General features: G+C 32.6%; 2 protein-coding genes and 1 long non-coding RNA gene across 5 annotated transcripts; 2 read left to right on the top strand and 1 right to left on the bottom strand.

Annotated features, from left to right (window-relative positions):
* Nucleotides 1-2848: 2848 nt before the first annotated feature.
* LOC132759282 (TLC domain-containing protein 2-like) lies at nt 2849-30577 on the bottom strand. 2 transcript variants are annotated; one of them, XM_060751028.1, is made up of 6 exons: nt 30431-30577; nt 28850-29105; nt 14426-14508; nt 13100-13182; nt 11820-12271; nt 2849-11627 (listed from the first exon to the last, which is right to left on the bottom strand). In XM_060751028.1, the coding sequence occupies exons 2-5, from the start codon at nt 29086-29088 to the stop codon at nt 11840-11842; spliced, it is 837 nt and encodes a 278-aa protein (XP_060607011.1). In that variant the 5' UTR covers nt 29089-29105; nt 30431-30577; the 3' UTR covers nt 2849-11627; nt 11820-11839. The 2 variants fall into 2 exon arrangements, with proteins under 2 accessions (XP_060607011.1, XP_060607010.1); XM_060751027.1 differs by having other exon boundaries at nt 2849-12271; nt 30431-30576.
* LOC132759281 (lipoyltransferase 1, mitochondrial-like) lies at nt 30549-53997 on the top strand. 2 transcript variants are annotated; one of them, XM_060751025.1, is made up of 6 exons: nt 30549-30641; nt 43735-44209; nt 44607-44779; nt 46248-46355; nt 48417-48545; nt 50022-53997. In XM_060751025.1, the coding sequence occupies exons 2-6, from the start codon at nt 43897-43899 to the stop codon at nt 50463-50465; spliced, it is 1167 nt and encodes a 388-aa protein (XP_060607008.1). In that variant the 5' UTR covers nt 30549-30641; nt 43735-43896; the 3' UTR covers nt 50466-53997. The 2 variants fall into 2 exon arrangements, with proteins under 2 accessions (XP_060607008.1, XP_060607009.1); XM_060751026.1 differs by lacking the exon at nt 30549-30641 and adding an exon at nt 41505-41769.
* An 11-nt stretch (nt 53998-54008) lies between these two features.
* On the top strand, nt 54009-55689 carry LOC132759283 (uncharacterized). The gene is made up of 2 exons (XR_009629687.1): nt 54009-54327; nt 54383-55689. It is a non-coding gene; the product is annotated as an uncharacterized LOC132759283 (long non-coding RNA).
* The last annotated feature ends 7701 nt before the right edge of the window (nt 55690-63390 follow it).

Here is a 63390-nt window from a genome sequence, read left to right as displayed (position 1 = left end):
TTTTTCAAATTTCCAACTTTAACAGACTTTTTATTTTTTGCAAAAGAGAAAAAATCTTAACATGTCTGTATAACAAGATGGCTATAGGTTATTTATTGCTAGAAAAGGTTATAATATTTCATTGAAGCGGTATGTAATTCCTGTAAAACACATCCAATTTGACCTTCATGCATGATTTATAAATTTTGTAGTTCACTAGGAAATGCTTCTAGCATGTGTCAATAGACTCTTGGTTTTCAATGATCAAGAGAAAAAACAAGAGCTGTCACAGGAGATAGCAAAGCTCAACTAATAAAATTCTGGACGCAGTAATGAGGACAAAACTATGAATAAAAAAATCAAATATGATATAAATATTTTTTTTTTAAGACAAGAAGTTATAGTTGTTCTCATCAATTCCAAGTTCAAAGGGGAATAATTCTAGAAATAGTCATACTAGAGTTATGGACCTTCTCACACAACATGTGTTTAATAATAAGAAATATATATTTGAAATTTGAACAAAATACCTTAAAAAATAAAGTTATAATATTTCTTACAAAAAAAATCTAAGTTTAAAGGGAGATAAATCTGAAAATATAAATGCTAGAGTTATGAACCTTGTCGAATAAGATGTGGCTGTTGTTGAGGAACATATATTTGAAGTTGATACCTTAAGAAATGTAAAAGTTATAGTAAACAAGAGGGCCATGATGGCCCTTAGATCGCTCACCTGTATATAGCCCCCCCCCCCCCGGGCCAATTTTTACCCAAGGGCTTTTATTTGTTTATTTGAACAGACTTGGTAGACACCCATAAGAAGATGTTTCATGCTAAACATCTAAGTTCTAGCTCATTGGGTTTTTTAAAAGAAGATTTTTTAAGTTTTTACTATACACATATAGTTAAAAACAATGACACCCCTGGGGCAGGGCCAGTTTTGACCCCCGGGCTTTAATTTGTAGATATTTACTTATAGATGTTTTATGCTTAATATCTAAACTAAAGCTATTTGGGTTTTTTCAAAGAAGATTTTTAAGTTTTTGCTATACACATATAAGGAAAATCAATGACCCCCGGGGCGGGGGCCAGTTTTGACCCCAGGGCTTTAATTTGAACATACTTGGTAGACACCCATAAGAAGATGTTTCATGCTAAATCTCTTAGCTCTAGCTCTTTGGGTTCTTTAAAAGAAGATTTTTTTAAGTTTTTACTATATGCATATAGGGAAAATCAATGACCCCCTGGGGCGGGGCCAATTTTGACCCCAGGGCTTTTATTTGAACAAACTTGGTAGACATTCATAAGAAGATGTTTCATGCCAAATATCTAAGCTCTAGCTCTTACGGTTCTTTAAAAGAAGATTTTTTTAAGTTTTTACTACATGCATATAGGGAAAATCAATGCCCCCCCAGGGCGGGGCCAATTTTGCCCCAGGGCTGTTATTTGAACAAACTTGGTAGACACTCACTAGAAGATGTTTCATGCCAAATATCTTAGCTCTAGCTCTTTGGGTTCTTGAAAAGAAGATTTTTAAAGTTTTTACTATATGCATATTGGGAAAATCAATGACCCCCTGGGGCGGGGCCAATTTTGACCCCAGGGCTTTTATTTGAACAAACTTGGTAGACATTCACTAGAAGATGTTTCATGCCAAATATCTAAGCTCTAGCTCTTACAGTTCTTTAAAAGAAGATTTTTTAAGTTTTTACTATATGCATATAGGGAAAATCAATGACCCCCCTGGGCGGGGCCAATTTTGACCCCAGGGCTTTTATTTGAACAAACTTGGTAGACACTCTTTAGAAGATGTTTCATGCCAAATATCTAAGCTCTAGCTCTTACAGTTCTTTAAAAGAAGATATTTAAAGATTTTTCTTTCGGTTGCCATGGCAACCAGTTCTGCATGGAATTAAATTCTTTGAACAATTTTTAAAGGTGACCACCAAAGGAACATTCCTGTGAAGTTTGGATGAAATTGGCTCAGTGGTTTATGAGGAGATGTCATTAAAAGCAAAAGTTTACGGACGGACGGACGAACGATGGACGGACGCCGGACGAAAAGCGATCACAAAAGCTAACCCTGTCACTTTGTGACAGGTGAGCTAAAAATAGTACTTTTTAAGGAAAATTCTGATTTCAAAGGGGAAATAAATCTGAAAATATTGGTGCCAGAGTAATGAACATTATCGAATAAGATGTGGCTGTTGTTGAGGAACATATATTTGAAGTTGATACCTTAAGAAATAACATCATAAGTTATAGTAAATAATAGTATTTTTTAAGGAAAATTCTGACTTCAAGGGAAAATAAATCTGAAAATATTGGTGCTAGAGTTATGAACCTTGTCACATAAGATATGACTGATGATAAGGAACATATATTTGAAGTATGAAGTTGATACCTTAAGAAATGAAAAAAGTTATAATAAAAAATAGTATTTTTTAAGGAAAATTCTAATTTCAAGGGGAAATAAATCTGAAAATATTGGTGCTAGTTGTGAACCTTGTCACATAAGATGTGACTGATGATAAGGTACATATATTTGAAGTATGAAGTTGATACCTTAAGTAATGAAAAAGTTATAGTAAAATCTAGTTTTTTTAAGGAAAATTCTAAGTTCAAGGGGAAATAAATCTGTAAATATTGGTACTTGAGTTATGAACCTTGTCACATAAGGTGTGGTTGATGATTAGGAACATATATTTGAAGTTTGAAGTTGATACCTTAAGAAATGAAATAGTTATAGTGAAAAGTATTTTACTGAAACAAAACTTTAATCTGAAATCTGGACGCGGAATTGCAAGGGCGAGTAGGACAGCTCTTCATACTCTTCGTATAGTCGAGCTAAAAACAACAACACAAAATGTAATGTGGTTATATAATATTTAATCTTTTGTATATAGTAATAATAATTGATAATAAAAATAAATTATAATCTCTTAACATGTACAAATTGAAATGGATAATATCTATTTTTAATAAAAATTAGGGTACAACTTAAAATACATTTTACAAGTAGGCTTTATTTTTCTTTTTAAAAATTGAAAATAGGCTTAATTTTGACAACAATATTAAATAAGGAAGCACTGTAATAAATATTACTACATTGACAATAACAAGACTTGTAGGGTGTATTTAGTAATTTAAAAGACAAAACGAAAAGAACATCTAATATAAAAGCAGTGAAAAATACAAACAAGACCTGTCTAAAGACAACATGCTCTGATTTTCTCAGAACTGGACAGTGTAATTGAAGCAACATAGAAAATATAGGCACAATTCTGATAAAAAAAATGCTTGGCAGACTTACATGCCCTTGATTTTGTGCAAATATTTCAAGTCAGATAAAAATATTTAAAAAAAAAAAAATATTCCGTGTCAAAAAGAGAAAAATAAGCAAAAATGCTTTTGAGCATTCAAATTATAAAAAAGTATTTTCACTTTGAAATGAAAATCTTTTTACAGATTTTTGGAGATGTACCTTTAAGAAAATGTTTATAAAGAAATTCTAATTTGATACCATAGGCATCATAGATTGAATGTATTTCCTATCAATGTGTAAATGATAAAATCTACATTACTGAAAAAAAAATTACTAAACTAAATCTAACAAATAAATAAAACAAAAACACTCCAGACTAACAAATAAGTAAGATCTCACAAATAGCAAGATCTGCCACGTAGAAATTCATTTCAATTTACATAGTGAACAAATACTCCCAAATTTAAAATGAATATTTTTGATACTTTTTTCAGAAATGTATCTTTAACCAAGAAATTCAAAGGTAAAAAAGGGGTCATAACTGAGAAAAGAGTTTGAAGTGATAAACTTTCCACTGTTATTCATATTGAGAAATTGGCCTAGGAAGAAAAAAATAAGTAAAAAGGGGGCATAACTTTGCAAAAATGAATTTTAGGACTATCTGCCCTTTTGAAATGTTATTATATTTTGATAGTAAACATGACTGTCACACAGACGCTTGGGGTTTGGAGCTCAAAACGCCTTTAAAATCCAAATAAAATGCATATTTGTCAATCCCAGGACATGTACTGATCATATATATAAAAAAATCTTAATATATCCGTTTTGAAAAAAAATCATATTTCAACATCTATAATAATACACAAGATAAAAATGTTAGCCGGAAAAAATCCGCACCCCTACCGTCATAATCACCATGTATTTTAATCCATTTCCAATATTTTCACATAATCCTTTGGTCCATCGACACAGAAGATATAATTCTTCACGATGATGGTCAATTTTAAACTTCAACGGTAATATAAACAACGCAACAGCCGAAATAAACATCAATATTCTCGCCGTTTTTTTCAACGACAAAAACTTTCGATAAATTCAATGGGCTATGAACGAAGCTATCCGATTATGTGGTTCCCAAACTTATAAGCGCTGCGCATTTTGCACACGGCAAAGCTGGGGCCACATAATCGGATAGTGACACATGCACACCTCAATCACTGGGCTTAAAATATCAAAATTTATAAAACATACTGAAAGTAGTACATTTACATACTGTAGAACTCGTTTTATTAGTGTTTTTTTTTCTTGTTTTTTTTTTGTTATTATTCACATATCAAATTCTATTCACAGTTATTGTATATAAATATGTAAGCTCAAAACTGTGAATATCTTATTTTACCCAGCAACCAGTTTTGAACATAATTATGACACAAATTCATAAATATGTAAAAAAATACAACTTTTGGACAAAAAATGCAAAATTTTGACACCGCAAATTTAAAGCATAACACAGTATAATTTATGGTAAGAATATACGATTTGGTGACAAATTTTTCAGTAATGCTATAATTATGATAACTTAAATAATAATATGCATACTATCAGTTCTAATTTTTTTCTTAATAATGATAAAAATAATTAATATATTCATCACATGCCACTTTTGCAACTCCATAAAAACAGTAATGCATGGCCTTGCATAAAATTTTATGACACCATTCATGTAATACATACATTGTGTAAAGACATGCTAAATGTTAGTGTTACACAAGACATGTCTAAGAAAAGCGGTTCCTTTTTACAATAAATAGTTCTTATTTTGGATTTGTGATTTTTGTTATTTGTAGCAGTGTTATTGTGTGGATTTGTGGTTTTTGTTTTTTGTAGCAGTGTTATAGTGTGGATTTGTGATTTTTGTTTTTTGTAGCAGTGTTATTGTGTGGATTTGTGATTTTTGTTTTTTGTAGCAGTGTTATTGTGTGGATTTGTGATTTTTGTTTTTTGTAGCAGTGTTATTGTGTGGATTTGTGATTTTTGTTTTTTGTAGCAGTGTTATTGTGTGGATTTGTGATTTTTGTTTTTTGTAGCAGTGTTATTGTGTGGATTTGTGATTTTTGTTTTTTGTAGCAGTGTTATTGTGTGGATTTGTGTTTTTTGTAGCAGTGTTATTGTGTGGATTTGTGATTTTTGTTTTTTGTAGCAGTGTTATTGTGAGTTTTTTTATAAATATTATCCTGCTTTCAGTCATGTGTATAAGATAAATACCATAACAGCTGCCACACTGATGTTTATTATTTCACTTGATTTTTGTATCAGAAAATTTTCAAAGACAAATTACTTTTTTTTTCTTAAAAAATCTTGCTTTAACAAAAATTTAAACAGTGTATTGAAAAAGTAAGTTTAATGGAATGTTGAAAACACACACAATAATATAAAACACATACACAAGAGGTAATAAATCTATAACAAGAGCTATCAAAAAATGCATATAACAGGGGAGGTAACTACTGACTACAAAGATATTTGGAAAAAGAGGAGGTAACTCTTGATTTACAAAGATACCAAATAGATCTAACAATGAATGAAATTCACATCAAACTGTTACAAATCTAGCGATTGAAAGCTTGGCACAGAGGGGTATATCAAAAATCATCTTTAAAAATTACATATACTTTGCATTAATTGAAATATATACACACAAATTAATTCACTCAAGGAAGCCTGAATTATCATTAACAAAATGAGCATGTTTACATATCTGTTAGCTGATAGTGAAAAAATTTGAACACAGTCACCAATGATAAATAGCTTATACCTAGATTATATTGAAAATTAAAAAAAAAAGTCATTATGGAAACTAGAATTATTTTTTTTATTCAGGTCTGCCTTAGCAACCTTTGACATAAGGTCACAGAAGCAACAAAAACATAATTCTTAAAGACAGGCTTGTATGTTTGAAGATACAATGGTTCAAAATTGTGACTAGCTTGATATCACTTCACTGATAAAATGATAGAGCAAACATTGCAAAAACTGAACACATTTAAACAAACTACAAAACACAAAGTCTGAATTTATGTCTGAATTAAAACTTTCATACTCGCACATGATGTACTCCTTTACTACCACATAACTGGGTAATAAAATAATAGTCACATCAACCATTTAATTCTTTAAACAGGAAACAATTGTAGCACAACACCAAAATTATAAGGAGAAGAAATAAATTATCAAAATAAAAACTGCAAACAACATCAAAATGATTAAGGCAAGAAATAATTGCTGACAGCACCATATTAGTAAACAAATGAGCCGTGTCATGACAAAACCAACACAATGGATTTGCGACCAGCATGGATCCAGACCAGCCTGCACATCCGCGCAGTCTGATCAGGATCCATGCTGTTCGCTTACAAACCCTATAACAAGTAGAGAGACTGATAGCGAACAGTATGGATCCTGATCAGACTGTGCGGATGCGCAGGCTGGTCTGGATCCATGATGGTCGCAAACCCATTATGTTGGTTTTGTCATGACACAGCTCAAATGATAACTGTGTACAATACCAAATTGCTTAAGAAAGAAATAATAGCAGTATAAACCAGCAAATTGTTTTGGAATTTTTCATTCAGAATTTGATTTGGACCTCTACATTTTGGAAAGAAATAGCCTACTAGCTGTGTACAACACCTAATTGTTTTGAAAAGATAATAGCTGCGTAATAGTTTTTGTAACAAGAAGTGATTTCCAGAACACTACATTATTCAGACAAAAAAAGAACAACTAAAAAAAAAACAAGAGGGCCATAATGGCCCTTTTATCGCTCACCTGACTTTAGTAATCATTATAAATTTTTACAATATAAATATACATTTAAGAAAAATTCCATGAATACATAAATAAAGAAATAAAATAAATGAATAAGCAAAAATATTATGTCTTCAGGGGTAAGTTAACCTACGATGTTAAACAGAAGGCCGAGACATGATAAGATATTTGTACCAGCATTTGTCTATCGTTATCAGTTTGGTTTATGTTTACACCTGCAAGATGAGCGATTATTTGTTATTTTGAATGAAAGTGTGACATTTGGCAAAATCTGTTCGGATCCGAGAGGTAAATTTTAGAGTAAAATAAGAACAAAAATTGAAAAAATCGTCCGGAATTCGGAGTAGACAGGTTCCGGATCCGAAAGGTTTTTTAGTATTGAAAATAGAATGAATAAAATCGGGACCGGACACTTTGTTCGGAAAAGAAAGGATTCCGGATTTGAAGGGTTCGGATTAGCAAGGCTCCACATATAAAATGATAAATGGATATCTTACTTGCAATGTTTATATTTTTATATAATGTTTTTTCTAAAGATTTTCATTTTATATGTTTCTTAACTACATTGTATTTGTAAATTTGTTTTGTTTGTAAATATTTACATTATGTACATTTGTATATTTGATAGAGGCTCATAGGGAAGACTGAGCATGCCTAACTATGTTTAAGTCTTTATTATTATTAACTTTATGCCAGGAACATCCCAGGGAAATACCATAAAATTTGACCTAATGATTTAAGAGCAGAAGTTGTTTGAAAAAAGTTGACAACAGACGCACTGATGAACGATTGACTCCGGATAAATTGTGATCACAAAAGCTCACCTTGAAGATTTTGTGCTTAGGTGAGCTAAAAAAGCAGTTATACACAGTACTGATTATTCAGAACAGAAATATTATTTGAACAAAATTAAGATTATTGGCAAAAAATTATAGCTAAACTGCATTGAAAATATAGCTATACACCAAAGATTGAATATTACGCAAGAAATAATAGCTGTATCAACTTTATAAGATTTCAAACAAAAATTGGCGGACAGGAAAAATGATTTTGATTATTTATACATAAAATGAGAATGAACACATTCATGAAGTTCACTTAAGAGTACATAGTATGTGTAACTAGTTACCATGATATCAACTTATGATTAAAAAAATTGGTTTAACTAATAACTAAATTGATTGGTTTAACTAATCATTAAATTAATTGGTTTAACTAATCACTGAATTAATTGATTTCCAAAGAACAAATAAATAAACTTTGGCAAAATTTACAGGATATAAAAATTATCTCAAATTTCTGATAATATCACACAATCATGTATGGTAAAAACTCTACATATTTGTTAGCCATAGAAGTGAACTTAATATGACCCTTAACCCTTATCCCACTAAATATCTTAAATGGACTGGCCCATATTTCAATCTGGACTGAACCATTCATCATTTGCGGGGGAAATTTCAAAATATGTACTGACTGAATAGTGGACAGTGAAGACCATGATTGGAAAGTATGGTCTGCACTTGTATTATAGGTAAAATTGATAACTGCAAAATGGTGGCAATAAATTTTACTTGTTCTATGTTATCATGACTTGCACTATTCACTTCTAAGTCTGTACATAATTTTCATATTTTCTTCAAAATGATAAAATAATTTTGTATATGCTTTAATCCATTTAGCACGGATAGGGTCAAATGTATTTGTTTGTTTTTATTTCTTTTAAATATTTAAAAACAAAACATAGGAAATAATTAAAATAATTCTACAGAAGTACAATAATACATACTTAAATTAAAATATATCATTTGTAACAGTAGAGATAAAAATAAGATTAGATAATGTTAGAAAAGCAGGCCATTATAGTAATAATAAATATCAAATAGATTACACAACAAAAGTACATTTTAGGTATTATAAAAATAGATATCTTATACAATTTTAAAAATCATTACAACATTCAATTTCACCAAAAAAAATTCAATAAGTATATGGCATCTTAAATTACTTCTGTGACGTCATTCCTTTGTTCTGAACGTACTGTATTTTTAATACAGTACAGGTAGGTGTCCAATATTAACGTGTAAGTCCAATTATATTGTGTAACACATTATAATGAAAGAAGCTTCAATGACCACAGGATTTTGTGGAAAATCATCAAAATTAAAGAAAGAATAAAATATTAAATAAAATGTAAGTTAACACGAGTAATGCAACGTTTTTCCTTTGCCCATTACGTATTTTACAGAATTTTACTAAAAGAACAATAATTTGTTATCTGTCCATGATTTCATTGCTCATTTCACGAATTCTATTTTCAAGCCTACTGGTTTTCGATCTCCAAGCTCTTAAAATTATTTTATACTGTTTACGCTTCCGTAGTGAAAGTCAGTTAAGATATGATTTTAATGGGATTGTTAATTCTTGCCTATTGTCCGTTTTTTCTTTTTACATGTATTTTAATTGACAATTATACTTGATTTGATTCATTGTATGTACGTACTGTTTCAGTAAGGTCAACTTTTCAAATAAGTGTAATGATCAGCTTTTCAGATAGATGAAATTATAGAGAAAATAAATTCATCTTTTCAAAACAAAATCTGTTATTTTTGATTGCATATATGTTTGACTTATATAAACGATTCAAGACCCCTGTGGTATGACAAATATCAATTCAAAAAATAAGAAAATCTCATTTCGTTGCGTAAATATCCAAAATTAACCCTAATGGTCATTTTAACACAACATTTTACATCTGTGATAGCTGTTGTCATATGAAAAATAAAAATATCATTTTTAACACTTAATGGTCAGTAAAAATCCTTCCTAAAAGTAATAAAATAGAGAAAATAAGAATCCATAAAGTCATCTCAGTCAAGCATTCAAAATATCCAAGATTTAACACAAATTTGAAAACTTTTATTTTTACTATTTCTTGTAAAAATCTCGAATGTACAAATTTATGTAACTGTATGTGTGTAATCCAACATTTGTACATAATTGGTCTTATTTCAAAACACGAAATTTTCATGCTTCGGACATTTTGTTATTTTGGAGGCTCTCTATAGGGTTTTGCAGGTAAGATTAAATAATTACTAAAGCATAAAATTGTACATTTTTAGCACAAGAAACATAATGTCTAATTTTTCGATGGATAACATGATATTTGATAGTAAAAGTAGTAATTTAAGTAAGATATAAGCCTCAAACTGACCAATAAGTAAAATATTGAATTCCCCTCGGCGCTACGCGCCTCATGAAATTCAATATTTGACATATTGGACAGTTTTCGGCTTATATCTACTACATAATTAAATGATTAGGCCAAAAATTACATATTTGAATGGCTGAAAAAAAAATCAGTTTGTTTTGAAATAAATTTGAATATCAATTTTATAAATTATAACTGTAATCCTAACTCTTCTTTACTGAGTTATTTTTTTGACATGACTGGACTGGAAATATATTTTTTAAGATAAATGTTCCATCTGATGTAGGTCTAGACCAATAACTTGTGTGCAAAATTTCAGATCATTTGCTTTCTTCGTTTTTCCAGAATAATTATTCTAATTGTGGAAAGTGAACCAAAATTGAGAAGCGTTACAATGCTTTTCACTCAAATCTAGCTCAAATCAAATCATGCTGGTCGCAATGTACTATGTTGGTTTTGTCATGACACGGCTCAAATATAACATGTCAGTTTTCATTGGTTTCAAGTCACACAAACACTGCTTGTGATTTTCTAACTTTTCTGGAGGGGAAGAATTTGGGTATATCTCCATGCTTTATTTTGAGTTAGGACACCCTAGTAAAACTAAAACAACCACTATGCAGTAAAAACATAATAGTTATTTAAGTGAACTGCTCTATAATGGAAGGTTTGTAATACAATAAATACTAGTAATTACTTTGATACAATTTAGTATCTGACATAACAACAAACCACAAAATAATTTTATATAGATTTCGTTTGCAAGTTCAAGATTTATGATCCGAAATTACATATCTTTACATAGCAGACAATAAAGTATTTCTTGACCAGAATATTATTATTCATTTCATGAATACTCATACTCAATCACTTGCAAATCTATGAACATTTATTCCCTGCAATACTTTACAAGACTATCAGAATGACACATTTCTTTTGTTTTTTTTATCAATATTTGAAACACTAATGGAAAAAATGTGCCTTTTGTAGACCAATCCACTTTAAGACATAAAAAAATAATTCTATGGACATGTATGAAAGGTTGTTCAAATCATATAACCCTCACGTAGCTGTTTGGGCTTTATAAGCTTACAACCATGCTAGGCCATATAATGTGTCTAAATCTATATGAATATTAACATACCAATGGTTTTATATCACTTAAGTATCTTAACAGAAATCACATGTTTACATATAAAAATCCCATTTCGTTATAAAACAGAGAATGGTGACATTCACTATTAACTAGGTCTGGTAATATACATTTATATACCACTTACATATACCACTAAATATCTAGTGAAATTTACCATTAACTACATGCCATTCATCATTAAACTTGACCTGGTGACATTTACCATTTACTACATGCCATTCATCATTAAACTTGACCTGGTGACATTTACCATTTACTACATGCCATTCATCATTAAACTTGACCTGGTGACATTTACCATTTACTACATGCCATTCATCATTAAACTTGACCTGGTGACATTTACCATTAACTACATGCCATTCATCATTAAACTTGACCTGGTGACATTTACTATTCACTATGTCTGGTGACATTCTCCATTTACAATTTTACCATGATTTCCATTCATTGACAACTTTTCATTTTTATCTTTTGAGCGAAATTGTCGTAAAATGTCATTTTTCAAAAGTCTCCAAAACAAAATCGGGTTTATAAGATACATGACAAACATTGTACTAACAATAAATATATGGTACACAAGTGTCAGTCTATCCCATTCAGTATAGATACCCCAACCAATCAGAATGACGCCCCATATCCGGAATCTTATAAACGTGATGAAGTTCAGCCATACTACCATCTTATACAACCAGTGGTCAAACGGCCATTTGTCAAACTGCATAAGTTTACGGGCATGCAGGAATATACTGTTGATTTCTGTCATTAGGGCTATGATCGTGTAAGGAACATTCACCTTGTATTGTATGTTGTAACCGAATGACCATACAACCTGTAATGTAATGACTCAGAACATTATATTTAACCAACATATTATTCACTTATCTTATATTTAACCTAATCTATCTTATATTTAACCAGCAAATTTTTTCACTTATCTATCTTAATTATATAACCAACAAATTATTCACTAATCTATCTTATATTTAACCAACAAATTATTAACAATCTACAGATGCTGGTGTCAAACTCTAACTATGATGAATACCTTAAATGGACTTGTCTCTTTTTCAATCTGGACAAAAGCAATCTATGATTTTAGGGAAAATATAAAATAACTGTTGACTGATTAGCAAATAGTGGAGACCATGATCTTGGTCTGCACTGGAAACCTGGATACATCCGGTTCCTCAATCAGTTAAACACCTGTGCAAGTCACACAGTAGAAATATGGTGATAAATGAGTCATTAAATTGCACATAATATTATAATGTAAATTATTACTTGAATCTTTAATTTTTTTGTACATTTTTCTCTAGTTTCTTTTTTCTTTTCTTTTTTTTTTATAGATATTCTGGCTTAGCTGGAACATGCAGCTTTAATAAATGTTATTGCATGAAATAGCAAAAAAGTTCAATATGTAAGCTTATTTACTTAAATATATTCAAGATTAAAGGTGAAATTCAAACAAATTTGCCAATCAAGTAACTGGTTCCTTTAAACACACTGTTGTGACAAAAACTTTGTAATCGATAACCCATTACTACATTTCAAACTTAGAATAGCTAAACTGTTCACTGTTTTACATTTAATTTAATGATATCTATATTGAAAGATCATTTGGCATTTATGACAGAATATAAGAAAAGAAATAACTTGCCCCAATATGATGTAGAATCACCTCATAGTTACTAACCAGTTTGTTATTGACAGCATGATCAAATACATCATACACAAAATATCCTGAAACAAATAAACAAAGAAAAATTCATGGTTTAAAAGTCACAACAATGCCTATCATTATTAATTTCTTATTTACAAGTAAAACTATCTATAGCACACTGACTCCTTTATTATAGGTGAAAGGTTTTACCTAATCATGAAAGTGGATAAGCTTAATAAAAACTGTAATAACAGAACAGAACAGAACAGTTCTGTGATAACAAGCTGAGGTCTTCCATGTTATTGAAAGAAGTTCTGAACCAGTTATCAGCTTTTTTTCATATGTTTGTTTGTTTGTTGTTTGTTTAATTTTTACCTTTTGACATATCTCATTGGTCAATCCAACTAAAAATACCAGCTTTCGTGGATAACTAACCAGTAATTACCAAATTATCTCAAAGTGACCGAGTACTTATCTAAGTGTATGATTTCTGAATCAGCAGTGAGAAACAAATGTCCCAGTTCAATTGTCAAGCACCCATGTATCTAACCAGCTATCTGATACTGATTCCAATGTTGAAGTTAGTATATGTATGTCTTTTAAAAATCTACCAGGTGAATAGGATTTTCTTATACAAGTAAAATATTTATAAATTCTAATATAACATTTGAATAAACATGTTAGCAATAACTGGCAATACATGTATATGGGAGGGCACCTGGCTAGAGATGTTCTTTTTATTCACAAATCCTGATAAAGTACTTAAAACTTGCACATCACTGAGAAGGCACAGGGTATCAGCAGAAAATTTAAGAACTCTGGACAGCAAAAATAAACAAAGACAAGAACTTGTACCTGTGGACCAGCTGCCGATGTCCTGAATTAAACTGTGAGGAGTAACCCTACACAGGTGACTGATCCTACAGAGTAGACAGAGACAACAAGGAAATGTGCTAGGGTGTGTGAGCTTCTAGCACAGAAAGTGACAGCTTGAAAGGTAGGCCCTTTGCTTGGCATAACCAGCCCTTTTAAGAGCAACCTCCTGCTTTCCTTATTGTCTCAGGTTACTGTACATTTTGGTACTCATTGACCACCTTCCAGTGACCTACTTTTGGTTTATAATTTACGTTTTTGGCAAATACAGCATGGATACTGCATGGAGGTAAATGAACACCACTTTGTGTTTCAAAATTAACTCTTTAAGGGCATAATTTGGTGACATGTCCTGAATCAGTACTCGACAGTGAAAGCTGCTTTTTGTGCCACCACAGGAGGATGGATCCACTTTAAACCAAGAATACACCACAAGGTAATTACACTTACCCATAGAGAAGGATAATAAGGTGTATATATAAGTGTCACAGTATAGTATCAAATCTGTTGAAATTTCTGGTTTAAACAACAAACTGAAAGCAAACAAAAATATACATTACATTCAAACTAACCAATACATGTATATCTTTTCTTTCTTTTTTTAGAAAAAAAATTAAAACATAAAATCAAAGGATATGACATTTTCATTCATCATTTAAAGATTTTGTAAGATAATAAACTTTATATATAATGATCAGATGAATTATTGTCTCATAACCATTATACAAAATAATTTTTTATGTATGGTTTGTTTTGGAAAGTTTTTTTTTTCCTTTGAAAAATAACTTTTTTCTCCTTTGAAAAAATAACTTTTTTTAAAGATGATTATGACTTGGTTATTATGAAATGCATTATTAATTCAAATAACTTAAACTTAATGTCTCAAATTTAAGAGCACACAAGTATGATATTAGTAACTGAGTTTCTCACGTGATATTATACCTTAAAGTTTTACCTCTTTTTTAGCTATAAACTACAATACATTTGTAATACTATAGTATATAAAATCAATTATACAAATATTATCTACCATTTATGTCATATAGAATGTTGATGGTCATTAATTACTATTCTTTATCTACTCATTCATACAACATGTTTCATTACTGGGTGGTATACATCTTTATTATATACAACAAAATCACATTAAATCAGCAAAATTTTAAGACCAGTCTGAGTGAGTTTGCTGTTTTAGTTCAGTCTACTGATGAAGGTTTTTTTCTACCCAAATATATGACCTATTTTAGCAAGAAGTTAAAACCAGTCAACAAAGCTTCTATTACACTTAAACAGTAGTTTGCAACTTTAACAACAGAGCAATTAATCAAATTTTAAAAAATATATATGTTTTGAAACCCAGTGCCAATAATCAGATAACCTACAGCTACCAATGACTTATAGTAAATATCTTAATCAAAATTTAACTACAGTAAACTTCACTTATAACAATAATAATGTTGCCGGAGTGCTGACTATTTATTTTCATAATGGTTGTCTAGCTCTCGCACATATACAATATAAATTTGGCAGCATTCTGAATATCATTATACATGTAAGCGGAGTAATTACTGAACATAATATACAAGTACATCTGTACACATATAAAAGTACATGTACAGTTTATCCAGTGATTTCTATAGAATATTTTCTGTGAAAAAATGTGTTTGACTTAACTAAGTGTGTAAGTTATACAGTCTATGTTCAATCAGGGACAGGGTCAGAATCTCATGTTTTAGCAGGGAATGCCAGTTATATTCATATAAAGACAATAGCGTTGAATTACAGGAATATCTGGATCTGGAACTTGTAAATATAATAGCAGAACATGTACACAGATAAACAGTAAGTGTTTAGACATAACTGGAATGTGTTTGGTTTAAGGTATAGGTTACAAAAAAAGTCTAACAAATAGGGTTCAGCTTTCCTGAAGGTTAAAATGTTATCTTAAGATAAATTGCTTCATATAATTGTCAAATCAATAAAATTAAGATGGAAAAAGAATTTTGCTGACTATAAAATACATAAACAACAAGCAATTATCATAGTATTGCAAGCAATCCATAAGTCCCCTACCGGCAGGTACGTATACTGAAGGGCCATTGGCCATTCACTTATGTTTCTATTTTAAGTGAGCACAGTGAACAGTTTTTATGTACAGACAGACAGACAGACTGAAGGACACTCTAAAGTTATTTTTTAAACATCCCTGTTATCAAAATAACATTTTTAAAGCAAAATTTAAAAAAAAAGGAGATAAGGATGTCATACATGATGTGAGTGTAACAAAGAACAATTAGTATAAATGAAGGTATGAATATTGAATGTTTATTTTGAATTTGAAGTAAATGAAAGTTAAAAGAACGAATAGGAAAAATAAAAAGTTTAAGGAGAAGATAATGGAAATATGGATGCTAGATTTATAAACCTTGTCATATTATTGTCATATTATTATGATGTGGGAGTTTGAAGAAAATCCTATCATAATTGAAGAAAATTACCAATTTCTCAAAAAAAAGTCAAGTTCAAAAGGGGCATAATTCTGGAAATAGTCTTGCTAGAGTATTGAACACTCACAAATGTTGAGTGATTTAATATAAGAAACATTTATATGAAGTTTGATGTAGATACGTTCAGAAAAAAAGAAGTGATAAAAAAAAACAATGTTTTTTTTAATGAAAATTTTAAGTTCCAGGGAGGTAATTCTGATAAATTTTGTGCTAGAGTTGTAAACTTTGTCACATATGATGTGGTTGATGACTATCAACTTATATTTAAAGTTTGAAGAAAATACCTTAAGAAATAAAGAACTTATAGTGAAAAAACTGAAAAACTAGAATTAGAAATCTTGAAATTCAGTCTATTTGTTGCCATAGCAACCAGAATTTTCAATACAGGAAGATAAGAAAAGAATGTGCATAATCTCCATACTGCCATCTATCCATATGTCAAGTTTCATAAAAATATTTTTAGTAATTTTTGCGTTATCACTGGATCCAGGTTATGTGTAAAATTTGCCATATTTTCAGTCTATTTGTTGCCATAGCAACCAGGATTTTCAGCATAGACCCCTTTCAAAATTACTAAAAATAGAACGCTGCATATCATTACTGACCACAGGTTATCTCTGGAGGCAGAAAGCTGTCTGCTAATAGCTTAAACTCATGGAAAAGAGTCTACACATGCTCAAAAATGACCATGTCTTTGGGTTTTACTCTTAATATTTCATGTCTGTAAATTTAGTTTTTTACTTTGATAAACTATCCTTTTCTGCAGAAAAAACACTTCTGATCCATTATTATTGGACAATAAAAATCTTGGCTGGTAAGCTACAGATACTGGCATTCAATGGGCCCACTGATAAGTTATTTTCCGAATTAAACTGTATTTAAAAAATTCTTTGAGAGTAAGTTATAAAAAGGCCATTTAAGTATTTAACTGACCCTAAACACTCTTCTCCCTGAATATATGAAAAATCTTTTTAATACATGTACCAGATAAACAATATGTATCTTTACATAAATCATTTGATTGAAACTGTATACTATATGTACATTTTGAAACTCAAAAGGAATCCTGAATGTGTCAAATCATGTTGCCTCTTTAAATAAAGTCATCATCATCATCATCATCATCATCATCATTATTATAATTATGTACTAGTGTTTGGACATGTGCAGCCAGTTCTGTAATGAGAAACTTACAAGTGTTGGCAAGCAAGAGACAGTGTACAAAGAACATACCTTACAATGCTTACCTGATAAAGAAAAAATATGATCAAATCAATGCAACCTAAATTGTCATTGATTTATTTTAAATCATCTTTAATTTATTTTTAACCTCGGGCATAAACTCAGTTTCAAAACTATAATTAAAAACTACCAATATTAAATTAAAAATATCAGAATACAGAAAAAATGAAAACAACAGACTGGCTTAAATACATATATTTGTGTAACATCTATCTAAATTATACAGGAAATGCATAACCTAGTCATTTAAAATAGTTCGATTTCTGCAGAAAAGCCTGTTAAAAAATAAAGGCTAAACTTCAATTTTTGCTAACAATTAATTTACTGTGTGAAATGAAGAAATTATAAGGCCCATCAGTTACTTAATAATCATTTATGTTATGAAGCATTAAAAAAATCATGAAGCAAAACAATTGGTCACATTATAAAACGTAAAATGAATACAAAGAATTATTTGTGTCGTTGCCACGGCTTTAATTTTCTTGTTCCAATCTTTTTATAGCTTTTGTCCATGCATCCCTTCTCCACAATAAGTATTTAGGAATCTAAGTTATGACATTGTGTTTTCTGTGTTTTGCCTATTTGAGCATCCATAAATTTGAATAAGAATGCCTTTATGAAATAAATATGTTTTGTTTTGTTAAAAACGTATTTAAAGTAGTAGCATAATATTTTGTTCCGCAACATTGTATTCTGTTTATGCACAGTTTTCATGTGTTTTCAATAAAAGAATTATTCTATGTTAAGAGCCGACCGTGAGATGTAAATATCATAATGTTACCATTTTCGAATTTTATGAAAATTATTTCATTAGAATATTTCATTTTTGATATTTCATTAGTTTTTTAACCTTTAACTATTTTATTCACCATTAAGTAATATCCTTATTTTTACATTAAACAAACCTTAAATATACGAACAAACAAAAACATCAAATAATTCACAAATGTCTGAAACATGTTAGATATATTTTGCTAATAAAAATTGCTTATTTTAACAATTAAAGTATGATTATTGTTAAATAACTTCTCTTTAAACTTGGTCTGGAGGCTTACCAGTAAACAGCTTTCTGCCTCCACTAAATAAAACATGAGTGACCTGAAATTGACCTTACATTCTGCAAGGCGTCTATAGGAAAAAAAGAAAATGACGTGCATAATCTCCATACTGCCATCTATCCATATATCAAGTTTCATAAAAATATTTTCAGTACTTTTTGGGGTATCGCGGGATCCAGGTTATGTGTAAAATTTGCCATATTTTCAGTCTATTTGTTGCCATAGCAACCAGAATTTTCAACATAGGAAGAAAAGAAAAAGACGTGCATAATCTCCAAACTGCCATCTATCCATATATCAAGTTTCATTAAAATATTTTCAGTACTTTTTGCGTTATCGCGGGATCCAGTTTTGTGGACGGACGGACTGACGGACGTACTTAGCAGACGTGTTTGTGGGGTTATTCCTTTGATCTCTTAACCCCACAAGAGCAATTTTTTTAACCCCATAAGAGCATTTTTAACCACATAATACATGTCTCTACGGAATGAACCCCATACAGAGTGCCTGTACATAAACCTAAACCTCATAATGTAGCTCTCGTCTGCTCGGATAGACGGACGGACGGTAAACCGGTAGGGGACTAATAAGGATATCCCTTGTTACTTTTTATCTACTATATATTTAAATTTGTAAAGCGGACAATTAGTTCCTGAAGATAGACCCCTACTCTTATCTATTTTAAGCAAAAAACATTACTGACATGTTATATAAAGCTCTCTTGATACTGTTTTGAGAAAGCTTAACTGATATGATGCACTTTCCAAAAATAAAATTACTGAAATGCTTAGTTTGAAACAACACATAATTGTTTTTTAAACAAAAAAGAAAAGCTTTACAATTCTGGCATCACTAGATTCTACCAATGCAACAAGTACCGACCAAGATCAGTCAGCACATTCTATCATCTAATCATCATGGTCTGTACTGTTGGCTATTTAGTCAGCAAATATTTTGAATTTTTCTCTACAAATAATGAATGGTTTTGTCCTGGAGACAAGGCCATTTAAGATATTTAGGGTGGATGATTGTGTCTCTGACAATCAAAACGGTCTGTTGTAAAACCATGAAGAACTCTACTTACTAAGGTTAAGAAATGTACTTCTAAGGCTAAGATGTAGAAAACATTAGTTGTGGTAGTCTGTGGGACTATCGACAATTTCTCAGTTTCAGTTTACAATTTACAGTTATTGTTGGAAAAGATGAATTAATCAGCTGTTGAAAAAAGCTTGAGATATGATCTACATCTGTTCTATAATGAAGTAATTTTTACACTGAAGTAATTATCTGTTTGAAAAGATGAACAAAATTTACTGTTGAAACATCTGTAGTGAGCTAAATTCTGCAATTTAATTTACCAATACGTAAATTATATATCTGACATTGAATATGTCACTTGCGATACAAATTATGAAATCATTTCAGTATTGAAATACCAATTTGCTATCTCATTTAGTCGTTACTAAAAATGAAATATCAAAAATAAAATATTTCAGCTTGATTTGGTAATAAGAAAATTGCAAGATTATGAAATGATGAATGAGAATAAGCTACTGATTGTAATAATGGGCGGGGTTGTAATAATGGGCGGGGTTTACTTTTGATATAAGGTTACTAATACCTGATATCAAAAATAATTAACTGGCAAAAGTTATCAGGCAGTTGCCATAGCAGTTGCATGATTTCGGCTGAATTATAAATCATTAAAAAAATGATAGAAAATCTTCTGGTCATATAAGCATACAATTTACTGTTGATTCAATATATAGAAATCTATAGTAAATTTAAATACTGTGAACTGGAAAATGTTCTATTGAAAACAAAGGTGAAGTAATCTACTGATTTAAGATAAAGTAAGCTGAGAGTGCGAGGTAAGCTAAGGAGTTCTTTTGGCAAAGTTGAGTGTTAAATCAAAATCATTGAAAAAAATTTAAGTGTCCATCTTTACAAAAACATCTGTAGCAGTGACCCAGGTAAGTTCCAGTCCCATTCTAAAGATTTCAATATTTGTCAGAAAGTGATATCATTTAATATTCAGTGTGAAAATCAATTAAGAAAACAATTTAAAAACAAGAGTCTATTTGGTAAAAGCATTAATGCCCCCAGGTCAGATTCTTGTCAGTGACAAAAAAGGTTTAACCCATTTACTCAGCTAAGGACACAAGAATTGTCAAAAAAATGTAAACACAGTAAAATAACTTAAGAGTCATGACCTTTTGTTATTGTGAAAAACATAAGTTGGCATGCCATTGCTATTGATGAAGATGAAAAATATTCAACTTCCCAAAATAAATTTATCAAATATAAGCATGTATATATAGAAATACATCTGTGTATAAAAAAGCTATTATTAGCACTAGTGATCTTGACCTTGTGATTCCAAACACTGGACAATCCAAGGTTACATATAATGTTACTTCCAAATATCAAAAAAAAAATCACTTGACCTTGACCCACTGACCCCAAACTCAGTCCAAAGGAAAAAGACAATGCAAGTTACCTTCCTATCAAATATGAAAGACATCTGTCAATAAATAATGGCTATAAGGGCAAAAAGTATAAACATCTATTTTTAGCACTGGTGATCTTGACCCAACTAACCCCAAACTCCATACATAGGGGACAACTTCTAAAAATGTATTCCTACCTAATATAAAAGACATCTGTCAATACCATAGTCTGACACCTGTAAAAGTGTAAAAATCTATTTTTGGCATTGGTGATCTTGACCTTTACCCTAATGACCCTTTACTAAACCCAATGGCAGAGAACCATATTAAGATGATCGGATTAAACATGAAAGATGTCAATTTAAAAATAAAGGCTTTATGAGCATAAATGTTAAAATTGTTAATAAGGAGAAATTTAAGATAAATCCAACTTGCCTAGAATAGGTCGACTATTATAAAAATTCCGCGAGTCAGATGTGTCGCCTTGTGAACAATGTAGTTTAGGGGAAATGGCCAGGACAAAAATGAAATATGAAAAATAACAAAGGGCAATAACTAAAAAAATAACAAGTGCAGAGCAGCAGTTTCTGTACACTGCACTTCTTATCAATAAGATCTATCATTCTATGATGTTTCAAGTCCATAGCTTTCATACTTGAGGAGAAATGACCAGGACAAAAATAAAGTAAGTAAATCAACAAAGAGCAATAACTCAAAAATTAGGAAGTGAAGAGTACTGGTTCTTGTGCACTGCACTTCTTAATAATGAGATCTATCATCTTATGAAGTTTCAAGTCCATAGCTTTTATACTTTCGGAGAAATGGCCCGGACAAAATTAAAGTATGAAAATAAACAAAGGGCAATAACTCAAAAACAAGGAACATCGCAATGCGATGCAACCAGGTTTTCAGCAAAATATTTCACAGAAGCTTTGTCATGAAGGGGCATTTGTTTTTAATTGAACTTTTAGGAGGAATTATGGCTTTTTTTAATATTCCTCAAACAAAAATGATTGAGAAATTTTATGTTGTCTATTCGCCTTTTTTTCCCAAATGTTTTAGAAAGGTAAACAGTACTTTATTTTTGCTTAATTTTTGCATTTTTGCGTCTCTTGTCATTTTCTTTTGTCAACAATATTGGCGTGTGGTGTTTTGTGCGATATCAAGAAAAGTATGTTCACAATTTTAAAAAAATACTTGAATGATGTCTTGGAAGAAACATGGGAATTTAGTGAGCGCCAGGGCACTTGATGACAAAGCTTCTGTGAAAGTTTGGTCAAAATCCATTGAGAAATGTAGGAGAAGTTGCGCACTGTAGAAATTGTTCACTATATATTCTGTATAAGGAAAAAATATACAAAGGGCCATAATTCGGTCAAATATTATCCAATCACAAAACCCCGACAATATGTGCCAGGCACTTGAAACAAAGCTTCTAAGAAAGTTTGGTCAAAATCCGTTGAGAAATGTAGGAGGAGTTGAGCACAGAAGAAATTGTTCTCTATATATTCTGTATAAGGAAAAAATATACAAAGGGCCATAATTCGGTCAAATATTATCCAATCACAAAACCCCGACAATATGTGCCAGGCACTTGATAACAAAGCTTCTAAGAAAGTTTGGTCAAAATCCGTTGAGAAATGTAGGAGGAGTTGCGCACAGAAGAAATTGTTCACTATATATTCTATATAAGGAAAAAAAACAAAGGGCCATAATTAGGTCAAATATATACCATTCGCAAAACCCTGGCAATATGTGTCAGGGCACTTGATGACAAAGCTTCTGAGAAAGTTTGGTCAAAATCCGTTGAGAAATGTAGGAGGAGTTGCGCACAGAAGAAATTGTTCACTATATATTTTATATAAGGAAAAAAAACAAAGGGCCATAATTAGGTCAAATATTATCTAATCGCAAAACCCCGACAATATGCGCCAGGGCACTTGATGACAAAGCTTCTGTGAAAGTTTGGTTAAAATCCGTTGAGAAATGTAGGAGGAGTTGCGCACAGAAGAAATTGTTCACTATATATTCTATATAAGGAAAAAAAACAAAGGGCCATAATTACGTCAAATATATACCAATCGCAAAACCCTGGCAATATGTGTCAGGGCACTTGATGACAAAGCTTCTGAGAAAGTTTGGTCAAAATCCGTTGAGAAATGTAGGAGGAGTTGCGCACAGAAGAAATTGTTCACTATATATTTTATATAAGGAAAAAAAACAAAGGGCCATAATTAGGTCAAATATTATCTAATCGCAAAACCCCGACAATATGCGCCAGGGCACTTGATGACAAAGCTTCTGTGAAAGTTTGGTCAAAATCCGTTGAGAAATGTAGGAGGAGTTGCGCACAGAAGAAATTGTTTACGCCCGCCCGTCCGCCCACCCACCCGCCCGCCCGCCGACATACCTCAATCTAATAACCAGTTTTTTCCTTCGGAAAACCTGGTTAATTAAGAAATGCAGAGTACCAGTTCTTGTGCACTGCACTTCTTCTTAATGAGACCTATCATCCTATGAAGTTTCAAGTCCATGGCTTTTATACATTAGGAGAAATGGCCCGGACAAAATAAAGTTATGAAAATTAACAAAGGGCAATAACTCAAAAATTAGGAAGTGCAGAGTACTGGTTCTTGTGCACTGCACTTCTTAATAATGAGACCTATCATCCTATGAAGTTTCATTTTTTAGTCCATGGCTTTTATACATTAGGAGAAATGGCCAGGACAAAAATAAAGTATGAAAATTAACAAAGGGCAATAACTCAAAAATTAGGAAGTGCAGAGTACTGGTTCTTGTGCACTGCACTTCTTAATAATGAGATCTATCATCCTATGAAGATTCAAGTCCATAGCTTTTTTAGTTGAAGAGAAATGGCCAGGACAAAATTAAAGTATGAAAATAAACAAAGGGCAATAACTCAAAAAATAAGAACTGCAGAGTACCGGTCCTTGTGCACTCCACTTCGGGTTATTGAAAGAAGCATGCATACCAAGTTTGATGTCAATCAGACTTATAGTGACTGACTTATGCTCCGGACAAGCTTTAGGGGACGCCGACAACGACGGCGACAACGACGCCGACAAAAGTAACCCCTATATGTCACCTTTTCAAGGCCACACAAAAAGGCCACAAAAAATTTTTAAAGTAATGAAAAGGGGAATAACTTGGGAAATGGATGGCACATAAAATTATACATAACTTGGCATGTATTTTGTACTCATAAGTAAGTGTGGAAATTATGAAGCCATTAATACAGATAAAATATAAAATATATCAAACATGTTGGTTTAGGTTATTAATAATATCCCCTTTAAAATACTGAAAAGGACAATACCTAGAATTTAATGGAAGCCACTGAAAAATAATTTGCAAATATCATGTACTTAGAACTGATAAGTAAGTGTGTAAATAAATTATGAAGCCATTTGTACAAAAATTGGCAACTTGCTGGTTTAGGTTAACCTAGTATGGACAGATGGACAAACAATCTCCGAGTTGACTTTCTGTGTTTTTTTCTCTGCTCTTCTTTGACTTAAAAACCCAAAAAGCGATGTTTTTTCACCCCATAAGCAACCTTTTTCCTCACAAGTACAGGATGAACATGGATAATTATCCCAAAATGTCTCTTGTGTTTGTACTGACAGACAGATGGACAGACGGCTCAATTACTATATGCAAAGCCAAGTGGCATAAAAAAAACCACTGCAATCAGACTTCTATAGATATTCACTCTAACACTGCCAGCAGTAATGGACTGTGTAATGCCAAACCTTTACTGTTGGCAGCCAAATGTTATCATTCTGATATTGAAATAACATTAATTGTTACATTAAAGAGACTCCACTGAGGTTTTTTGACATGATGGGACTCGCATATATTTTTTTTCAGACTTGTGTACCATTTGATGTTGGTCTGGACTTATAAGTTGATGTGCAAAATTTCAGATTATTCCCTCACTCTGTTTTTTTTCTAAAACAATTATTTTTATTGTAAAAAATGACCAATAAATGAAAAGCATTGCAAAGCTTTTCATTCAAACCATGCTAAAAATCATGCAAAAAAAAAAGATTTTCAATTAAACTCTTTGCAGTATATCTTATTATCCTTTGCTGATGTTTCCATTTAAAGTGCATAATACTTGATATAGGCAAGACTTTCAAATTTTATGATTTGAGGCTTTTTGACCTCAGTGGAGCTCCTTTAAAATTGACAATTACTTTCAAACTTTGAATCAGTCCATTACACACAATCAGGAGAATATATCAAGGGTTGACTGCAAAACTGCAGTAACTTATGTGAAATAAAGAAGAACTTTCAACGGTTCTGCGTTCAACCCTCAAAATGTTATCTCAAAGCCATTAGGAATGTCAATGCCACTACAAAAAAACCACACCTGCAATTTTCCTACAGCAGAGTGTCAGGCCAGACCAATATGTTACATCTTTTTTTTTTTGCATTAAGTCCTCATGCTACATTATGATCAACATAGCTTTTAAAATACATGTAAACAATACTATATGAAGGTCAAAGCCTAAACTTTTTTGGTTGTTGTGAAGAAAATCCTATTACCGTAATTTTAACTATGTAACTATCTAAGATCACTGACAATTAAATTACACACTATAGAATATTGTTAAATATATGTACCATCTAAACGATTGATAAAATTTTAAGATGACAAGAGTGTTAAGCTTACATAATGAAACCTACTTACAATTAAAATATGTTGACATAAAACAATTTAATACAATGACATAATAATATACATGTGATTTCTGCAGATCATTTTCTGTCATCAAATCTGTCGTAATAAACAAATGTGTAAATTATACATGTTATTTGTACTTCTTTTATTTTGCCTTTTCTTTATATCATTAAAGTTTTACCTGACCTTCAACTTAATTAGTTTTAAATTGCCTTGATCTTTTTACCTAAATCTAATAAAAAATTTATTGACATTCTAGGTAGCAAATAACCAATATTTGACAAGTTCTGTTATCTGAAACTTTGAGAAAATACAAATGTATAGATGAAATCCGAACCACATTGACATCAGTGCCATGTTTAGTTATGACAACACACTTCAGACTGTTCTAAAGATAAGTAACTGAAGACAGATTTTCTATAGAGAAAAAAAGAGATTGTGAGAGGGTATATCATTTATTTGGTAAATATTGATAATATACTTGCCCTTCATCCATCTAGCCCTGAAATTAAATTCCTCTAAATTGCTTACATACAAAACATTTTTGACAAAAGTTGAAATCAATCTAATGTATGCATGATCACATAATTATAATTATCAGATTAAAAAAAAAATCAAAGATAATCCCCAATATAACTCTTCTCATATGGCAAACTTCTGTCAATATCCTACAATAAAAAATACATGTAGCTGTTATAATTTACTCCCTAGACTAGTAACATTTATACAGTAATTACTAAAGGAATTGACGGCTGTTACTTTTTACTCCCTGGTTTTGTGTTTTGCATACATTATAATTATACCCACTTAGAAATGCTCCCCCTACTTAATCAGTACATCTTTCCTTTTTCTAAAAAAAGAAAACAAAAAGAAACTAAAGTACTAGAATGTGCTATCTATTTATGAAAAATTATTTCAAAATCCATTCACGAATAACCAAACTATTGCCAACAGTAAATAAAACAATTACTAAATAGTATGTCAACCTTTTAACAAATCAGTTTTTGTCTTCAAATAAACATGATCCCCGATCTTACCTGGCAAAATTCAATGCCTTAGGGCATTTATATGTGGGTATAAAAAATATGTACCTATTTTTTCTTGCATATCAGACAGGATTATCTACTGTTTTTACCGGTGTTACACCCCCCATGTAAGACAAGTCGCGCGCCTTAAATGACGTCATTGACGCGGGCATTTTATGAATGAATCGTGTTCTTAGGATGACGTCATTTTTCCTTATGAACGAAGTTGTATGTTCATACGCTACTATAAGAAAAAAGTGCATAATGAGAATATCAGTTTTCATAATTATTGTTTCTAAAATAATTGACATGCAATATGCAATAAAAAATATCAAACACTGGCTGTCGGTGCAGACGGGATATCTAGCTCTCGGGTAACTGTTTAGCGGAAACTCGGCAGAGCCTCGTTACAGCTGTAAACAGTTACCCTCGAGCTAGATATTCTGGTCTGTACCGGCAGCCGGTGTAAGATTCTTATATTATATGACTGTGGGAATATGTGATAATAATTTGACAGAGAAATATACAGATAACTGCTTCAGGCATACACTCCTGAATCATTTTTTATCATAAGAACTTAGTCCATATTATTTTGATAACAGATGAAATACTTTATATTTGTTAATATTTGTTCTTTCCCAAATACATGTACATGTAGTCCAGGGTCTGTAACACAAATCAGCAATCATTACAATTTATAATTTTCCACATCAAATAAGTTGGTCCACTACCATTTACATATTTAAACTTACAATAAACTGGCTATAAAAATCTGTTGTTTTTGCTTCAAATGCTAAAATACCATAAAATAACTTATCTTGAACAAATAATTACAGTAACATTTTTCTCAAGAATTATACAGCATGCAGAGTTGCAAACTAAAGTTTCATGCATACTGTGAAATCATTTTTGATAGTGTAGGATAATTTCCAGAAAAGTTGAATGAATGAAAGACAGGGTAAACTTACTCTTTAATATGCTCTTTGTGCAAAATATATGCCAGTGAATTAAAATTTAAATGATTTCACAGTAAATAACAAAGACAACACATTTAGTATGACAGTACATGTAACATTTCAGCATATCAAAACCTAGCTGACCTGCCTTTCTGAAATTCTTACATTAAACTAATTTCTCTTTTCTTTTTTTTTATAAATGATTTTTGTGAAAATCTGGAATACAGTGAATATGTTACTAACAAATAGACTCACCATTCTTTGACTCTAGAATTTATATGTCATGATATATTATACAGATTTTACATATATGCAGATTATTTATCAATATGTAGATTTTACAAAGGATCCTCTGTGACAAAGACATGAAGGGCTTTGGGACATTTGCCATTTTTAACTGTGGGTTCGAAATCATGCTGAGGACATCCAAGAGGCCATTATTTTTGAACTTACTGAATGTTGAAAGTGTTGATCGGGTTTCTTCTTCGATCATATGTAATGAATAGAGCATATGGCATTGGATATAAAAGTTCTTCCAGAAAAATTGCAGAGCCTTCTTGAAAAGAACAAAATGGAAGGGAAGAAGAATGTAACCATAATAAAAAGAACAAGATTTCTTGTTGTTATATAAAGCTATTCCGAATGCATGTAATGAATTTGTTATCGTCATGATCTCAGTAACCATTCTTTGCTTTGGTGAGTAATAGATATAATATAATTTTACTAAATTGCAAGTGAACTGGTTATTTTATGAATTCCTTTTGAATTTGAACTTTTGAAAAGTTTTTGAATTTTTTTTTGAAAATATACAATATGAAAACAGTCACCAAGAACTTATAGTTTATGTATTTTAGTTTTCTATATATTAAGTTTTGATATACAATAGAAAGCACAGCACCACAGCAACCGCACTATCATACTTTCTTACCAGTAAAGTACTCCAACGCCCACAATGTCTGCGTGTAGCCAAGATACGAAAGTATTCCTCCATCGCCACACATCTCCTGTAAAGTTCTTTGGTGGGCCAATTTTGACGGCTGCCAGGTTGATTGCAAGGAAAACAAAGAAGCTGATAACAACGGTAGTATAGCCATCTGATAACTCAACATTTGGCGATCCTTTGTATGTGTATGGGTCAAACTCAAAGGTACCACCTTTAGATTCCATTTTTATTCTGTTTCCACCTGTAAATTTTATGAAATGAGCAGCGTCACAACAAAACCAACATAGTGCGTTTGCGACCATCCAGATCAACCTGCGCATCTGCGCAGTCTGCTCAAAATCCATGCTGTTCGCTATTATTTTCTCTACTTGTAAAAGGGTTGGTAAGGGAACAACATGGATCCTGATCAGACTGCACAGATGCACAGGCTGGTCTGGATCCATGCTGGTACCAAACGCATTACGTTGGTTTTGTCGTGACACGGCTCAAATGATTTTAAGATAATCAATTTATGCATCTACAGAGCTAATACTACTCTCTCCCTTACCAGTTCCTCCCCTGATGTTTCTAGTATTTCTACCCTGACTGTTCTTCCCCTATTTTGCATATGTGCAAACTGTTCCTAACATTTTATAAAAAATTATGTTTCATTTATCTTCACATAATCTTTATTGAATTTTTTTGTATATTTTTGATATATATATAATTAAAACAAAAGTTAATATTTATGTTCCAGAACATACCTTTTACCAGTTAACTTTTAAACTAAATGTATTCAAACAAATGAAACTATGAAATTCAATGGATTTGATTAATGTGTAACTTGGACTAAACCTTAATGATATGACATTTCACCTCCAGGACGCTTCGGTCCTGGACGTTTCACCCTCAAAACCATGGTCTTTATAGCATCTTTTTTAAATTTGATAAAGATGTAAAATAAAAACAATTATGAGTTATAACAGGATATATAATGTAACTCATACTTGCATACACATTATTTATGTTATAAAGAAGATTTTTTCCAGAAGCTTCCCCTGGTTTGTTAGCATGCCAAGTGGTTAAGCACTCATACATGGAAACTCGATTTAAAGTCTCATCCAAAAGACTAATTAGTAATTTTAGTTGGCCAGCCTGGGAATCGAACCCACAATGTTGAGATTACAAGTCTCGCGCTATAACCGATTGAGCTGTGCGGGCTGATTTTGTTTGTTTGTTTCATTTTTTCAACAGTATTTCAGTCATATGGGCGGGTAGTTTCCTTACCATCGTTCCTGGAGAGTTACACCAATCATTCAATGATTCATTGAAATAATATTTTCATTAGGAAATATCTGTGAGTGTCATTCACTTAAACTCTTTCTAATACAGAACATAAACAGTAAACACTTCGTATCTAATTAAACGATCATTAAGTTACTCGTCAAATGCTAGGAACTAAAAGTATTGCTTTAAATTTACAGTGTAAATAGTACAAGATCAAGTGTCCGAAATTATTGCATCCGAATAGTGTAATAATGATTAAAAAATGAAGTCCACAAACCGCAAACCTACTGGCATACTTACAGAAATGAAATTTCAAAGAAATAGAAGTTTATTCTTCCACAACAAATCTCAACATTACTGTGTTGTGAGTTTTTTTTAAAGTTACATAATATAAAAAACAAATTAGAATTTTTGTTGTGAAGGTGTTAGCGTAATATTTACAAACTGTTAATATTACTTTAACTAACTGTACTGAAGACAGGTTAAATATCTTATAGCGAATGCTGTGGTGGTAAGTAAAGCTTGATTTTATTAGTTTAAAATACAAGTGCATCAATTCCTAAGAAATGCAATAAGGCAAAATTACGAAAAACGTTTCTACACTTTTAGCACGATAGCAAGAGAAATTAATTTAGGTTACACACCCCTATATTTTTTTATCTTATAATTGGCCTTATTGGGGGACTGGGACCGTATTCATAAAGAAGATCCTCAGTCATCAGTGTTAAGTATTATTTTTAGCTCATATGTCACAAAGTGACAGGGTGAGCTTTTGTGATCGCTTTTCGTCCGGCGTCCGTCCGTAAACTTTTACTTTAAATGACATCTCCTCATAAACCACCGAGCCAATTTCATCCAAACTTCACAGGAATGTTCCTTTGGTGGTCACCTTTAAAAACTGTTCAAAGAATTTAATTCCATGCAGAACTCTGGTTGCCATGGCAACCAAAAGAAAAACTTTAAATATCTTCTTTTAAAAAAAAATCCCAAAGAGCTAGAGCTTAGATATTTGGCATATGACATCTTCTAGTGAGTGTCTACCAAGTTTGTTCAAATAAAAGCCCTGGGGTCAAAATTGGCCCCGCCCCAGGGGGTCATTGATTTTCCCTATATGCATATAGTAAAAACTTTAAAAATCTTCTTTTAAAGAACCCAAAGAGCTAGAGCTAAGATATTTAGCATGAAACATCTTCTCATGAGTGTCTACTAAGTTTGTTCAAATAAAAGCCCTGGGGTCAAAATTGGCCCCGCCCCAGGGGGTCATTGATTTTCCCTATATGCATATAGTAAAAACTTAAAAAATCTTCTTTTAAAGAACCCAAAGAGCTAGAGCTAAGATATTTAGCATGAAACATCTTCTTATGAGTGTCTGCCAAGTTTGTTCAAATAAAAGCCCTGGGGTCAAAATTGGCCCCGCCCCAGGGGGTCATTGATTTTCCCTATATGCATATAGTAAAAACTTAAAAAAATCTTCTTTTAAAGAACTCAAAGAGCTAGAGCTAAGATATTTAGCATGAAACATGTTCTAATGGGTGTCTACCAAGTTTGTTCAAATAAAAGCCCTGGGGTCAATATTGGCCCCGCCCCGGGGGTCATTGATTTTCTATATATGTGTATAAAAACCAAAATAGCTAGAGTTTAGATATTAAGCATGAAACATCTTCTAGTGAGTGTCTACAAAGATTGTTCAAATAAAAGCCCTAGGGTCAAAATTGGCCCCGCCCCAGGGGTCATTGATTTTCCTTATATGTGTATAGCAAAAATTTTATAGCTTCTTTGAAAAAATCCAAATAGCTACTGTTTAGATATAAAGCATGAAACATCTTCTACTAAGTGTCTACAAAGTTTGTTCAAATAAAAGCCCTGGGGTCAAAACTGGCCCCGCCCCAGGGGTGTCATTGATATGTGTATAGTTAAAACTTAAAATATCTTCTTTTAAAAACCCAATGAGCTGGAGCTTAGATGTTAAGCATGAAACATCTTCTTATAGGTGTCTACCAAGTTTGTTCAAATAAAAGCCCTTGGGTTAAAATTAGCCCTGCCAGGGGGGGAGGTCATTGTTTTTCATTATATATGTATAGTAAAAACTTAACATCATGACACATCTTCTAATGGGTTTCAAATAAAAGCCCTTGGGTTTAAACTGGCCTCGCTCCGGGGGCCTATATACAGGTGAGCGACCTCAGGGCCATCATGGCCCTCTTGTTCCTAAATCTGACATCTTTTAAAGATTTTAAAGTAACACACAAAAAGTGAAGGATCAGCTGACATCAACAAGGTTAGCCTAATTAATTTGGCGTGAACAGTTTGACCCATTTTTCAGACTTTTTTATTACTGTCAAACCGTTGGAAAAAAGACAGCGCCTGTCCAAAATTATCTCGGTGTCTCTTTGACAAGTCTAATTAGTTGGACTACAACAAGGGTCGCCGAGATTTTAAAAAATAGTGGTCCAGTGCTGACAACATGTTATATGGGGAAGTCAATGGCCAGGCGGCGAAGCAGGTCGGGGGCTTTGGCTTTCCTGGCTATAGACTACACATGAAATTTTTTGCAGATAGACTAGTTTCGCATTGAGCAAATATAGCCTTTTGAGATACAATAGTATGGCAAATATGTTTTGTGTCCTTAACTATGCACAGGAAAAGGAAGATTTTAACACATAATGTGAGGACTATAAAGACTTTTCAGAATCTGTAAAAAAGACCTTTTATGAAAAAATGTCAGATAGACTAGTTTCGCGTTGACCCCTCGATGTATTTTATAAAGAAAATCAAATAAAAAATATATATGGTATTCCATACCTATCAATGTAATTTTCAGTGTTACTGTGTCAGTTCTAGGTGCCACCATATTCAATGTAACTCAATGATAACGGGAGGGGTATTCCGATAACTGTACAATATATAGATAATTTTTTGATTAATAATGTCGAGTATTCCGAGTGAAAACAAAAGTGCTGCATAAACTACGGAATGACACCTTTAAAACGGAAAAATGAATGATTATTTTTACCGACTTTCCCGTTCATGCATAGGCTTTTCTTTATTTCATGTTAAAGGTTAGTGCCAAGACCTGCATGTATATATCTACATCATCATGTAGACTATGCGAGTCACTAGATAGATGGATAAAAAATGTTATAAAAGCAGAATAAAGATAAAAACAGGGGTAGGTGTGTCTGAACATCAGGGACCAGACATGGTGGTAAAGCATTCCAATTGAAAATTATTCTAGGGAAATATGAATATTTATAATAGTAGTTGTTCGGATTTGTTTGAAAGCATTAGAAATTTGGCAGTTACAAGTTGGTCTTGTTACTGGTTTGAGATAATCTGGCAGGGGAATGGCAACCTTATTTTGTAATACATGTATGTTGTGAAACATGATCAGATGCTGATCTATGCATCTTTGTTTAAGGCTTGTCTGAAGTTGCCTGATAAAAATTTAGTATATAAAGGCATAACCAATAACTTAAAATCAGATTTTTTCCGTTTTTTAAAAAAATTTAATGTATGGATATGATATTTCATGAATAACAACAATATTTTAAACATATTTGAGGTCAAATCAATGCACCTTTGATACTTAAAGACTGAGAGTAATATTTCAGCGAACAGATGTATAGTGACATAATGTTTTCTGATACACACTGAGTCAACAAAGGGTATGTGTACTTTGACCTTGTTATTGATACATTCTGAGTTATAATACAGAGGTAACTGACTCCAACGTTTATAATTTTTTATACGTTTTTTTTACACGATTGCTAAATTCCGAAATGATACTTTTTAAACGGTGGTACTTTTATGTACTTTTATGTACTATGCTGTACCATGTATTCAAGTTGCCAAAATTTATGATGACTTACTTTCTATCTAATGCATGTACAAACAAATAACATTCAGGGCTCATCGTAAGAGAGTTGGCACATATTTTCTGCATTGAATCTCCATTTCTTTTAAAAGATTAAAGCCTTTTAAAAGGAAAATCAACTTTAAGTCACATGCGATTATTGCACAGTGATGCTGTAAGGTGGGTTGTAGATACCCATTTTCTGTTTTAACTTTGGAGTAAATCAATCAGAATTGATAGAATTCCTGATTACAGGCAATGATTAAGATATTTTATAACACAATGTGGTAATTTCCTTTAAACATTAAAAAGTATTGTAAGCGCTTGCAAATGAAAAACGAAACAAAACATTTAAACGTGTAACTGTCGGGGCCTTATACAGAGGACATGACTGTATACTGAGTGACATTGTTGTCTGATACATACTCGGTATACCAAGGAAATGTGTACATTGACTTTGTTTTTGATACATTCTGAATATACAGGGGTATTGTGTACAGTGACTTAATGTGCTCTGATATACATGATATTCAAAGTACATATGCACAGTGGCATTATTGTCTGATATATACAGAACAAACAGAGATAATTAAGGACTGGTGTACTGTGTCATTGTTTTCTGATATATATACTGAGTATACAATTACAAAGGGCAGATGTACACTGACATTGTTTTCTAAAAAAAAAGCTGAGTATACAGAGAACACATATACAGTGACTTTGCTTTCTGATATAAATTCTAGGTATACAATGGGCATGTGTACAGTGACATTGCTTTCTGATATAAATTCTAGGTATACAAAGGGCATGTTTACAGTGACATTGCTTTCTGATATAAATTCTAGGTATACAATGGGCATGTTTACAGTGACATTGCTTTCTGATATAAATTCTAGGTATACAAAGGGCATGTGTACACTGACATTGCTTTCTGATATAAATTCTAGGTATACAATGGGCATGTTTACAGTGACATTGCTTTCTGATATAAATTCTAGGTATACAAAGGGCATGTGTACACTGACATTGCTTTCTGATATAAATTCTAGGTATACAAAGGGCATGTTTACAGTGACATTGCTTTCTGATATAAATTCTAGGTATACAAAGGGCATGTTTACAGTGACATTGCTTTCTGATATAAATTCTAGGTATACAAAGGGCATGTGTACACTGACATTGCTTTCTGATATAAATTCTAGGTATACAAAGGGCATGTGTACAGTGACATTGCTTTCTGATATAAATTCTAGGTATACAAAGGGCATGTGTACAGTGACATTGCTTTCTGATATAAATTCTAGGTATACAAAGGGCATGTGTACAGTGACATTGCTTTCTGATATAAATTCTAGGTATACAAAGGGCATGTTTACAGTGACATTGCTTTCTGATATAAATTCTAGGTATACAAAGGGCATGTTTACAGTGACATTGCTTTCTGATATAAATTCTAGGTATACAAAGGGCATGTGTGCACTGACATTGCTTTCTGATATAAATTCTAGGTATACAAAGGGCATGTGTACAGTGACATTGCTTTCTGATATAAATTCTAGGTATACAAAGGGCATGTGTACAGTGACATTTCTTTCTGATATAAATTCTAGGTATACAAAGGGCATGTGTGCACTGACATTGTTTTCTGATATAAATTCTAGGTATACAAAGGGCATGTGTACAGTGATATTGCTTTCTGATATAAATTCTAGGTAAACAAAGGGCATGTGTACAGTGACATTGTTTTGTAATAAAAGCTAAGTGTAAAGGTTCACCTTTTTAGTATACAAAGGACATGTGTTATTTAATATGAACATTGTTTTCTGATATATTTACTGAGTACACAGACAACATGTGTACAGGTACATTATAAGTTCCTTACCGTACATTGTTGTCTGATGAATACAGAGGAAATGGTACATGTACATTGTTGTCTGATATAATTACTGAGTATACAGAGGACATGACTTGTGTACATGTACATTTTTGTCTGATATAATTACTGAGTATACAGAGGACAGGTGTACATGTACATTGTTGTCTGATATAATTACTGAGTATACAGAGGACATGACTTGTGTACATGTACATTTTTGTCTGATATAATAACTGAGTATACAGAGAACATATGTACATGTACATTTTTGTCTGATATAATTACTGAGTATACAGAGGACAGGTGTACATGTACATTGTTGTCTGATATAATTACTGAGTATACAGAGGACAGGTGTACATGTACATTTTTGTCTGATATAATAACTGAGTATACAGAGGGCAGGTGTACATGTACATTTTTGTCTGATATAATAACTGAGTATACAGAGGGCAGGTGTACATGTATATTTTTGTCTGATATAATTACTGAGTATACAGGGGACAGGTGTACATGTATATTTTTGTCTGATATAATTACTGAGTATACAGAGGGCAGATGTACATGTACATTGTTTTCTAATATAATTACTGAGTTTACAGTCTGTGAGGACAGGTATACAGGTACATTGTTGTCTCAAAATTTTTACTGAGTTTACAGGGGATAGGTGTACAGGTACATTGTTGATCGATAAAATTGCTAAGTATACAGAGGACAGGTGTACAGGTACATTGTTGATTGATAAAATTGCTAAGTATACAGAGGACAGGTGTACAGGTACATTGTTGATCGATAAAATTGCTAAGTATACAGAGGACAGGTGTACAGGTACATTGTTGATTGATAAAATTGCTAAGTATACAGAGGACAGGTGTACAGGTACATTGTTGATTGATAAAATTACTGAGTATACAGAGGACAGGTGTACAGGTACATTGTTGATTGATAAAATTGCTAAGTATACAGAGGACAGGTGTACAGGTACATTGTTGATTGATAAAATTGCTAAGTATACAGAGGACAGGTGTACATGTACATTGTTGTCTGAGATATATATACCACATACATGTATAGACTACATAGGAAGGTTAGTTTCATTAAGGTAAAAAATACAAGTAGACTTACTGTACTTAGTGTAGCCCAATTTGTCTTACCATTTTTATACCCCCGCACAACAAAGTTGTAAGGGGGGTATACTGGAATCAGCTTGTCCGTCCGGCCGTCCGGCTGTCCCTCGTTTTTTTCTTGTCCTCCCAATAACTTAAGATTCCTTTGACCTTCAGTGGTCATATTTGGCATGGAGGTTAGTCATGGTTAGTAGATGACCCCTATTGATTTTGAGGTCACCAGATCAAAGGTCAAGGTCACAGGGGCCTTGACTTCAAAAAGCTTGTCCGCCCAATAACTTAAGATTCTTTTGACCCACAGTCTTCATATTTGGCATGAAGGCTAGTCATGATAAGTAGATGACCCCTATTGACTTTGAGGTCACCAGGTCAAAGGTCAAGGTCATAAGGGCCTTGACTTCAAAAAGCTTGTCCGCCCAATAACTTTAGATTCCTTTGACCCACAGTCTTCATATTTGGCTTGGAGGTTAATCATGTCTAGTAGATGACCCCTATTGACTTTGAGGTTACCAGGTCAAAGGTCAAGGTCATAGGGGCCTTGACTTCCAAAAGCTTGTCCGTCCAATAACTTAAGATTCCTTTGACCCACAGTCAACATATTTTGCATGGATGTTGATCATGATTAGTAGATGACCCCTTTTGATTTTGAGGTCACTGGATCAAAGGTCAAGGTCATAGGGACTTTGACTTCAAAAAGTTTGTCCACCCATTAACTTAAGATTCCTTTGACCCACAGTCTTCATATTTGGAATGGATGTTGACCATGACTATAAGGTGACCCCTATTGATTTTGAGGTCACTGGGTCAAAGGTAAAGGTCACAGGCACCTTGACAAAAAAAAGCTTTTCTTCTCAATTGCTAAAAAATGTCCTGTCCTCAATGTATTGATTTTGACATTTTCACATTTGAAGCATGTAGAATACATAACTTAGCAATGCACTTGCTAATTATAAGTAGCCTCAGATTTGGCAGGGAGGTTGTCCTTGAGCTCTAAATGGTATGCGGGGGTATTCACACCATGATTGTGGCAGTTCTAGTTAGCTCACCTGAGCACGAAGTGCTCAAGGGTGAGCTTTTGTCATCACTCTGGGTTCATCATGCGTCCTTCAAAAAATGGCGTCAAACTTTTCAAACAACATCTCCTCCTAAACCACATGGCCAATTGCAACCAAACTTTACAGAAATGATCCTTAGGTGGACCCCTTTTCAAGGTGTTCAAAAATTTGAATTCCATTAAAAACTTTGGTTGCCGTGGCAACCAATAGGAAAAACTAAAAAAATCTTTTTTTAAAAAAACCCTAAGAGCTAGAGCTAAGATATTTGGCATGAAACATCTTTTAATGAGTGTCTACCAAGTTTGTTCAAATAAAAGCCCTAGGTAAAAATTGGCCCAGCTCCAAGGGGTCATTGTTTTCCCAATATGCATATAGTAAAAACTTAAAAAATCTTCTTTTAAAGAACTCAAAGAGCTAGAGCTAAGATATTTTGCATGAAACATGTTCTAATGGGTGTCTACCAAGTTTATTCAAATAAAAGTCCTGGGGTCAAAATCGGCCCCACCCCTGGGGTCATTGATTTTCCTTAAATGTGTATAGGAAAAACTTAAAAAATCTTCTTTGAAAAAACCCCAAATAGCTGGAGTTTAGATATTAAGCATGAAACATCTTCTAGTGAGTGTCTACATAGTTTGTTCAAATAAAAGCCCTGGGGTCAAAATTGGCCCCGCACCAGAGGGTCTTTGCTTTTCCCTATATGCATATAGAAAAAAAAATTAAAAAATCTTGTTTTAAAGAACCCAAAGAGCTAGAGCTAAGATATTTAGCATGAAACATATTCTAATGAGTGTCTACCAAGTTTGTTCAAATAAAAGCCCTAGGGTCAAAATTGGCCCCGTCTCAGGGGGTCTTTGATTTTCCCTATATGCATATAGTGAAAACTTAAAAAATCTTCTTTTAAAGAACCCAAAGAGCAAGAGCTAAGATTTTTAGCATACAACATCTTCTAATGAGTGTCTACCAAGTTTGTTCAAATAAAAGCCCTAGCGTTAAAATTGGCTCCACCCCAGGGGGTCTTTGATTTTCCCTATATGCATATAGTAAAAACTTTAAAAATCTTCTTTGAAAAAACCCAAATAGCTGGAGTTTAGATATTAAGCATGAAACATCTTCTAGTGAGTGTCTACCAAGTTTGTTCAAATAAAAGCCCTGGGGTCAAAATTGGCCCTGCACCAGAGGGTCTTTGCTTTTCCCTTTATGCATACAGAAAAAAAAAAAAAATCTTCTTTTAAAGAACCCAAAGAGCTAGAGCTAAGATATTAAGCATGAAACATGTTCTAATGAGTGGCTACTATGTTTGTTCAAATAAAAGCCCTAGGGTCAAAATTGGCCCCGCCCCAGGGGGTCATTGATTTTCCTTGTATGTGTAAAGCAAAAAGTTAAAAAATCTTCTTTGAATAAAACCAAATAGCTGGAGTTTAGATATTAAGCATGAAACATCTTCTAGTGATTGTCTACAAAGTTTATTCAAATAAAAGCCCTAGGGTCAAAATTGGCCTTGCCCCAGGGAGTCATTGATTTTCCTTATATGGCTGTATAGCAAAAACTTAAAAAATCTTCTTTGAAAAAACCCAAATAGCTAATGTTTAGATATTAAGCATGAAACTTCTTCTAGTGAGTGTCTTCCAAGTTTGTTCAAATAAAAGCCCTGGGGGTCGAAATTGGCCCCACCCCAGGGGGTCATTGATTTTCCCTATATGCATATAGTTAAAACTTAAAAAATCTTCTTTTAAGGAACTCAAAGAGCTAGAGCTAAGATATTTAGCATGAAACATGTTATAATGAGTGTCTACCAAGTTTGTTCAAATAAAAGCCCTGGGGTCAAAATTGGCCCCACCTGGGGGTCATTGGTTTTCCTTAATATATATGTGTATAGCAAAAACGTAAAAATTCTTTTTTGAAAAAAAAGCAAATTGCTAGAGTTTAAATATTAAGCATGAAGCGTCTTCTAGTAAGTGTCTACAAAGTTTGAACAAATAAAAGCCATGGGGTCAAAATTGGCCCTGCCCCAGGGGGTCATTGATTTTCCCTATATGCATTCAGTAAAAACATAAAAATATCTTCTTTTAAAGAACTAACAGAGCAACAGCTTAGATATTTAGCATAAAACATGTTCCAATGGGTGTCTACCAAGTTTGTTCAAATAAAAGCCCTGGTGTCAAAATTGGCCCTGCCTCGGGGGTAATTGATTTTCCTTATAAATTATGTGTATAGCAAAAACTTAAAACTCTTCTTTGAAAAAAAAACAACTTAAAACTCTTCTTTGAAAAAAACTCGAATAGCTGGAGTTTAGATATTAAGCATGAAACATCTTCTAGTGAGTGTCTACATAGTTTGTTCAAATAAAAGCCCTGGGGTCAATATTGGCCCGGCCTGGGGGTTATTGATTTTCCTTATATGACAGTGTATAGAAAAAACTTAAAAATTCTCTTTGAAAAAACCCAGATAGCTAGAGTTAAGATATTAAACATGAAATATCTCTTAGTGAGTGTCTACCAAGTTTGTTCAAATAAAAGCTCTGGGGTCAAAATTGGCCCCGCCCCAGGGGGTCTTTGATTTTCCCTATATGCATATAGTAAAAACTTAAAAAATCTTCTTTTAAAGAACCCAAATAGCTGGAGCTAAGATATTTAGCATGAAACATCTTCTAATGAGTGTCTACCAAGTTTGTTCAAATCAAAGCCCTAGGGTCAAAATTGGCCCCGCCCCAGGGGGTCATTGATTTTCCCTATATGCATATAGTAAAAACTTAAAAAATCTTATTTTAAAGAACCCAAAGAGCTAGAACTAAGATATTTAGCATGAAACATCTTCTAATGAGTGTCTTCCAAGTTTGTTCAAATAAAAGCCCTAGGGTCAAAATTGGCCCTGCCCCAGGGGGTCATTGATTTTCCCTATATGCATATAGTAAAAACTTAAAAAATCTTCTTTTAAAGAATCAAAGAGCTAGAGCTAAAATATTTAGCATGAAACATGTTCTAATGGGTGTCTACCAAGTTTGTTCAAATAAAAGCCCTGGGGTTTAAACTGGCCCTGCTCCGGGTGCCTTTATACAGGTGAGCGACCTCAGGGCCATCATGGCCCTCTTGGTGACTGTACTTTTTGTAATTTCAGTGTTATGCCTTTAGAACTGTTTGCCCCAGGATTCTTTCAGTGGGATGACTTGACAGCCAGCAAGGGCTATTTTTAGCAAATTTTGTCATGTTTTTAGATGATTTATGGTGATTGTTAAAGTGTGTTATGTCAGCTCAAATTACTTTTTTATTTGTTTAGTTTGAAAACTTTAAAAACAAAATCACGAAAACTAACATGAAATCTGAAGATGTGCTCCTTTAGAATTTAAATTTAGATACATGCATGATGAATAATTTTTTCATGAACAAAAAAAAATTGTCAGGTGCTCGTAGAAGTACAAATAATTATACTTGCATATTTAGTTATATCGAATTTTTAAACTCGCCATTCAAGTGCAACATGCGTATCAAAATGTGAATAAATAAATTGTGTTATTTATTGATATTTTGTTGTCTTCTGTGTTCATAAAAGCTCTTCATATATGCAGATCTGGACAAAGCATGTTTGATTAATTATAGGAATAAAGAGAAAAAAAGGTGACAGAAGTAAAAATATAATTACACCCGTTTAACTGATATGCTAACATGCTTTAAGATTGAGAATTATAACACTGTGGATAATTGACATTATTAATGTGTATATGTGATCAAAAGGTAAATGAAAATTTCACTTTATGTACGTTAGTTAAATGCGTTATATAATATATATAATTTTAAACTGATACGTTGCTTGTGATATGTTTGTTTCAAATCATTTGACTGTGACAGATTGTGTAACATACATGTTACGATTCATTCTTTACCTGTTTATCTCATGCGATGTACAAAATCATGCATAAACAAAAAGAGTCTTACATAAGTTATCATTTAATATAAAGTTTTATTGTAACATTTGCCAGATGCTTGATTTATAACAATTTATTGAACCTGTGCAATGATATTTATTGTATGGCAACTCATGTTAGATCCTATATGATTATAGTAACTTTGTAAAACAAAGAAATTGTTGAATGAATAAAACAACAACTAATTTCAAAATCCTCTAAAATCCAATTCTAATATTTTTGAATAAGATCTCCAGAAAGATTTGATGTTATGAATAAATACAAAAATCTATTCATATAGTTTAAAAATTAAACACAAAAAATTACATGAAAATGTTAGGCTGTCTCAAATATCAAGCACACATGATTTAAGGATTTTATTACCTTATCATGTACCTTGAAAAGTAGGTACATAAATGTATTTGTTAATATTTGCACTGAATGAGAAGGAAGTCTTTCTGCATTAGCATGTTTAAAATTAATTTTACCCTATATTTTGTATAGAAGTTCATTCCATTTGATTTAAAATGCAATGAATTGGTAATTTTAAAGCCAGGTATAAATCATGAATATGAATCCAGGTATTAAGATTTTACAGAGTTTAAGTATGTGTCCCTTTAACAAAACCTTCATTTAATAGAAATTAAAAAACCAAGCAGGGTCGCTGTTAGGTTGGTACACATGCAATCAGTATAGCCAGAAATATCTGTACATTCTTAAAGATTCTTTTTTGTGCTTGCTCAGTTTTTGTGGCAGTAATAAGTCACAGTTAGTCTGCCTGTAAGATCAGTAGGGTGAGTGTCAGATTTATAATCCAGGGACAGCCGGTTTGACCCTTGGGGGTGATGCAAAATTTCTCCTTGATATTCATTTTGATACCTGGCATTGAGTCTAATGGCTGTTTGTCTTAATCTAATGGCCATTTGTCTAAATTCGGACATTGAGTCTGATAACCATTTGTCTTAATCCAGACAATAAGTCTAATGGCCATTTGTCTTAATTCAGATAGTGAGTCTAATGGGCATTTGTCTTAATCAAGACAGTGAGACTAATGACCATTTGTTCTTAATCCGAACAGTAAAACTAATGGCCATTTGTCTTAAACAAGACATTGAGTCTAATGGCCATTTGTCTAAATCTGAACATTTAGTCTCATGGCTGTTTGTCTTAATCCAGACAATGAGTCTTATGGCCATTTGTCTTAATCCTGAAAGTTAATCTAATGGCCATTTGTCTTAATCTGGACAGTTAGTCTAATGGCAGTTTGTCTTAATCCAGACAGTGAGTCTAATGGCCATTTGTCTTAATCTAGACAATCATTTCTTTTATTATGGGTCTAATGGCCATTTGTCTTAATCGAGACAGTGAGTCTAATGCTCATTTGTCTTAATCCGGACAATGAGTTGAATTGCCATTTGTCTTAATCTGGATTTTGAGTCTAATGGCGATTTGTCTTAATCCAGATGATTCAGATAAGTGAATGAAAAGTATGCAGTCACATACAGAAAAATTGGTAATTACTAGTTAGTTATCCAAGAAAGCTGGGTTGTGGACCATCTGCTGAGATATGACTAAAATTGTTTGGAAACAAACAAAAAGCAAAAAGTCACAAAAATATGCATGTTATATATACAATGTACATGGGTAAGAAATGTTATAAAACTTCATGTATATCCTAGCTGTCCTGTACATTTGCTTTATTGATTTTGATTGAATTCCTTTCTAGTATTTATGGTACACAGGACCAGAATATTGTATCATTGGATTTCATAAAAGTTTATGTTTTATTTTTCAGGTTCGACAGAGAATGAGTCATTTAAGACCTTAAAAATTATAATGCTCTTCACAGGATCAATTGATTATCAAGTTTGACATGTTTAAAGTATTATAATGTTCATAAACATTGCATAGTGAACATTATATTGAGCAAGGTGATATTAAAGAGAGATTAACAAGAATGGGGATGCTGAGGAGAAGCTGGCAGATATTGATGCCTAAATATAGACTGGGTAACATGATGTACAGACTGTGTTCTTCAAAAGCTCACAGAAGTCACAGAGTTATCATATCTTCATCGACGAATATCTACGAGAATCTTGCATTAGAAGACTGGTTGTTTGAGAACACAGATTTTCAGAACGAGTCAGTGTTGTTGTTGTGGAGGAATAAGCCGTGTGTTGTTTTTGGAAGACATCAGAATCCATGGGTGGAGTGTAACGTGCCATACTGTGAGAAACATGAGGTCGATCTTGTGAGGCGTAAAAGTGGTGGTAAGTAACGTTCATCTAGCATTTAGTCTTATAGTTTACACTTTTGAGACAAAATGTAGTTTTGGTCCAGTGTATTGTAGTACAAACAAAATTTATTTATGTTTTGATAGACTTCACAAAGATCATTTTCAAATTTTGAGGAATAAAATTTATTGCAACCCTTACAAAAATGATTGTCAATTTTAACCTGTATGTTTTTGCTTGGTTAATAGATAAGTATATGCTTGTTTTAGGCAGGCACATAATGTTACACATACATGACCTAAATTGTTACATCTTTAAAAAGTGATAAATATTAGGAAAAATATATTTTAAAATAACAAAGGAGTTAAGATATATATTTATTCTATTATATAAATAACAGAATATTAACAGTTATATTTATTATATGTTACAGGAGGGACAGTGTATCATGATGAGGGGAATCTAAACTGTTCATTCTTAATGGAGAGCTCTCTATATAACAGACGTAGAAATCTACAACTTGTTGTCGATGCTATAAAATCACAATGGAATATTCCTATTGCCATTAATAACAGAGATGATCTCATGTTTCAAGATAATTATAAGGTATGATAAGGATATTTGTAAATTTAATTTACGTTTTAGCTAGTTTTCTTTTTGAGTATACCTGAGGAAAGCATGACATATGCAAACAGAACTCGAGAAGTGTAATCTGTGCAAGAAAATCTATAATTGTCAAATACAAGATGTACTAGTTACAAATTATTCTTACACAATTTGCATTTTGCCCTATTGAAAATATAAGGACCAAAAGTGTCATCACTGTCGACGATCTATATTTAGACATGTGACGTAACCATTAAAAATGCAAGAAGCTGAAAATAAGTACGGAAACAAATTATGTGCAATTTAGCTTGATGTCAGGTGCAGCAGCATTTATTTGTTGATGTTGTGTTAGAACCGTAATGACATATCCCTCTTGATGTAATTCCTTGCATTCTAGTTCATAACAATGATTCTATTTAGCAGTAAAATCACTGTTTGGGATATTTTTTTTTAAATAACACTTTAAAACTCCTGGCCTGCTTTTGGCAACAGATTCCACTCTATGCAACCAGTGAAGTTTAAGTCAGCCGGTATATTTGTATAATCTTATGGTCTGCACTGTTTAATATTCAGTGACAGTTATATTTTGAAAAAAAAAATCCTAAAAATGATGAATGGTTTAGTCTAGATTAAAAGAGAGACAAGTCCATTTAAGATACCGTGTTAAGCATGGTAAGGTTTAATATGAATTATTTCATCATTTAACTAGATATTTTAAACTGTAGATAGTAGCAACATCATTCTTGATTATATATGTATGTTTTTACCAGTTTTAGCTTTTTCTATTGAAATAATTGTGGGTTATTCTAACCATGGTGTTGTTAACCCTTTCCCCCATGAGCATATTAAGAAAAATGGCCGTTTTCACTGAAAAGCCTCCTGTTACAAGTTCAAACTCCTATGAAACTATGAAAAATGCTTCAATACTAATCAAACTTGGCACAAATGTTGACTGGACCATTGCCTTTGTAACGACATGCTCAGTCTTAAATTTTCTGTTACCATGGCAACGAGGGGACATCTCAAAATTGCCAAAAATCACTATTTTGCCTCGATTTTTTCCATCAAAATTTATTTCAAAGTGCTGCAACTTCTCAAGGGATTAAGATAGAGTCAAAGGCTTTTCAGCGTTGGTTACACGTTACATTATGATCGACCTGGGGTTATTTTTAGCCTCTCACAAGTCCAAAATTTTCTTGGCGATGAGGGGGACTCCGCCCCCCTTCAAACCCCCCTAACAGAAGGGGGCACATCCCCCATCTGGCAACCCCCTGATGTATCTTTTGGATGGGGGGTGGCGCCAAAAAAGTGCTCAATTTTTTTGGCAACATTTCTCAAACGAAAACTTATATTTGGGGCCCAAATAGGACATTTTTTCACTATTTGAGGCCTAAAAATGGGGGGGGTCGAAAGTGCGTTGTTTCGCGTATATATGTGGTAAAGGGTTAAAGTTATGATTTATTCTCAGATTTCAGGAACAGCATCCAAATTAGGTGGTAAAAAGACATATCATCATTTTACATTGTTATACAATGTTGACAAACAGAGATTAAAGAGTATTCTGAACTCTAACTTGGTAAGTATGACAGTATCTTCATCAGGACCATTTCTTGTTGTTTAACCATTAACCCTTCTCTGCATAAATTGAGCCGCGTCACACGTCAAAACCAACATAATGGGTTCGCGAGCAGCATGGATCCAGACCAGCCTGCACATCCGTGCAGTCTGATCAGGATCCATGCTGTTCACTTACAAAGTCTAAAACAAGTAGAGAAACTGATAGTGAACAGCATGGATCCTGATCAGACTGCGCGGATGCGCAGGATGGTCTGGATCCATGCTGGTCGCAAACGCACTATGTTGGTTTTGTCATGATGCGGTTCAGTTGTATAATAAGACTTGTCCAGATCCAGATTGAATCAAATATCAAAGTTTCCTAAATAGTTACACCTTTAGTCTCCTGACTGCTATTGAATCTATCCATGCAACCACTGTGCAGACCAAGATTGGCTTGCACATCCATGCTGTCTGATCATGGTCTGCACTGTTCACTATTCAGTCAGTACATTTACATATTTTGAAATATTCCCTAAATATGATGGTTTTGTCCGCATTGAAAGATGGAAAAGTCCATTAAAGGTCGTCTCTGGCCGAGTGGTTAAGGTCGTTGACTTCAAACCACTTGCCCCTCACTGCTGTGGGTTCGAATCCAGACAGGGACTTTGGATTCTTTCATGTGAGGAAGCTATCTAACTAGCTTACGGAACGTCGGTAGTTCTACTCAGGTGCCCGTTGGTGCCTAAAATAATGCACGGAAGGGCACCTGAGGTCTTCCTTCACTAGTAAAGCTGGAACGTCGCGATATGACCTATACTGTGTCGATGTGATGTAAAACCAAAAACAAACAAACAAAGCATTAAAGGTATTAAGCATGTTGATGGTTCAGACAATTCAGTATGAAAGTGATAGAGTCATGCATTCAAAACTTTATGGTCTAGGGAGAAAGTACAGACATCTTGACTGGCTTGACTTTATATTGGTAATATAGACAAGTCATTGTTGCTAACACTCTAAAATATGATACTAGTATGATAAGGAAACAATGAGTGAAATTGATCTTTCCTAAATACATTTGTAATTTGTGGAACCTACATTACTGATACAGTTGTTGCCCTCTTGTCCATATAAATTCAAATTTTGCCAGGGAAGTTACCTTTTGTAACATTAATATGTATCTTGTTATTTTCTTATACAGCTATCTAATGTTAGATTCTTATAAGTTATCTTATGTTAGATTCCTTAAAAATGAGGCGTCCGTGGTCGAGTGGTTAAGGTCGTTGACTTCAAATCACTTGCCTCTCACCACTGTGGGTTTGAATCCCGGCAGAGACTTTGGATACTTTCATGTATCCAGCTAGCTTACGGAACATCTGTGGTCCTTTAACTCAGTTGCTCGTTTGTGCCTGAAATAATGCACAGAAGGGCACCTGAGGTCTTCCTCCACCAGTAAAGCTGGAACGTCGCGATATGACCTATACAGTGTGTCGATGTGACGTAAAACTTGAAGGAAACAAACTATATCTTAATGTTATATTTATAAATCTATTATAAGAACCATATAACTAATGTTAGATTTATAAGTTTAGATTCCTGTACATCTTTTGTTTAGGAATCCTATGTCTACTGTTATCTATTGTTAGATTCCTATATCTGTTAGATTTCTATATTTACTGTTAGATTCCTATATATGTTAGATTACTATATCTATTGTTAAATACAATTGTTAGATTTCTATATCTGTAAGATTACTTTATCTATTGTTAGATTCCTATATATCTATTGTTAGATTACTATATCTGTTAGATTTCTATATATATACTGTTAGATTTCTATATCTGTTAGATTACTTTAAATATTGTTGAATTCCTATACATCAATTGTTAGATTCCTATATCTGTTAGATTTCTATATCTTTTGTTAGATTCCTATAAAGTATATCTATTGTTGTTCTATTACTGTACATCTATGGTTATTTTCCTCTATCTGTAATTACATTCCTTTATCCATTGTTAGGTTCCTATATATCTGTTTTGTTATATTGTAATGTATTGTCAATTATGAATCTTGTATTTTACAGGAAGGTATAAGCAGTAAGGCTACTGCCAGTTTAAAGATGTCAGTAACAAATCTGGCTGATCATTTCCCCGATGTAGACTATACATCTCTGGTTGATGTTATCAGTGAACATTTTGTACACAATAATCAGGTAATAAACTAATACCAGGCAGGTCTTGTACACCCAAAGTGACATTTTGATACCCACAGAATTTTTTAACTGATTACTTTCTTTAGAGGATAAGGTACTATAGGGTGAATAAAATGAATATATTTAGGTTTAAAATACTAAGTATTTTTTTAAATGCCTTATACTCAACCACTAAGGGCAATTATATAATAAAGTACTAAACTTGGAAAGAGAACTGATTGTTAGATAATTTTATTTTACATATAAGAGTTACTTCCCTTTGGTTACATTTTGTGTTCTGTCATTAAATTAGTTATTGCCATTTTTAGCTCACCTGTCACAAAGTGACAGGGTGAGCTTTTGTGATCGCTTTTCGTCCGGCGTCCGTCCGGCGTCCGTCTGTCCATCTGTAAACTTTTGCTTTAAATGACATCTCCTCATAAACCACTGAGCCAATTTCATCCAAACTTCACAGGAATGTTCCTTTGGTGGTCATCTTTAAAAATTTTTCAAAGAATTTAATTCCATGCAGAACCCTGGTTGCCGTGGCAACCGAAAGAAAATCTTTAAATATCTTCTTTTAATCAACCATAAGAGCTAGAGCTTAGATATTTGGCATGAAACATCTTCTAGTTAGTGTCTACCAAGTTTGTTCAAATAAAAGCCCTGGGGTCAAAATTGGCCCCGCCCCAGGGGGTCATTGATTTTCCCTATATGCATATAGTAAAAACTTAAAAAATCTTCTTTTAAAGAACCCAAAGAGCTAGAGCTTAGATATTTGGCATGAAACATCTTGTAATGAGTGTCTACCAAGTTTGTTCAAATAAAAGTCCTTGGGTCAATATTGGCCCTGCCCCAGGGGGTCATTGATTTTCCCTATATGCATATAGTAAAAACTTAAAAAATCTTCTTTTAAAGAACTCAAAGAGCTAGAGCTAAGATATTTAGCATGAAACATGTTCTAATGGGTGTCTACCAAGTATGTTAAAATAAAAGCCCTGGGGTCAAAACTGGCCCCGCTCGGGGGGGGTGGTCATTGATTTTCCTGTGTATAGCAAAAACTTAAAAATCTTCTTTGAATAAACCCAAATAGCTAGAGTTTAGATATTAAGCATGAAACATCTTTAAGTAAATATCTACAAAGTTTGTTCAAATAAAAGCCCAGGGGTCAAAACTGGCCCTGCACCAGGGGTGTCATTGTTTTTAACTATATGTGTATAGTAAAACTTTAAAAATCTTCTTTTAAAAAACCCAATGAGCTAGAACTTATATGTTTAGCATGAAAAATCTTCTTATGGGTGTCTACCAAGTCTGTTCAAATAAACAAATAAAAGCCCTTTGGGAAACAATTGGCCCGAGGGTGGGGGGGGGCTATATACAGGTGAGCGACCTCAGGGCCATCATGGCCCTCTTGTTATTTGTGTTACGATTTTCAAATAATATTGATCATGTGAGCTGATTATAAGGTTTTATTATTGTCTTATTATTTTATTGTAGACGAAAAGAATACAATCAGTTAATCCATTGGATGAGAATCTCTTCGATGGTGTGGAAAAGCATCTGGCAGAGTTGAAATCTTGGGAATGGATATTTGGTAAAACTCCTCCATTTTCTATTGAACGTACATTTTACAGTAAGAGAAACAATATGAATGTTCTCAATGTGAACGTAGATGTTACAAAAGGCAGGATACATAACTTGAAATTAGAGGAGTTGAATATTTTAAATAACACTAAAGTGGGTAGATCATTTTTAACGTTGAGGATCGGTCTGGAAGAGACGAAACTATGTCCGAATGAAGTGCGGAAAAATTTATCTGATGTGAAAATGGAGTGGATCGCCCAGCAAGTGTATACTGTACAGACACACGAATATCTGGACTGGGTTCTACAATGTGTCATGGAAACATTTGCCATATTTAGTGAACGGCGTGAACCCTGATTGTAAAGTTGTCTCAGAAAGTTATTTTAAGTTCAGGATGGCCAACCAATATTTAAAGCAATGCAGTGGTTTTATTATTTATTTATAGGGATGGCAACAAGCAACGGCTGAGTATCTTTTAATAGTTTAAAATTAATTTGATATTTGCGTACTTTGTAGGAAAAAAATATCACTTGGTTTTATTGTTCTGAAATATAACAATTTACAATTTCTAAGATATATGTCCGATATAAAAGACATGATTTTAAATTTAATCAAAATATCTATTAAGAGGTGCGATAATTTTATTGGAAATTGACTGTTGTTTATGTCTCAACAAGGCAATCAGCAGTTTGACAGGTGTATGCAATAAACAACAACATCATCACTTATATCATTCTTGATTGCTTATGACATTAAATACCACTGTGTTACTTTAATTTGCTGAGCTAATACCTTTCAATAAGGTCAGATGTAAGCAATTAATTAGACCATATCAACAATTGAACCAACAATATTTATTTTATTTTCAAGAAACTTTTCTTGCATTTTTAGTACTAGTCAATTCTGTGTATCAAAATAGAAAAAGAAAGTAGGTTGCTGACAGTTTATAATTATATGTTACATTCTTCATTCATGTGATAGGTTTGACAGAAATATGGATGATCATTAGATGGATTATGGTTCAAATTACATTTTAAATGTCCTGGTAACTGAGTACTCAATTGGAAAAATGACTGAGTGCTCAAGTACTGAAATTAATACTCGTTATCATCCTTTATAGTTACAATGTGTTATCCAGTTTCAATAAATTTCGATTTCAACTAAATAAAGATCAGGGGAGATAACACGGAATATGTAAACACCAGTTATATAATCCTTTAATAATAACATGTTACTTAAATCAGTGATTTTATAGGTTAAATGTCAGGTTGGTACAAGGCGTATTTTAAACTACATTTTCCAAGAAAAAGTAGAGCCCTGCCCTGGCTTGGCTCCTGACAGTAAGCTATGACAGTAAATCTACCTGTACCTTTCGTAAGGTTCAAAAATCAAGCTGCTGTATTTGACTTAATCCATTAACTAATTAAATTGCAAAATAAGTCAGATATCCAGTTTAACATTTATCATACTTTATGTTTCAAATGGGCATTTTTTTAGATGTCAGATTGTAAGATGTAATATAGCTTGGTCATTATTATTGGAAAAGAGTGAACTCGGCCCAATACCAACTCGGCACGGGTCAACTCGGCCCACTTTACAAAAATATATAGGCCTATAACGTATTTACTTTGCTTTGCATGTTGTTCAGGTAAATGAATAATAAGAAATATCTTATTATTATTACATTGTACCTCTGCTGAAATAACGTATATTTAGAAAAAAAAAGTTATTTATTTGTCTTGCAGATTCAATAAAATTAATATAGACACAGGCATGATTATCGAACCTGGGAAGAAAAAATATGAACAGATTGATAAAATAACTTCATATTTTTTCTTCCCAGGTCCGATACTTGTGTCTGTGAATATAGATATTATAAAAATGTGTTTCCTTAGATGCATTTTGTTTGTAAAGTAATTTTCAAAAAAATATGAAACAAAAACGTGTTTTCTTAATAGCATAAGCTTCTAATTAATTGCAGGTGGTCACTTATCAAATTTGAATGAATGAGTCAATCATAATTATCACCTAATTAATCGGTATCTTTAACATACACATTGATTGATAATAGCCCGTGACAATAGGATTCCTTTGATGTCCTTTACCCGTTTTTAAAAGTGGGCCGAGTTGACCCGTGCCGAGTTAGAATAGGGCCGAGCTGACTCGGGGGCCAAGTATGTTTTAGGGCCGAGCTGACCCGGATTCATTATTATTATGCCCCCATTTCGAAGAAAAGGGGGTATATTGCTTTGCACTTGTCGGTCCGTCGGTCCGTAGACCAAATGGTTACCGAGTGATAACTAAAGAACCCTTAGGCCTAGGAACTTCAAACTTGGTATGGTGATTGTTCATGACCAGTAGATGACCCCTATTGATTTTGGGGTCAAGGGGTCAAAGGTCAAGGTCACATTGACCTTGTAAGCAAAAACGGTTTCCGATCAATAACTAAGGAACCTTAAGGCCTAGGAACTTCAAACTTGATATGGTGATTGGTCATGATCAGTAGATGATCCCTATTGATTTTGGGGTCAAGGGGTCAATGGTCAAGGTCACATTGACCTTGTAAGCAATAACGGTTTCCGATCAATAACTAAAGAACTTTAAGGCCTAGGAACTTCAAACTTGGTATGGTGATTGGTCATGATCAGTAGATGACCCCTATTGATTTTAGGGTCAAGGGGTCAAAGGTCAAGGTCACATTGACCTCTTGGGTAAAAACGGTTTCTGATCAATAACAAAAGAACCCTTAGGCCTAGGAACTTCAAACTTGGTATGGTGATTGGTAATGACCAGCAGATGACCCTATTGATTTTGGGGTTAAGGGGTCAAAGGTCAAGGTCACATTGACCTTATAGGTAAAAACGATTTCCGATCAATAACGAAAGAACCCTTAGGCCTAGGAACTTCAAACTTGGTATGGTGATTGGTCATGACCAGCAGATGACCCCTATTGATTTTGGGGTTAAGGGGTCAAAGGTCAAGGTCACATTGACTTTGTAGGTAAAAACGGTTTCCGATCAATAACTAAAGAACCCTTAGGCCTAGGAACTTCAAACTTTGTATGGTGATTGGTCATGACCAGCAGATGACCCCTATTGATTTTGGGGTTAAGGGGTCAAAGGTCAAGGTCACATTGACCTTGTAGGTAAAAATGGTTTCTGATCAATAACGAAAGAACCCTTAGGCCTAGGGACTTCAAACTTGATATGGTGATTGGTCATGATCAATAGATGACCCCTATTGATTTTGGGGTCAAGGGGTCAAGGTCACATTGACCTTTTAGGTAAAAACAGTTTCCGATCAATAACTAAAGAAGGCCTACGAACTTCAAACTTGGTATGATTATTGGTCATGACCAGTAGATGACCCATATTGATATTGGGGTTAAGGGGTCAAAGGGCAAGGTCACATTGACCTTGTAGGTAAAAATGCTTTCAAATCAATAACTTAAGAACCCTTTGGCCTAGGAACTTCAAACATGGTATGATGATTGGTCATGACCAGCAGATGACCTATTGATTTTGGGGTCAAGGGGTCAAAGGTCAAGGTCACATTGACCTTGTATGTTAAAACGGTTTCCGATCAATTAACTAAAAACGCTTAGGCCTAGGAACTTCAAACTTGGTATGATGATTGGTCGTGACCAGCAGATGACCCCTATTGAGTTTTGCATCAAGGAGTCAAAGGTTAAGGTCATGACCAGTAGATACTTGATAACCCTTATTAATTGTTTGATCACTGGGTCAGAAGTCATAATAACCTTATCACATGACTAATTGGTGCTGATAGGGGGCACACATGTTTTACAAACATATCTTGTTTACCTTTTGATTTGAATATGTAGATTGACATGGAACTTTGTTTGCATGGTGTGTGGCATTTTATCTGATATATTGCAATTTTATTTTGATAACTCAATCTTAGTTAAAAGCAATAGCATTTGCTTTATTGCAATAGTATTGGATGATATACAAGTGTTATTGTTGCCTTTTGCTGAATATGTATGTGGAGCAAGAGTGATATAGGTACATTGAAACCATTGCTCTCCTGAGGTCATGAGCTCAAGTCCGGACTGTTGAAATTCTCTTTCCAGTTCACCAATCTACACTGCTGCAATTACTGGTGAAGCAGTTATGTGGCATGACATAAAGTTCATGTATAGGTCCCTATCACAATAAAGGGGTTTGACATTAATTGGTAAACAATGTTTGTCACACAGGTCATTTCATGTAGTAGATTTAGAAGAAAACAAAATCAGTGATAGGTATTTAAAGCTTACAGGTAAAGATTGCAAATTTATAAAGATATTTTGATAAAACTTGTGAAATGGTTGGCAAATGAAAATATTCCAGCGCTGTATGTAATGATAAGAATGAAAATTTGAAGTATACATACAGGTATAGTGCCATAAAATGTTGGGAATTATCTAGTAGTGTTAATTGTGTATGTAATACAGTAATAGCTTGTTATATATAATTCACAGCCTTCTCTATTAATACTTTAAATAGGACTATCCAATGCAAAATGTAAAACAAAAGAGATTTTAATGGTTAGATTTAAATAAACAGTTTTGTAAATTGTTTGTTGTGTAGGAGACAGAACAGATGTAACTAACAGTAAAATTATATGAAATTCATTTTTTTGATTTTTGTTCACATTTTTTTGTTCACTTTCTATTTGCTTGATGAATTTTATAGCATGAAAGTCCATTTAAGTTTCAGATTACTATTTTGTTACTTTATTTTGCAGGAGTAAAACATTGTAATATTTTATCTTTCAAAATAAATCACATATATCAAGGTATTAGTGCTGAATATTATAACCTGTGGTAGTCTGATTTAAACCAGCTCCTAAATAATGTTTCTTTTTATATCAAACATATAAAGGTCTGTTCAAGAGGTTATAAAAGTTTTCTTTGTTCTGTCTCAAATCTTTGGACTTTCTTAGGTCAGTGTAAACTGTGTAATTTTGGATACCATAATGACATTTTCTGCCCTTCATTGTAAGCAAATATATTTTAGCAACAAGCCAATAAGTATATGTGTGGTAGTTAGAACTAATACAAGGGTTGATCCATATAATCATAAACTTATACAATATAAAGTTATAAAGTTACTTCACATATGAATGAAAAGCAAAATACATTGTCATAAAATATACTCTTACTTATATCGTAAATGAAAATTTTGCACAAAACTATACAGACAGGTACAATAAGTGCCTGTTATATATACTTAATGTTAAAGCCATCGTCTCAAAGCACCTCATTTCAATATTGAAGACATTTCAATATTGACGTGATAAACATTCTATGCTAGTTTCTGACCAATCAAATAGCTGAAATCATAGTTCGAGTCTAGAGAATTTCTTTATAACCTTGTATTGTAATCTGTGTTTTATTAACATTAATAATTAGTACTATTAAGTTGCCATCCTTTCTTATTGCCATGGTGTAACAAGTGTTTTATTTGTTCAAAGTAGTGCCTACCTTTACATATCACCTCTTTTCAATCAAACTACTGATTATTCAGGTTATATGGAATGTTAAGTTTTATTAAAGCAGAAAAAAAGTTAAATTTTGTATCTTGTTTGTTATACTTTTTTTTATAGAAATCTAATATTCCATTTATTAACAAATTATTCATTTAACTGACCAATACTTGTGTCACGGTCATGATTCCAGAACTAGTTTGTTCATGGAGAAATCTTGAAAATTACGTAACGGTGCTCACATGTTTCCATAATCATGCTAAATTTGCTGTTTTATTAAAATTAAGAGCTCTGACCAAACATCTGACTGTTGTTAACAGTGGCAATTTCATTACTGAAACTGTTCCGAATTTTCATTGATTTATTAAACACAGTACATTTTGTATATGTGTTCAATATTTTAACTTCATCATTAAATAGAGGATATCTGTTTGTTTGTGTGTAAGATGAAATTTTATTTCATCGAGTGGGCTTTAAAAACAGTATTCTCACGAGTGGCGTAGCCACGAGTGAGAATACTGTTTTTAAAGTTCACGAGATGAAATAAAATTACATCTTACACAACAAACAAACAAATTTTCTGTTTATTTTATGCTTAAAAACAAGTTAAAACGAAATTTCCATAATATTAACGTTAATATTAAAATCTGTTTTCCCCATTGAGAGCCCCATTTAGTCGGAATTTCTCATTAAATACAAGAAGTCTTGAGCTGAAAATAAGTTCGGCATTCAACGTTAAATGACGGTGATGTTATTCATTTTATTAAAAAAAATATGAATGTTCGCTTGTTTTAATAATAAAAACAAACAATTCTTGTAGGAGAAAAAGTCAAACCATCCATCCAAATTTCTGTTACTTACTGCGAATTTATATTAGACCTGGCTTTGTTAAATGTAAGCGGCAGCCATTTTTTAAAGTTTATGTCACGGGAGGAAAATAATTGTGTTTGATTCAGAGGAATATCATTTGGATTTGTTAGTCATACACCTTTTTAAAAGAAAGAAAAATTATTTGAGGATGGTAACAGACTAAAAATAAGTGTTGACAGATGTGAAAACATTCAAAAATGCAGATAGGAAAATGGAAAACTTGGAAGCTGGCTCAGGAACGCTGGGTAGTTTACTTATTCTACGAGCAGATGGCTGCCATTGCTTTCCAATTTTTCATAAAGCATACGTCAGTTATTGCTCGTAGGATACTTTAATATGCCCAAATGTCATCAAGAGCAGTTTTGCATGTGGAAGGAATGTATTTTTCAGACTGTAAAAATTAAACAAAATAATTTAGAGACGAAATTTGGTGATTGGAATTTGAATGAATAGAAGTAAGTGTTCTTCTTTTTATTACTTTTGACATTTAAGTTATTTATCAATTTCAGCTTTGCTTTTTCTTTAAACAGCCTGACATTGTCAGAATTGTCAGCAAAAATAAAATTGAGGTACCAAACGGGAAAAATCTTAAAAAAGTAGTTTCGTCATTAAAAAGTGTGAAATTATATTTTGATAATTTTTACTGTGAAATTATCAAATATAATTTTCACGGATAAATCAGTAATCCACTGAAAAGCATAAAATAAATGCATCTTCTTTTTAATCAGAAGTGATCTTCAGTGGTTGCATGATACCCATCGTCTATTATTACCCACCATTTTCTTTTCAATATCTCCTCTAGAATATGATTAACATCACCGGAATGATCCTTCCATGACCCACTACAAAAATTTATATTAATGGTTCCAGTTTGATGTATCATCGTTTTCACATGATTGTTATTCTTCCCCCTAGCAAAAAGTGACAATGGCCTAAAGCATTGCTTCCATTCGTTTGTAACCGGATGTTCGGGCGGTCGAATCATGCACGATGCGGGGTTGTTTTTCAGATGCAAAATCGTCATGTTCCTTGGCTAGAAAGAGTATAACTGCAGTGGTAGTGTGTGTGGTGCCCCAATCTGCTTGCACGTGCATTACCTCTTTAGAACAATTACTTTTTCTGTCGTGCAGATCTCGAGTAATTGCATTTGAGAACCAAATGTTGCAGTTAATACCAACAACAATTACGCGTGTCAATCTTTCATTATGTGTAAATAGCTAGCTGTGCACGGATCAGATATTAAGTTATCTCCATAGTTACACGGATGTCTGTCTTTTAAGATGTTATTATCATGTATAATATACATTGTAATTCATTTATTACCATATTTCAAGGTTTGCAGTTGTACAAAATAATTCCAATTATATGCGTTCATGGGAAACTTACATTCTCATAGAACCTTGATCCCTAGTGGTAAAGAGCATAATGTATATGGTGATATGCTGATAAAATCCTTATAGAACAAAACAGAAAATTGCAAAAACCTTGTTTTTCAAAAAACAACAGAAAACAAACGACTAAAAACGAAACGGAAAGCTATTGCAAAACAAAAACAATGTGTAAAGTTCGGCTAGTGTATGAAGAATAATTAGAACACATCTACAGATGTACATAAACATAGAGCATAAACATAGTTTCTTGATGTAAAGGGAAGATAAACTAATTACTAGATTAAATGTTAACAAACAGGACAGATAAATCAAGTACAACATGCACTGTTCTCAGTAACCGCGTCCCAGTTACTTCTCCAGTTTTACTTGAAATGCGTAAAAACAAATACATTTTATTGATAAATCTAAATACATTTTATTGATAAATCTATATTATGTTAGTATTTTCATACACACATGTCTTCAACTATATGAATCTTTGGTTTCTATAACTAGGATGTTATTGTTATTCTCAGTAACTAGAACGGTGTAACTCAAAGAAATGGTACACTAGATGTTTGAAAATTTGAAACAAATAATTCATGCAAATCCAAAAGAGCACCGTGTTTTTGTTGTCTGTTTGTTTTGATGTTGCAGTTGTTGATGTTATATGTTCAACTACGGGGGTTGTTTTGATAAGGTACAATCAGATCTATTTTTCTTTAGAATTTTAATTAATGGTAAAAAGTTATTTACCTCTTTCCAATGATTTTAGCATTAACTTCATATTTTGTTATGTTACAGATTTTCCTTTATGGTCATCAACTTCTAGGTTAGCGTGGTAAAACCTATCTTCACATAAAAATATTTAATTTCTTCTTTAATTATTGATAAGTTTATGCAATAAATATAATTTTATTTATTCAAACTAAGACTAGGTATGACATTGATGGACTATGAACTTAAACATTCAAGAAAATACGGTGTACTGGTGATTATTCTAATAAATGTGAAATGAGAATTTTTCAAAAGAATTCAATGGGTTAAACGTTTCACTTAGAAAATTCTTCTTGTTACATTTTGTGATATAAACCACACAAACCGATACATGCCTGGACGCATGGTAAAATATTATTTAGACTTATATATTTTACCAGTTATCTTTTTCAAAGAATTTGAGTTACATTTGAGACGACAGCAATAGAAAGAACAATCTGTTTGATAGATTATATTCTTCCCTTGAACATACCTTGCTGATGTTTGACTTTCATATAGGGTGAGTGCTTATAATGCAAATTGTGAAGAACGATATATGTTTATTCAGTTGGGACAACAACAACAAAGCATGAACATTGTTCTTAATTAGGTATGACGATAATCTGATTATATAATTGAATGTTTACCGTTAAAACACCCAACACAACACAAATAAATCAATGAGTAAAGCTTGTTGTTTTTCGGTGCTCTCACTGTTCACAATGTAGGACGAATTTACTAAAAGCATAATCATTCTAATATGATAAAGTATAGCGTGATGCTTGCTGATTTTATGCATTTCATTTTATAAATACAAAATTATATACATATTAATGTACACCAAAGTCAAATATTACACAATATCATAGTTACATGGTAAAAGGTTCCACATTAGTACATGTACCAAACCGGCCTGCCCTCACAGCTGATAGTTCAAATCCTTATATAGACTATGGACTCTTCTTATGTGAGGAATCCAGCCTGCCAGCTCATGGATGGTCAGTGGTTCTATATGGCTTTTATTTTTTTTGACTTGTCTTTGTCTCTTTTCATTGATCAATTACGTAGTTAGAAACGACTAGCATTCCAAAGTTCTTGAAAGGTTAAGTAACCCATGTCCAAATTGCATCTATGTTTTATGAAGACCTACTACATGTTATTTATACAATTGTTAACATAAACATTTATTTCATTTCGGATCGCCGTGAAGATTATTATTATGTTTTCCTTACATAACTTGTTACAAAAGCATATACACATTACAATTTAAGTTCGGATTTTATACGGAAAGAAGAATTGAACCGAAGTAAAGATCATTTCAACCTAGTTGTTTCTGTTTCCATTACTATCGAAGGATCGATCTCCCATTTCACGAATGCTTTAACTAAGACAATTTACAAAATTTCTTACCTTAACTTTCTATCGTCTGGAAACAAGTCGAAAGGTGTAAAAAGAAACTTTTCAGTTTATGTTGCAATTAGGAGATAAGTAAACGAGCCTGCAATTTGATAACCTAGACCTTAAAGTTATCAAGTTCTTTTCGATATCTTCTCAGATTGGATTTTAAGAAGTAAAAAAGCAATTATGTTCTATATGTGAACTTTTAAAGTTAATTAAGCATTAAATATTTAACTTTCCCATTATCAGCATAGTTGTTTTTTGTATAATTAGCGAAAGTAAACAGCTTGGCATGTGAGCCAATAATGATAATGGAATAGGCACAAACGAAATTCAAATTTGACCAAATTCGTTCTAAAAATGTACCATCATGATTTTGCTTGTGACCGATGCGTTAAATAAACTTTTTTTGTAATAACCTGAAACAATTGAGTTCTCAACCTCATTAGAAGTCGTATTTCATGCTATTATCAACACAATAGGAATGTAAACTTGAAATATGAATGTTCCAGAATCTTGTCATTTTTCTGGTCTTAATCGCTTCTCATTATGTTTGAAAGTAAAACATTAATGAGTTTAAATGTTACATTAACCTAGAACATTCACTTTAAGAACTTACATGCATATTTCCGCAATTTCCTATTTCCCATTGTTGATGAATAAAAAGAAAAACAGTTTCTATTTATAGAACTTTATTAATGAAGATAAGAATCCAAGTGCTACAGGTTATCACAATTCAAGTTAATCACATGCATCTGTTTTAAAAAGACAAACCACTGTCTCACGTTTCGTTATGGTGAAAAGCGCTGCAAAACGCTCAATTTGACTTCTTAAGAGAATTATTTGCAAAAATTGTTAAAAATTATAGGCTGAAATTGATATTCAGTCAAAGGCTTTTTTGTCCCCCACCTTTTCGAAGAAAAAAAGGGGATATAGAAATAGGCTCCGTCCTACTGTCCTTCCATTACCTTTTTATCTATCAAGGGATTTTGAAATTACTTAGCACAAAAATTAATGTTGCCAATAATAAGACGATGTGTCATGCGCAACACTTGCACCTTTATCCTTAAGGTCAATGCCTAACTTAGAGGTCAAAACTTAACATGGTCTTCTATGGGGTATATTTTGTGTCCAGTCCATAATTTGTTTTTATTGTTCAAGAGATTTTGAAATGACTTGACACAAATGTTTACAATAATAAAACGACATTCAATACGCAACAACCAGAGCTCTACCTCAAAGGTCAAGGTCACACTTGGAGATGAAAGCCTTAATTAGTCTGTTACAGGGTATGATGCCAAGCTAGGCCCATGCACATAAGATGTCATTGGTGAATTGGCCACATATCTTGATTAATGACTGGACACGAAATATACCATGTAACAGAACATATCCTGTATTGATTTTGTATTTGTCACATTTTGTGGCTTTGAAATAGTGATAATTTTAATGAATTTATTGTTACTTGCATGTGCAGATCTTGCATTGATCAAAATGATTTTGCACTGAATGTCGAGATCCATACCTCAAACGTTTAGCAGAATTATGTGCTTCATGTAAAAACTTCCCTTAGGCAGGGGATCTGGGTTACTCTGTTACAAATTCTTGTTTTTTTACTGAATTTGTCTGCAAATTAGCTATTTAATGTATCTCGCTCCTGAATGGAAGACATCATTATCGCTCGTATCTTATTACATGTATGTGCTTGTGATAACCTGTGTAGTCTTTCGCTGTATACAAACATTAAAATTTAAAAAGAGCATACCTAAATATATGCAAATAAAAGGATTAGTATTTAAATGTGTGGGAGAATAATGCATCGGATCCAACAGAACTGAAAATTCAAGAGATCACCAGTGGAAGAACTCAACAACTGAACAAACAATGATTAAAATGAATTCTATTGTGAAAACTGTTGGAAATAAATGTCTTTCTGAATAATTTTTATGATTATTTATATGTATAAATGGTGCATAAATGTGATAATTTCAATAGATAAATAAATCATCTTTTTGTTGAATAAAATTCATGCTAAATGGTTTTTGTTATTCAAACAGTTATGTTTCAACGACCCCAATCCCTAATGATAACCTCCTATTATAAGATCACATATTAAAGTAAAAATTAGCATGGGTCTCCAAATTAAGACCGACTCGGTTATAAGACCACTTTTACCAGGGCCCCAAAGTGGTCTTAATAGCGAGACTTTACTGTATTTCAAAACAAAATAGTTGTAAATATGCTTTAGGTAGCCTAAGAATGACATATTATATGCTTATAGAGCAACACAACTATATTTGCATACATTATATAGCAGAAATATCAGTATGTTAAAATCAAGGAAAAGATACTCATACAAATGGTAATCAGATAAGTACGCTATACTACTATAGTTTAATAATGCTGATAATTAGTCTAGGCTATAACACAATGTAAAATCCTAAATATAGATACGAAACTGCGTTTGTTGGTCAAAGAATACTTTACTAGTTACAGCAGACGACATTTTATCTTTACTAATTTCACATAATACATCCCAATAATATCTGAAAAGTCGCCAAGCACGACAAGTGTAGAAATGTGTAACCAACCTGTTCAATAATGCATACTTGCTACTGCCAATGCCCCGAAGCACCGACTTAAGTCGGATAAAGGTTTGAAAATCGCTATCAGGAGATGGATATTAACTGAATTCCAGACATTGCTTTTGAATTCAAGGAATTGTGCCAGATAATCACTTTGTTAATGTGACCTGTTTGTAAGTCATTTTGAACTAATTATGCATTCCTCTCACATTTGTTTAGAATATTTTTTCCTGTGTATCTTGTGCAGTTTGTGCAGTTATATTTGATTTCATCCTCCTTAAATCCTTTCGTTGCAGCAATATTAAGTTTGGGATTAAGTATAAACACATTATTTTGAATGATGTTCGGAAATAACTGTATTACATTTATCTTCTGTTTTTCATCAAATATAACGCAAATTGGCAATCACATTCTGTCAGTGCAGCATCACTCTTTACAGTTATATTGCTTCTGAAATGCAAAATAAAACAAAATCATCACCAAATTCAAATGCAATCAATGTGGTTAATAGCTTTAAATGTTAAAACGTGTTGATAGTTTTAGCCCTTAATGCATTTTTTAAAGAATTGTAGTATTTCTATGTCTCACATATTCTGATAAAACATCAATGATAAGCATGATCCCATCTATGTTTTGTAAATGATGTAACAATATATAAATATGGTTATGTTCATAAGACCGACTTATATTATAAATTTAGTCGACTTTAGGTTTGTTTTACAACAGTAGAGATACTTTAAGTACTCATCATCTTTAACAACTGTGATGTAATATGGCTGATCAACTGATATCCAAGAAACAGAAAATGCATGA

Source organism: Ruditapes philippinarum, unplaced genomic scaffold (assembly GCF_026571515.1).
Source record: "Ruditapes philippinarum isolate M1 unplaced genomic scaffold, ASM2657151v2 ctg3030_1_1_1_1, whole genome shotgun sequence".
In the NCBI taxonomy this organism is placed as follows: domain Eukaryota; kingdom Metazoa; phylum Mollusca; class Bivalvia; order Venerida; family Veneridae; genus Ruditapes; species Ruditapes philippinarum.
The sequence above is the reverse complement of the archived record's forward strand: the minus strand, read 5'-3'. Positions and strand labels throughout refer to the sequence as shown.

Coding starts and splice junctions, on each gene's coding strand:
- LOC132759282 (XM_060751028.1), bottom strand. CDS start 29,088: ATGGAATCTAAAGGTGGTACCTTTGAGTTTGACCCATACACATACAAA. Junction 14,509..28,849: donor GGCGTTGGAGTACTTTACTG/GTAAGAAAGTAT, acceptor GTTTGCTTTCAG/TTTGTTGTTTAAACCAGAAA. Junction 13,183..14,425: donor CTTATTATCCTTCTCTATGG/GTAAGTGTAATT, acceptor TATTTGTTTCAG/GATATTTTGTGTATGATGTA.
- LOC132759281 (XM_060751025.1), top strand. CDS start 43,897: ATGGGGATGCTGAGGAGAAGCTGGCAGATATTGATGCCTAAATATAGA. Junction 46,356..48,416: donor GTATTCTGAACTCTAACTTG/GTAAGTATGACA, acceptor TGTATTTTACAG/GAAGGTATAAGCAGTAAGGC. Junction 48,546..50,021: donor ATTTTGTACACAATAATCAG/GTAATAAACTAA, acceptor ATTTTATTGTAG/ACGAAAAGAATACAATCAGT.